The sequence below is a fragment of the Canis lupus genome, unplaced genomic scaffold (assembly GCF_011100685.1).
Source record: "Canis lupus familiaris isolate Mischka breed German Shepherd unplaced genomic scaffold, alternate assembly UU_Cfam_GSD_1.0 chrUn_S1688H1882, whole genome shotgun sequence".
NCBI lineage: Eukaryota > Metazoa > Chordata > Mammalia > Carnivora > Canidae > Canis > Canis lupus.
Genome location: NW_023330535.1, coordinates 8,109 through 80,197, shown reverse-complemented (window position 1 = coordinate 80,197; position 72,089 = coordinate 8,109). Strand labels below are relative to the sequence as shown.

Sequence of the window (72,089 nt, the reverse complement as noted above, 5' to 3'; positions counted from 1 at the left end):
AAATATAGTAAAAATGTTATTTCATCTGTTTCTTGTTACTTTTTCAAATGGGGCTAATAGAAGATGTAAAAATACATACGTAACTCACATGATATTTCTTTTTGACAGCACTGAGCTAGATGCTGCCATGATTCCTCCATCACCATATTCTTCCTCCATCTTTATATAGATGGTATGCTGGTGCTGGAGAATTTAGCACTCTTCCATCAGTAGAGGCCCAGATATTTCCAGAATATTTTTTTTTAAGATTTTATTTATTTATTCATGGGAGACACAGAGAGAGAGGCAGAGACACAGGCAGAGGGAGAAGCAGGCTCCATGCAGGGACCCTGACGTGGAACTCGACCCTGGGTCTCCAGGATCAGGCCCTGGGCTGAAGGCGGCGCCAAACCGCTGAGCCACTCGGGCTGCCCTTCCAGAATATTTCTGAATATTCTCAGGGAATGTGTGTATGTCCTGGCTATCACTCAGAACTACCTTCATACTTCTACCCCTCAGAACATAACATCTTTTCCCATCTCTCCTCACCCCTAGTTTCAGCCCCGTAAGGACTCATGTTTCACAAAAAAATTTTTAGACCAAAAAAAAAAAAAAATTGTTTTTCATGGACACATGTCTTTCCTTAATGAGACAGACTTCTAAGCAGTAATCTAGTTCCCCATTTCCACAACCTCTCTCACCAGATCCACCTCTAGGTCTTTGGTTTGCATAACCAAAAAGCCCCTCAAGATGTTTTCCCAAACAAGAATAGTCGTTCCCCAAGACAAGTCCTGCACCCCAGAGCACAGAATATGAATAAGGCTGCCTGCCAATGCTAACCCAGTTCCCATCATTCCTTGCATCTCTCACTATATAGACTTGGTAACACCTCACTGGGCAGGCTCTGCAGCCAGAGAGAAGTGTTACAGGAGCTGTGTGTGTACCATGATCGCTGACTGGGGTCTGTTCGTTCAAGCCTCTTTGTTCACTTAAATGCATTCATCCTCAAGCTTCACTCTGCAACATCTGGGTATTTTTGAATTGCTGGTCGTAAACTGTTAGCTTTGATTAGATACCTGTGCATTTAGCCCTATCTGTGGGCCAAGCACTGTGCTGGGTCAGAGGGATGCTGGGAACCTGGGGACAGGCTTCGTCCCTGTCTCCCATCCTGGGTACTCCTGCCCAACTGTGCCTTCGCTGAGCCTCACAGAGTATGCGTGCACCTGGGGGGAGGAGGACTGTTGAGGGAAAAACGCCAGAACTCCCTCAGCTGGTACCTAAATAGAGGGAGGGAGGGGTTTCCAAGCAGGTGGGTGATGGAGCACATTGCCCTGTGGCTAAAAGGAAGAGAGAACCAGGACTGTGCTGGGCTTCAATGATGGTTTCTTAAGAATTCAGTAACACATTGTAATGTATACTTTTTTCACTCGTTTAAACTTCATCAGAGAAATGGCTGTTCCAGGTCTGAACAAGGAAAGGGATAAGACATCATGTTAACTCAGAAAGTAGGGAAGTTCTCAAAGATTCATAGGTGGGGTCCACAGGACATGGAAGTTAGCTCCTACCGTCCAAAGTCATAACATTTTGAAAAATAAGAATGGACTCTGGTTCCACTCAAGATGAAGTAAGGACAGTCCCACACCATCTCTCCCTTTGATTATGACAGAAAAAAACTTAGACATGATATATAAAGCAACTCCCAGAAGTCTCTGCAAGGTGGATATATTAGTTTGCCTTTGCTGCTGAAACAAATCATCACAAATTTAGTGGTTCAAAACAACACAAATACATTACCATATAGTCCTGGAAGTCAGAAACCTAAAATGGGTGGGCAAGGCTGTGTTCCTTCTAGAAGCTCTGGAGGGGAACCTTTTTCCTTCCCTTTCCAGCTTCTAGATGCTGCCCCAACTCCTTGGCTCCTGGTCCCTTCCTCCTCTATCAATCACTCTTTTACTTCTGTCCTCACATCTTCTCTGACTCTGACTCTCCTGCCTCCTTCTTACAAGGGCCTTGGTGATTAGATTACACCCACCCAGATAATCCAGAACAGTCTTCCCCATTGCAAGATCATTAACATAATCAGGTCGGCAAAATCCTTTTAGCCACGTGAGGTACCATATTCACAGGTTCCAGATCTTTGAACGTGGACCTCGGGGGGGGGGGGGGGGGGGGGGGGGAAGCAGAGGGCATTATTCCACCTAGCACAGTGGATAAAGAGCAAGAGGACTGAGTAAGGAACCCAGGTCTTAAGGGATGACCTGGAAGTGAGTTCTCAGGTTTTTTTCTTTTTTTTCTCCTTCCATACATCCCAGCTCAAGCTCTGAGGACGGAGAGCACACAGATGGAGGGTGCTCCGAGGCAAGCCTGCTCTCTCCAGCCCTGGGGAGCGGAGGGGCGCACGGTCTGCGGGACGGAGCACGTAGGACAGAAAGGCTGTTTGTAGGAGTCCAGAATCGAATCAAACAGAGAGAATACAGCCGTCGCTCTTTATTCGCGGGGTATACGTGCCAAGGGGGTGCCCAACCCTAGGTGTACTATGTTTTGTCCTATGCATACATACCTATGACAGAGTCTAACGTCTCAGTGGGGCGCAATGAGGGCAGCCCGGGTGGCGCAGCGGTCAGCCCAGGGCGTGACCCCGGGGTCACGGGATCGAGTCCCGACGCGGGACTCCCCCATTTTTGTTTTAATATAACGTTTTCAAGGTTGAAGAGCTTGCAGGAAGATGTCATACATAACAGGGCAAGGACCTCTCCCGTGTCCCCACTCTCTTCCTCTCTCCCCTGTACACCCATGTGATTGTCTCTGCATCCTGAATGGATGACCTCCCCACTCCCCGAACCCAAATCTCAATGTATTCATGTAAGAGTCTCTCCCTCTCTCTTTCTGTCTCTCTCATATGTAGTAATCAAGAATACCTCAAAAAAAAAAAAAGAAGAAAAGAGAAAGAAAGAAAGAAAGAAAGAAGAAAGAAAGAAAGAAAGAAAGAAAGAAAGAAAGAGAAAGAAAGAAGAAAGAAAGAAAGAAAGAAAGAAAGAAAGAAAGAAAGAAAGAAAGAAAGAAAGAAAAGAATCGAGTCCCACGTCGGGCTCCCTGCATGGAGCCTGCTTCTCCCTCTGCCTGTGTCTCTGCCTCTCTCTGTGTCTCTCATGAATAAATAAAATCTTTAAAAAAAAAAAAAAAAAAGTCCCAGCGACTACTACAAGCAAGCAAGACTTCCCAACAAGTATGGTGCTCTTGTGAAGAACTTTGGAGCCTCAAATTATCTCTCAGTCTATCCATCTAAGCAGGATCATTTCTGAACTTAGAGTAAATATTTCCTGCTACTGTTCTCACAATCTTCACTGAAATTTCTGAGACGGAATAAGTTACATAAAGCACCACCTGGTTTCTATATACTGAAGTCCAGTTTCTACCATGGATAGCTTTATGTCTTCTTCAGCTCTCTATTACTTTTCTTGCCTATGCCTCAGGTGGAGATCCCCCAGAAGCAAGCACTGAGACAGGAATTTGAATGCCCGTAGCTGATCTGGGAGGTGATCCTAGGAAGCTCTGGTAGGGGAGTGGGAAGATAAAAGAGAAAAGGGATGGAAGCCAATACAGAATGCGTTCATGAGCAGCTTGTTACTATGAGCAAAAGGGGCTTAATCCTACTGGGCATCTCAGGGAGATGATGTTGAACAGGCCTCTCAAGAGCTGGGGAAGCGGAGACATTTATCCATCAACCCTATTCATCCCTGGTTGAGGGTAGCTCCCAGGGGCCTTCGGTCCCCGCCACTTCTGGCCTGGCCTGCCCTGCAAAGGGCTAAAGCACAAACCCACTACTGCTAAGAAGCCATTGGCACTGATGAGTACCAGAATAGCAAGTGCCTGGAGGTGTAGGTGGCGCACCAACTTCATCTGCTATGATGAGTAACCAAGACCCCTTCGGCCTACGCTGTTCTGCACTAGCCCCTGGTGGCACTATTCCTATATAATAACCAACTGGCATAGGATAACTAACTTGCTCTCAAGTCACCCAACATGGTTGACTTGGCTTCTTCTGTTCTCTGGGAACGGTTTCAGAAGGATCCTTATAACCTAGTGAACATAAGCAAAGAAGGCAAAGAGTAAACATGTCCGTGAAATGCAAGTGTTACCGTCACTATTTACTGACATGGTGGATGACATTTAGTTCCAGTGCTTCTTCTCATCATTTTGACAGCTTACTTATCCCAGTGAACTGTATTGGTTTCAGTCTGAGCTAACAAATTCCCATTGATCAGCAGAAGCAAAGGAAAAATCCACTATCGGGAAAGGAAATGTCTGTGAAAGTGATGTTGGATTCAGATACCTTGGCTTCAAGCAAAATGATAGCCTCCAGTAATGCAGTATGATTTTTTTTTTTCCTCACAATATCTTGGTCTCAAAACATGATTTACTCTTATTTAAGTGTATATGCATGTTAGATTATGAAATGATGATTTCCTCCAAGTAAAACTAAGTGTGCAAATGTCTCTTTCAACGGGAGCCTGAAGTAGTGATATTTGTCTTTTTGCTCTTCCATCTCTTCCAATCCTCTTTGACATTCCCACCAGTGTCCTTATATTTCAGTAGAAACCAATGGTCTACACTGGAGTGGGGGGATGCTTAGGAGATATGGGTGAGTCTTTGTGGCCTCACCCAGGTCTTCCTGTCATGTTCCTAATTTATATCTCCCTTTCATCTCACCTCTCAAAATTCCTATTCCAGCTGGATCTCATGTATATAATGAACTAATTCATATTAAGGTATAAATAGCTAAAAAGAGCTCAATTCTTTATAATTCCCCCAAAATACTTTGTATTTTAGAAAGCAATGTGTTATTAATGGTGTGATCTTAGGTAATGTGTTGGAAAATCTGTGAGATTTTTTTTTTTTTTTGTAGAAAGGCTTTTAGTGACATTTCTCAGATCCCTCCATTTCAGTTACTACCTTTTCCATCTTGTGGTAGCAGTCCTAGAAAGATTCCAATAAAAATACTGTAAGGCAATGGAATAAATTGTCTTTGAGAAGAAGGAGCAGGTTAGAATGAAAACGTACACTTCTCTGCAATATGGTCCCTTTTTAAGTTTGATTTCTATGAGAAAAAAAAAAAGGTTGATTTCTATGGAGTTCTATTTGTTTATCCCACGGTGGTCCCACCGAAAAGCAGAGAGAGAAGAACTCCCGAAAAGTAATTGAATAGTAATGGTGTGTACAGAGGAGTCTCTGATAGAAAATAAAAGTTTGTGGAGAATTCAACCTCAGAAAATAATTTCCCAGAGACTATCCAATCCAACATATGCCACCAAAGGCACAGATTGTTGGTTCACCCCTAATGTCTCTGTATCCCTCTCATAACTCCTTATTTTCAGCTGGACACCTCATACCAGGTAAAGTCTACATTTCCCAGACTGCTGTTCAGTTAGGTTGGCCATATGACTAAGTTCTAGCTGATGAGCTATAAATGTGATCTCATCATGTAATCTTATCGGAAGATCTTTCCTAAGAGCAAGAGCTCAACTTTGTTCCTTCTTTGCCCTGCCCTGCCTCCTATGGCCTCTGCTTTCGTCCTGCTGCTAAACATGTTGATGGATGGGATGGCTCTAATTCCATCTTGAACTGTTAGGACAAGGGCCATACCCTGGGAAAGCAGAGAGGAGAGCTGGAGGTAGCCAGGGCCTCTGAAGACAGCCAGGGCTTCAAAGTGAGAAGCACAAAGCTCTATTGCTTCTGTTACAGTCAAACTAATCCCAACTGATGCATCATCCTTTTTTTTTCTTAAGATTTTATTTTTGGGATGCCTGGGTGGCTCAGCTGTTGAGCGTCTGCCTTCAGCTCAGGGCATGATCCCAGGATCTGGGATTGAGTCCCACATTGGGCTCCCTGCATGAAGCCTGCTTCTCCCTCTGCCTATGTCTCTGCCTCTCTCTCTCAATCTGTGTTTCTTATGAATAAATAAATAAAATCTTAAAAAAATATATTTTATGTTTAAGTAATCTCTACACCCAACATGGGGCTCAAATTTACAACCCCAAAATCAAGAGTTGCACCCCCCCATCCTTTTTTTTTTTACTCAACTTCTCATAGAAAAGAAGGATCTGTGACTCATTCAGACTCATTCCCAGGTTGGAAAGCTAGTTTTAACACATGTGTCAACAGCCTAGTGTTGTACAGATGATTTTTTAACATTCTCCTTTCTTGTTATTTCATTATGATCTTTGATGCCTAGATAATTGGAGCGTCAGAGGAAAGTGACAAGAATAAAGCCAATGTAATAACTTGTCAGTTAAAAAACAATAATAAAGAATAATCAGAAGCATGAGTTTAATCCTGGCTCTATCTGCACATTATTAAGCAGAACTGTTTGGAAGCTGGGGAAAATGAGAGGCCTAGCAGGCACTGAAAAACTCTGTAATCCTTGCACCCTAGGAATGAACAACTGAATAAATCCCAAGAGGTTTAATGACCTTTGTTTTCCAAAATGAATTATAACTTTAAGGCTGAAATAAGATCCAAAGATTTTTTCATGAAGCATGTTGCAGAAATCACCTTGTAACAGTAACAGGCATGTATGTATAGCTCCACAATCAAAAAGTTAATCATGCTATGTTGGGTCTTTCTAAACAGTTATATATTGGAAGGTCAAGATATTACTTCAAATAGTAACACATGTGAGATAATGGCACTCTTCTTCATTTAATGGAAATATTATTTAGGTATGAAAAGATCAATTTGAAAAAATAACCTCACAAACTTAACTTATTGGACACTGGTTGTTCCCTAACAAGATGAATTAAAATAAATGTCTCCTGGGACACCTGGGTGGCTCAGCAGTTAAAGTGCCTGCCTTCAGCCCAGGGCGTGATCCTGGAGTCCCGGGATCGAATCCCACATCGGGCTCCCTGCATGGAGCCTGCTTCTCCCTCTGCCTGTGTCTCTGCCTCTCTCTCTCTCTCTCTGTTCTCTCATGAATAAATAAATAAAATCTTCTTAAAAAAATAAAATAAATAAATGTCTCCTACTTTTTGTTGGCACATCATTTTGCAATCCCTTGGCAAATCTTGCGATTTTGTTTCCTGCATTGTTTAAAAAAACCTGATGCTCCTAGGCCCTTGGTAATTTCCCCAAACAGTGTTCACAGCTTTGGCCACACATTAGAATCACTAGGGAGCTTTTTAAAAGACCCAGGCCCAGGCCCAATCCCAGACCAATTGAGTAAGAACTTCTTGAAGTTTGGGCTGAAGCACTAGCATTTTCCTTATTACCCCAGGTGATTTTTTTTTTTTTTTAAGATTTTATTTATTTATTCATGAGAGACACAAGCAGAGGGAGAAGCAGGCTCCATGCTGGGAGCCTGATGTGGGACTCGATCCCAGGACTCCAGGATCACACCCTGGGCCAAAGGCAGGAGCTAAACCGCTGAGCCACCCAGGGATCCCCTTACCTCAGGTGATTTTATTTTTTTATTTTTTATTTTTTTTTAATTTTTATTTATTTATGATAGTCACAGAGAGAGAGAGAGAGGCAGAGACATAGGCAGAGGGAGAAGCAGGCTCCACGCACCGGGAGCCCGATGTGGGATTCGATCCCGGGTCTCCAGGATCGTGCCCTGGGCCAAAGGCAGGCGCCAAACCGCTGCGCCACCCAGGGATCCCCTCAGGTGATTTTAATATGTAGCTCGGGTTGACATGCATGGCCACAAAGGAGCCCCACTCTACCTGAGTGACTAGAGCCAACTCCCATCTTGTTTACATTAAAATATACTGAAAATTAATCCTGTCATCCCTTCCCCCAAACATACCACATTTAAACTTTCCCCTCACATTCTCATATCTGCTTCATTTTAGATAAAGGTATTGAGAAAAATAATTCCCCCAAATACTTACCTTTCACAGTTATGCAGTTTCTGGTTTGGCTGCTGTCTTCTCTAAATAAAACCAGATTCATCCCTGGCAAGAGAGAGGAGAGGTTAAAACAGAGGAGTAGTTGGTTGTTGACCCAGACTGGAGACAGAAAACCAATCAATCTCTCTTTCCCTGTCTCTCACCGGCAAGATTCATCTCCAAACATCTGTCTCAGGTAAGGGTGCAAACCTGTTGGTGTTTCCAGAACCATTTCTGGGGCAAACCCAAGTAATAAATAAGAGCTACATCTGTCATCTTACTCCACTAGACTATAATTTGAGTAAAACATAAAAAAAATAATAATGTCACCATTTTTTGATCATTCTTACTCATTAGGAGTCTTACTATTTAAAAGTAGTCTTTTTCTGGGGATCCCTGGGTGGCGCAGCGGTTTGGCGCCTGCCTTTGGCCCAGGGCGCGATCCTGGAGACCCGGGATCGAATCCCACATCGGGCTCCCGGTGCATGGAGCCTGCTTCTCCCTCTGCCTGTGTCTCTGCCTCTCTCTCTCTCACTGTGTGCCTATCATAAATTTAAAAAAAAAAAATTTAATTAAAAAAAAAAAGTAGTCTTTTTCCTCTCTAAGCATTGAGGTAGTGTTTGTGGCGAGGGTGTGGGGGGGTGTTGGAAGATATTAGATACCCAAGCAGCTTCATTACGAACTGAACATCTAATCCTGACTCACCCAGAAATTATGAAGATAATTTGATTCAAATCCCAAACCTGTCCCCCCATGTCTTTGCTACATGATGAAATCAAACTTTGGAAGGGAGCATCTGTAAAAGAGATAATGGTGCATAACAAATTCAAATGTTACACAAGTGTCTGTTATATGTTATATATGAAATTGATTAGTCTAATTTTAATACTTTTCCTTCTTTTCAACCTAATCATGAATAAGAGGTTTTCAGTAATTTTCAGAGCAGAAGAATTTCCATAGTCAAAATGACACACTTGAAATGTTGGAAATATTTAGCCTACTAAGTGATTAACTAAATGAGCACTATTTGCTTCTTAAATTACATAATATAATGAATATTACTTTCAGATATTCAAATAAAAGGCATAAAATACTAAACATAACTGCAATCAACTTTTCATTATCTATACTTATGGAAAAGAAAAGGTGTCTTGAATAAATGGAAAGTTAGGATATGTTTCCAGAATGGAAGACAAGTGTGAATTTTTCTAAAAATAATATTCCAATCAGCATGAAACGCTTTTAAAGTTCATATAGAAGAATACATGTAAGAAAATAAAGCTAGAAAAAATTTAAAATAGTGAGGGGAGTAATTTACCTTTCTAGGTATTAAAACTTACTACAAAAGCTATTATATAGTATTTGCATAGAAAGAGACAAATAGATGGTAGAACAAAGAATGGAAAACTCAGAAATAGACTCAAGTAAATATGGAAACCTAATATGCAAGGGTATTTCACAAACCTATTTTTGAGTGAGTTGTATTAATATAAATAGTTCTCCCTCAGGGATCCCTGGGTGGCGCAGCGGTTTAGCGCCTGCCTTTGGCCTAGGGTGTGATCCTGGAGACCGGAGATCGAATCCCACGTCTGGCTCCCGGTGCATGGAGCCTGCTTCTCCCTCTGCCTGTGTCTCTGCCTCTCTCTCTCTCTCTCTCTCTCTCTCTCTCTCTGTGTGTGTGACTATCATAAATAAATAAAAATTAAAAAAAAATAGTTCTCCCTCTGAGAAAAAAGACATAGCATTACTTCATGCTATATTTTTTAAAGATTCCAGGGCTTTTTGTTTTTTCTTTTTAAGATTTTATTTATTTATTCATGAAAGACACAGAGAGAGAGAGGCAGAGACACCGGCAGAGGGAGAAGCAGGCTCCGTGCAGGGAGCCCGATGCAGGACTCCATCCCAGGACCCCGGGATCACGCGCTGGGCGGAAGGGAGATGCTTAACCACTGAGCCACATAGGCGTCCCAAGATTACAGTTTCAAGGGGTGCCTGGGTGGCTTAGTTGGTTAAGTGTGGTCTGCCTTCAGCTCAGGTCATGATCCCAGGGTCCTGGGATCAAAGCCCCTACTCAGCAGGGAGCCTGTTTCTCCCTCTGCCTCTGCTCCTGCTCATGCTTTCTCTCTCTCTCTCTCAAATAAATAAAATCTGTTTTAAAATTACAGTTTTGAGAATAAAAATCAAACAATAAAAATATTGTAAGAAAAGTTAAGAGAGTAAATAGGTAACTTCACAATGCAAGCATCCTGGGCAGCCCCGGTGGTGCAGCAGTTTAGCACCGCCTGCAGCCCGGGGTATGATCCTGGGGAACTGGGATCGAGTCCCGCATTGGGCTCCCTGTGTGGAGCCTGCTTCTCCCTCTGCCTGTGTCTCTATGAATAAATAAATAAAATCTTAAAAAAAATTATAAAACAAACAAAAAAACAATGCAAGCATCCTATCTGAGAAGACACTATTCCCAATAAAAGCTACCATTATTTCTCATCTGGATTACAGTGATGACCTCTTTTTTTTTTTTTTTTTTTTTTTTTTTGAGAGAAAGAGGAGAGGCAGAAGGACAAGCAGGCTCCCCGCTGAGCAGGAACCTGATGCAGGGCTTGATCCCAGAACCCAGGATCATGACCTGAAGGCAGAGGCTTAACTGACTGAGCCACTCCACAGCAGTGATCTCTTAACTAGTCTGCTTGCATCCACTCGAGTTCCTCTGTAATACATTCCCCAAGTAGGGCCATCTTTAGATCTTTAAAAAACAAAAACCAGGGGCATCTAACTGGCTCAGTTGGTAGAGCCTGCAACTCTTGATATTGGGGTTGTGGGTTCAGGCCCTACACTGGGCATAGAGATTAAAATATTTAAAAAGAAAAAAAAATATTTAAAAAGAAAGAAAAGAACCAAAACTGTACTACTGGATATGGTCGGACTCCCTGTAGTTATGGAACTACAATTCCTTTTTCACCCTTAAAAGTTGTTTGTGCCTTTCTCTCTCTCTCCCTTTTGCTTTCCCTGAACCAACTTTTAGACTTTGTTGATTTTTTAAATTGTATATTTTCTATTTCATTTCTTTTTATTGTTGCTTTTTTATGCTTTAAAAAGTTTTAGTGCTATACTTGGACACTTGGCTCATTTTCATTTATTTATTCATGAGAGACACAGAGAGAGAGGCAGAGACATAAGTAGAGGGAGAAGCAGGCTCCCCATGGGGAGCCCAATGCAGAACTCGATTCCAGGACCCCGGGATCACACCCTGAGCCAAAGGTGGATGCTTAACCACTGAGCCACCCAGGTGCCCCATATTTTTAAGCTTCTCTTCTTTTCCAATGTAAACATTTAAGACTATAAATTTCCCTTACAGTACCACTTAACTTGTTTTAATATGCAGTATTGTTCTTAAGTTACATTTCCATCATGATTTCTTTTTTACTCGTGATTATTTATTTAGATGCGTTTTTGTTGATTTTCAAACACATGGCATTTTCAAGATAGCTCTTACTGAAGTGTTACATAAATACCAAAAAGTACAGAAATCATAAGGACACACCTCAATGAATTTCCACAAATGAATTTACCCATGTACTCACTCTCAGAAAAAGATAAAGAATGTTTTTAGTCCCAGATGCTCCCAGTATATTCACTCCAAGTCATTAGCTTCCTTGAAGGTATCTATTCTTACTTCTATTACCATCAATTAGTTTTGTCAGTTTTGGGGGTTTATATAAACAGAATCATATAGCATGCTTTCATTTGTATATAGTATCTTTCATTCTTTCCTATAGTTGTAAGATTCATCCAATTTTTTGCATAGATAAACAATTCTTCATGAACGTTTAGACCTTTTTCAGTGTTTGATTCTGATGAATATTGCTATTATTAACATATGTAGGAATTTCTGTTGGGTATATATGTAGGAATGGAGCTGTATATTATAGTTATGCCTAGGTCCAACTTTAGTATATAGTATCAGACTACTAGAAACTAGATACTGTTTTCCAATGCAATTGAACCAAGATACATGACCACCATAGAATAAAAGTTTTTGATACTCCACATTATTGCATTATTGCACTAGTGCTAAGATTTGAAGAGTACAGAGGGGCTTCTCATTGTGTCTTAAATTTACATTTCACTGAAGAACTAATGAGCTGAGCACCTTCTCCTACGTTTATGGGCAACTCAGAAGTCATCTTTTATGAAGTACCTGTTCAAAGCTTTGTCCATGTTTAAAAATCAAGATGTCTGTATTTCTCTCACTGACCTAAAGGAGTTTTCAGTAAACTGAATATCAGTCCTTTGTTCAATATATGTATTGAAATTTTTTCTCATATTATATGTCTTGACTTTTCACTCTCTTAATGTTATGTTTTCATGATCACAAGTGTTTAGTATTGGGACGCCTGGGTGGCTCAGCGGTTGAGCGTCTGCCTTTGGCTCGGGGCGTGATCCTGGAGTCTTGGGATCGAGTCCTGCATCGGGCTTCCTGTAGGGAGCCTGCTTCTCCCTCTGCCTGTGTCTCTGCCTCTCTCATGAATAAATTTTTTAAAAAGTGTTTAGTATTGATGAAGTCTAATTTGCAGTGTTTGCAATGTTACTGACAAAAGATGGATGTTTGGAATATACAAAGAACTTATACAAATCAACAAGGAAGAAATAGATGACTTAAATATGAGCAAAAGACATGAACAGTTACTTCCATTTTACACCTGTCAGATTGGCAAAAATGGTTTGGGGAGTATATGAAGCCATAAAATTAATACATTAGCAGTGGGGGGTGAAAATTGGAAGAAAATTTTTGGACGAAAATGTTGTATTACCTTGTAAACTTGAAGATAATCTCCACCCAGATTTTTTTCTCCTAGGTATTGATCCTGGAGAATTCATACACATATGTGCCCAGAAATCCTATAGCAATACCATATAAAAGGTAGAAATAGGGGTGCCTGGGTGGCTCAGTTGGTTAAATGTCTGCCTTTGGCTCAAGTCTTGATCTCAGGCTCCTGGGATCAAGCCCCACATTAGGCTTCTCACTTCAGTGAGAAGTCTGCTTCTCACTCTCCCCCTGCTTGTGCTCTCTCTGTCTCTCTCTCAAATGAATAAATAAAATATATTTTTTTAAAAAAAGGTAGAAATAACTAATGCCTGTTGATGGTAACACAAATTATAGCACACACACACAATGGAACAATATATAGCAGAAAAAATTAAAATAATGTGCATCAACTTGGATGAATCTCAAAATTACATCAAGGATAAAAACTGATTCTCAGAGATCTACATGCAGGTTGAAACTACATAAATATCAAAACCATACAAAGTTTGACAATATATTGTTTGAGGATACACATATATTCAGAAATATGATAATGCAATTATTTTCACAAATTATCCATCGTGGGAAGGAATATAATTGGGATGGTGCCCACAGTGGTCTTGAGAAGTTTTGGTAGAATTCTAGTTCTTTTTTTTTTTTTTTTTTATTTATGATAGTCACACAGAGAGAGAGAGAGAGGCAGAGACACAGGCAGAGGGAGAAGCAGGCTCCATGCACCGGGAGCCCGACGTGGGATTCGTTCCTGGGTCTCCAAGATCGCGCCCTGGGCCAAAGGCAGGCGCCAAACCGCTGTGCCACCCAGGGATCCAGAATTCTAGTTCTTAAGCAACATCAAGGATACACTGGAATTTCATTCATTATATATATTGTATAAATGTTATATCTAGTCTATGTAACACTATTTCGTAATAAAAGGCTTGCTAATACCATGTAGCCATCGAAATGATATTTTTGGAAGAATTTGAAATATCAGGAAAATTACCAAGATCCCATATATGCTTTTGTATGCATAGCACATCTCCGGGAGGATATCAAGAATATGGTAACAATAGTTGTAATAGAAACTTATCTGGAAAAGCTCCACCTGCCCCTATAGACTCACTATTCACCCTCCATCCTGCTCTCTATCTCAGACTTGTTGAAGACTGAATCAATGGTTCCCTTGCTCTATAACAACCAGGTGAGTTCAACCAATTGGAGGCACCAGGGAGAAAGGCGAGATTTTAGGTATTTATTTCCCCAGCTCCCACCACCACCTGGTGGTTAGGATTATCTATGTGTCCAAGAAAGGCCACAGCACCTATTGCCTTGCCCTCTGTATTAGTCAGGGTTTTCCAGAGTGTGTGTGTGTGTGTGTGTGTGTGTGTGTGTGTGTGTGTGTGTATAAGAGAGAGAGGACACTTTATTATTGGTTCATATGACTATGGAGAATAAGCCCCAAGATTTGCAGGATGAGTCAGCAAGCCGGAGAAGCTGGAGACCCAGAAAAGTTAATGTATAGTTCTAGGCTGAGTCTGAAGACCTGAGAACCAGGAGAGCTGATGAGGTAAGTTCCAGTACAAAAGCCAATAGGCACAAAAAAAAAAAAAAAAAAAAAAAAAAAGCCAATAGGCTCTTGACCCAAGAAGAGCCAATGTTCTAGTCTGAAGTTGAGACCAGAACAGACTGTTGTTACTTCACTGTACCTTGTTTTCCTTAACCCATACTATTGTAAAGAGTCCCTTAAGTAACCATTCTTCAATGATCCCATTTGAGTATATCATCTGTTTCCTGCTAGGTCCCTGACTTGTATTCTTATTTTAAAATATTAGTTGCTATACTTAAAATTCCTAACATAATAAATTTTGTGAGCTTATTGGTAAAAAGCCTTTTCAAACACAATGCAATTATGGGGCAGCAGAGTGATTCAGAAGGCCTTTGATACGGTCTCTCTCTCCCCCTTGGCCTTCCAGTCTGAATTTCCAAGGGCAGAGGAGCCAGAGGAAACCTCAAATGCTAATACCTTAGCAGCACTTACTGTCCCTGGTATCTGGCCTGGGATCTTTGGACTATGGTTTGGCCTCATATCTCCTCCAGGACACAGCTGGCCACTGACAGGCAGTTTGACACAACATTTAAAATTCAAAATGTGAAACACAGAATAATGAAGCCATCTGGTCCATATTATGTTGTCCAACAATTATAAGTAATGTGAGCTATAAATACAACAAGCAAAAGGAAGCAAACAAGAGACCATTAATCAATACAGACAATTTGCACAAGATATGATGACTCAAGTGTATTTACACAAGCACAGAAAATTCTTTTTCAGAAGAATCTTTACAAATAGTGGACTAAAGTAATTCTAGATTGAAAAACATTACTCGGGATCCCTGGGTGGCGCAGCGGTTTGGCGCCTGCCTTTGGCCCAGGGCGCGATCCTGGAGACCCGGGATCGAATCCCACGTCGGGCTCCCGGTGCATGGAGCCTGCTTCTCCCTCTGCCTGTGTCTCTGTCTCTCTCTCTCTCTCTGTGACTATCATAAATAAATAAAAAATATATATAAAAAAAAAAAAAAAAAAAAAAAAAAAAAAAAAAAAAAAAAAAAGAAAAACATTACTCGTTAATGCCCTTAAGTCATAAAATTTCTCTGAAGTAGGGCAGCCCTGGTGGCGCAGCGGTTTGGCGCCGCCTGCAGCCTGGGGTGTGATCCTGGAGATCCAGGATCGAGTCCCGCGTCGGGCTCCCTGTGTTGAACCTGCTTCTCCCTCTGCCTGTGTCTCTGCCTCTCTCTCTCTGTGTCTATGAATAAATAAATAAGATCTTTAAAAAAAAAATTCTCGGGATCCCTGGGTGACGCAGCGTTTTGGCGCCTGCCTTTGGCCCAGGGCGCGATCCTGGAGACCCGGGAACGAATCCCACGTCGGGCTCGCGGTGCATGGAGCCTGCTTCTCCCTCTGCCTGTGTCTCTGCCTCTCTCTCTCTCTCTCTCTCTCTCTGTGACTATCATAAATAAATAAAAAAAATTTTTTTAAAAATTCTCTGTAGTAATAAAAATCTGGGGATCCCTGGGTGGCGCAGTGGTTTGGCGCCTGCCTTTGGCCCAGGGCGCGATCCTGGAGACCCGGGATCGAATCCCACATCGGGCTCCCGGTGCATGGAGCCTGCTTCTCCTTCTGCCTGTGTCTCTGCCTCTCTCTCTCTCTCTGTGTGACTATCATAAATAAATAAAAAATTAAAAAATAATAAAAATCTGCATGGGAACCTTGATGTTGACATTTAGTAATTCACAGAGTTATATATGAGAGGCAACAGGACCAGTCTTGCTGCAAAATCCAGAATAACTTCATGAGAGTTACATTATAAGGACACCTTAGTGGAGAGGACTCTAAGAAACTAGTACCACTCATCAGTAGCCCCACTTCTAATATCTGTAGGAGCTTGAGTAGGAACATAAACAACCAGAATGGTTTGGCTCTGGATCTATATCCAACCGTCTTGTCATCTCTCTGTCCCATAGTCACCTTAAACTCATACTTAAACAAATACTCCTCCCTTCCCAATCTGGACCCTCTCTTATAGGCTTCTAACATGAGCAAATGAGGGATAATACTGTAATCGGCTGAGAGAAAGCACATTTAAACCACAGGGTTGATTTCTTAGAAGAAGAGGGAGTGTGATAGAATGAATTATTTATTCTCAACTCTTCCTTCCTTCCCCTCCTCTACTGGGATTTATTGTGGGCAGAGAATAAATCTCAATCCTCAATGATTTAGCTGATGGAATTGAAGCAGAGGCTTTATTTGTGCTCACAGAGTTTGGTTTGGCCTCTTTTGTACTTCTGCCATTTGCAATGAGAAGAACGAGCCTTGAGTAGCCACTAGTCATAGATAGAGCAGACCGGAAACCAACCTGCAGCTAGAAGCCGAGTACTGCAAAGCCACAACCACTTGTAGACCCATGAGTAAGAAATAAGTGCCTGTATTTGTAAGCCATTAAGATGGCAGGGGGCAGGGGTGGGGGAGTTAGTTGTTATGTAGCATTATCACAGCAGAAACCTGACTAATACAGTCTTCTTCTCTGCTCTGAGAAGACAAAATAATAAATGTATATCACGGTCTATCTTTGGTAGTTTAGGTGCATACACACACACGTGTGCACGTGCACCTTTATTCCTACACACACATTTTTTAAATATTACCACCTAACAATACAGTTACTCCCCATACAACCAAAAATGGGCTGAACCCCTCCACCCCTCCCCCATTAGGAGACAATTAAAAATTACAGCTAGTCTCCCCATTGCGCTACCAAGTCAAGTAGCTCTTGGTGATGCCCATGACTCAGGCAGGGTGAGATGTGGCATCTCATAGTCTTGCAATCTGTGGCCTAAATGATACCTGATATACTTACTGCATGAGGAGAGAGAGACCAAAAATGTTTAATAAGAAGGAAAAAAAGGAAAGCAACATCTCAAATATGAACATGATCCTCTTGGACCATCTTTTGCAAATGTCCACTTGTCAATCACTTCTCTGGCAGTGAAAGGACGTCCTTGATTAACTGAATTGTGTCCATTGGATTTCCTTCACCCAGTGTCATCCAAAGTCCCACCTGAGAAAGGTGGTAAGAGGATTCCCCTGCTGAGCATCGTACTATCCTAGCAGCCCACTTCCTAAGGGTGGCGTGACAAACAGAGCTTTGATAGATCACTGGCCCGGGTGTATGCTTTCTTAATGAAGCTGTGCACCAGGCTTGTTCTCTTCTTTCAGCTGGATCATCTTGAACTAAAGCTTAGCTCTCTCTCTGTCTCTTTCAAAGCTCCTCAAGAAAGTCAGAAAAGTAGCTCACCCTGGGAAACATCCATATATTTTATAGGTAGGTACATGGTCCCAGGAGGAAACGAACCATAATCTGATCAACAGTTTTGCTGCCCTTTATTATAGAAGAGATGGAGGGCTCTGCTATCCACTACGGCTCCATGAACTCCACACTCTGGGGTCTGTTGCTTGCAAAATCCTCCATCTAGTTAAAAAATTCTTAGTTTAGATTCTTTTGATTGGAAGCAAACAGAAACCAGTGCTGGCAACAAGCACTAAGTGAGGACATGTGCTGTGGAAGAACTTGTGGGAAGGACATTGAGGACGCTCACACACTCCAAGGGAAGCCAAAGCATGCTGTGGAAAGCAGAAGCCAGGGCGACAGCAACCGGAGTTCACAGACCTTTTGTCCAGGCCTATGCAACCAGCAAGGTCACAGGCAGTGTCCAGCCTAAATATGTTTCCTTGAGCTAAAGGCACGGTCACTTTTTGGGCTGATGAAAAAGTTCCAAAATAGGTGGCCCCTGGGTGGCTCAGGGGTTGAGCGTCTGCCTTTGGCTCAGGTCACGATCCAGGAGTCCTGGGATCGAGTCCCACATCGGGCTCCCTGCGTGGAGCCTGCTTCTCCCTCTGCCTGTGTCTCTGCCTCTCTCTCTCTCTCATGAATGAATAAATAAAATCTTTGAAAAAGAAAAAGTTCTAAAATGGATTGTGGTGAATATACTAAAAACCAATGAATGCTTTTTAAGTGGCTAAATCCTATGGCATACAAATAAAGCTATTATATATGTATATAATATATAATATATTTTTAAAGATTTTTATTTATTTATTCATGAGAGACACACACAGAGAGAGAGAGAGAGAGGCAGAGACACAGGCAGAGGGAGAAGCAGGCTCCAGGCAGGGAGCCTGACGTGGGACTCGATCCCAGGTCTCCAGGATCACACCCTGGGCTGAAGGTGGCGCTAAACCACTGAGCCACTGGGCTGCCCAATGTATAATATTTTAAGTCAGTAATTCAAAGAGAAAAAAACCCCACAGATTAAAAGAGGCAATCCACAAAAAAGGAAACCAGAATGGTTACCATCACCAGCAACCAGAGAAACATCAAAACAACATTGGGATACCACTTTGCACCCATCGGATGGGCAAAAATTAAAAAGGTGAATAAGGCTTGACAAGTACGATGGGAACTGGTACATTCCTCACCTACTGATGGAAATGTGGACAGGCCGCTAGGGCCACTGTCCAGAAGAGCAACCCAGTCAATCTTGGCTACATTAAGTGTGCCTATTTCCTATGGCCCAGCAATTCCACTCCCGGATATGTGTGTTCCAGAAAAACTCACATATGGTTCCATTAGGGTGCATGTTCAAGGTTATTCTGTGCAGCATTGTTGGCAGCAGTAGGAAGGTGGGTGCAACTCAAGAAATACCTAAGTAAATGTAATGGATGCAGATGGAAGATTACTACCCAACAGCCCAAAGCAATGAACTAAATGTACATACAGCAGTGGGGATAGACTTTCAAAACATGGTGTTGATGGGCGCCTGGGTGGCTCAGTGGTTGAGCATCTGCCTTCAGCTCTGGGAGTGATCCCGGGGTCCTGGGATCGAGTCCTGCATCAGGCTGTCTCCAGGGAGCCTGCTTCTCCCTCTGTCTGTGTCTCTGCCTCTCTCTGTGTGTCTCTCATGAATAAATAAAGAAAAAAAATTAAAGTAATAAATAAAATTAAAATAAAAACATGGTGTTGAACAATAGCAGTATAGAATAAGAATTGTAGCACAATGCCATTTGTATAAATTTGACACAAACACATGCACAAAACAGTACTGCCAATGTTTCAGGGATTTATTATACCTTTTTAAGAACATATTTGGGGCAGCCCGGGTGGCTCAGCGGTTTAGCGCTGCCTTCAGCCCAGGGTGTGATCCTGGAGACCTGGGATCGAGTCCCACGTCAGGCTCCCTGCCTGGAGCCTGCTTCTCCCTCTGATGTGTCTCTGCCTCTCTCTCTCTCTCTCTCTCTGTCTTTCATGAATAAATAAGTAAATAATCTTTAAAAAAAAAAAAAAAAGAACATATTTGGGGTGTGATGAAAAAAAATCAGGCACCTTGGACTGACCGTGGGAGGTACTGAGCCATGAATGGAGACACATGGTGAACTGAGATCTGTGTGTCAGAAACTTTTTTTAATTAAATAAGTAATGAAAGTTAAATGTTTCACGGACTCTTTCTGGATGACTCCTAAAAAAGAAATTAGAACAAGAAAAAAATATTCACCCATATTCCCCACCACCTGAAGAGAACCATTTTTTAAAAATTTTATTTATTAATGAGAGACACAGGCAGAGGGAGAAGCAGGCTCCATGCAGGGAGCCCAACGTGGGACTCGATCCCAGGTCTCCAGGATCAGGCCCTGGGCTGAAGGTGGCGTTAAACCGCTGAGCCACCCGGGTTGCCCTGAAGGGAACCATTTCTGTTCCCAATGTTTCCTCAAGGAATTACTTTTTTTTTAAACGAGGCTCCACACCCAACATTGGCCTTGAACTCACGACCCCAAGATCAAGAGTCACATGCATGACTGACTGAGCCAGCCAGGCGCCCCTTGCTAAGTTACTTTTTAATGTAATTTCATACAGCTATTTTGCACATAAATGATTTATACTTTTACTGGTTTTCAGATAGCTATATCACAGGTAAGTGATTTATAATTTTACCACTTTGTCTTTGATTGCTATAATAAAATAGGATTTCTTAAGTTTAAGATTTTATTTATTTGAGAGAGAGAGAAAGCAAGAGATAGAGCACGAGCAGAGGGGGAGCGAGCGACAGAGGAAAAGGGAGAAGCAGGCTCCCCACGGAGCAGGGAGCCTACCTGGGGCTTGATCCTGGCACCCAGGATCATAACCTGAGCTAAAGGGCAGATGCTTAACCAACTGAGCCACCTAGGTGCCCCTAGGATTTCTTAAGCTAAATAAAGTATGGCAAAAGGGCTTAAAAAGCTTTTGGCAACACATCTGCTCCCTTGCATAATAAGGTCACTGCCAGGTGTGTCTCTGGGTGAAAAAAAGAGATGCCTTATTTTTACAAAGACATTTTCAGTTATGTGATGAGTATATGCCACCTTATTTACCTGCTTCTTTGCTGAAGAAAACCTCCAGTGTGGGCAAAAAAATGCATTACCTTAATTGGGTCGCCTGCATTTTCTCACAGCTGTGGAATCCCACCAAAGGCAGGCCTCCACAATAAGTTTTACTTGGAAGATGTAAATTCTAAGTAGCTTAATCCCTGAAGCACTATCATGGTTGTCTTCCTGAGTTTCTATGAGTGGCCTAAGAATGAAGTTGCAATTGAGAAATCAAAGAAAACAAGATAAAACAAAAACAAAAACAAAACAACAAAAAAAACAAAATAAAAATACCGCAAGCATTTACCTGAGCTGTGCTGGATATCTATGTGATATTCTAGGTTATATGTTATTTTTCCTCTGATGCTCTTTCTGAAGTTGGTTTTTGTTTTTTGTTTTTTTTTCTTTTTTTGCCTGAGTTGAATTAGGTTAAACTGGCCTGTTTCTACAAGCCCTGAAAGCAAATAACTGCTATTCCAAAACTAGCCGATCCATATTGTCTGGCTCCAGATTAAATACAGAGAAAATGGATGCAGAAAAACACTACCATACTGTGATCAAGAGGATGCTGTTATATCCGAGGCTGCCTTCTATCTAATTCCATTCACTAGTTTTCCAGGGAGGCCACACCTGACCAGGCAGTTTGCTCTGAGAATTCAGCCCCATTTTCTCCATGAAGAGGGCTTGGCTTTGGTGAGTCCCAGCTTTGCAAGATACAAACCGTAAGTTAATGTTAGTCTTGCCCTCGTATTTCCCTAATCACTAAGGACATCAGTAACATTTTTAAAGGATTTTATTTATTTATTTGAGAGAAAGAGAGAGAAAGCATGAGCAGGGCGAGGGGCAGAGGGTGAAGCAGACTCCACTGAGCTGGGAGTCAATGCGGGGCTCGATCCTAGGACCCTGGGATCATGACCTGAGCTGAAGTCAGACGTTCAAGTGACTGAGCCACCCACGTGCCCCCAGAAGTAACAGTATATATAAACTTTTACTAAGGATGTATTCTGGACACCAAGCATCCTATTTCTGTGCCCCTAGCCACAGAGTCTGATATGCCAGAGAGAACCACGATTGAGCACTTAAAAATGGGGTTAGTCCAAATCAAAATATGCTGTTGAGATCAACAGGCTAGACGACATGCTAAATTTAAAACAAATGTCCAATAAACATTAAACCTCACTTCTAAATTAAGGAAAATATCATTTACATAGTCATGATATCATTACATAGTCATTAGAAAGGCATCCTTTACTAGCTACTTAAAGGATTTTCTGCTCCAACATTACATAACAAAGGCATAACATTTGCCTTTGTTAACTGACATTTTTTTTTAAAGATTTTATTTATTTGTTCATGAGAGATACACAGAGAGAGAGGCAGAGACAGAAGCAGAGGGAGAAGCAGAGGGAGAAGCAGGCTCCAGGCAAGGAGCCTGATGTGGGACTCATTCCCATTCCTCGGTCTCCAGGATCACGCCCTGGGCCAAAGGCAGGAGCTAAACCGCTGAGCCACCCAGGGATCTGTGCTAACTGACATTTTAAAGCAGCTTTGATTGGGTCATTACCATTAGGGGCTCCCCACCTGCTACAGGCCATTATTCTCTTTTAGATTAGAAAAGAACTATACTAATCTACAATTATTTATCATCAAGCCGGAAATGGCCAGGAATCAGGAGAGCTGTGGAAAGGGAGTCTAGTGCAATTTACGAATTTAATAAATTCCCATTTGCATAGCATTTCCTATGGTTCACGCAACAGCTGAAAATCCCATTATTACTATTATAGAATCCCTTCATAAAACATGTCACAATTCCAGAACTCAACCTAACTCTATTCTAGGTTGGAGCAAATCGTTCTTGTGCACATCCACATGTGTGGGCAGCTTCTCTTGGTAACATAGAAAGCATCGCATCCATGTCACCACCTCCCCAGTAATATGTCATGACATTATTTTATCTGGTCTCTGAAACACTCCAAAGAATCAGATGTTACTTGGCTATGAATCTCTTCCTTAACTGCCCCTAACATCAGACTGAATTCTCTGAATACAGGACTCCAAGTCACTGTCTAGCACCCCACTGGCAAAGTTGACTCAAAAAAATGTTTGATGAATGGAATTCTCCCTATGTCTCAACATTTCTCTAAAAGTCCCATCTTCTTTCATCCTACTGATAAGGGCCAAATTTGCTGATTACCAGTAGCTTCCACCTGGAGTTTGCCAGGGGATCTGCTATTTCATAAGCTATATCCTATCAAGAACAGCGTGTTTGAATCACTGTGTTGAACATGGGAAACTAACGTAACACTGTGTGACATCTATACTCAGATAACTTTTTAAAAAGACAGAATGTAGAACTACAACCCTGGCAATTAGTAGACTTTAACTGTCAATGTTATTCTCCTTTGAATGCAAAAAATGCTCATTACTTGCAAATGTTCTTAAGGAGAATCTGAAAGGACTTGACAAGTAAATTTCCCCTACAAATGGTCCTGGGTAGAGAGTGATAAATGCTAGAAAGGCAACTAATTCACGTCTTTTCTCTCTTTGAGAATGCTATGTGGCATCTGGAGAATTCTAAGGAAGAGAATAGGAAGTACTTTCTCAAAATCCAGAGGCAAAGGTAGGGCTAGAGCACCTGGGGAGCCACCAGAAAACAAAAACAAAAACAAAAAAAACAGCAAGAAGGCCGACTACCAAATCCAATAGCAAGCCTCATATGTGACTGCACTATACTAGTTTCTCCTTGTCAAGGAGCCAGAACTCCTGTCCCCTCAAAAGTCCTTTTAGCTGGAATAAGAATCATATTGACATGAGGCAGGTTAACAGGAGAAAATCAAATTTAGCAGGCGTGCATACGGGGAATCCACATCCACATGGAAATTTCAAAGGCAGTCAGGCAAAGTGAGGTCTGTATGTCACTCTGAACTATGGAGAGGGGGGTAGGTGTCTGGGACTTCTCAGGAGAGAAATGCACTTCACAGGGTGATAAGAAGAGCAGATGTGTGGTATTTAGATGCTTGCCCTACTATACACATGGGTCACTTGGATAAAATTATTGTAAAATTATCTGTTAATAATCCTTATTCTGGGAAAGGCCCCCAATTTAGATTCTTCTGTGTGGTTAAGGGAGGGACAAAAGTTTTTCTTGAGCCTACAGGGTCTCAAGTGCCTCCAGCACAAAATAACCCACATGCCAGAGTGGCACATTCTGAGGAGGTTTGTCCTGAACCCCCTCACACCTCAAACACAAAAATATGCATAACCCAATATGAGATTACTTGAGATATTAATATATATACTTAATATATATACCCAGGGATACATATATATACCCAGGGATTTTGCCATGAGCAAGTGGTAGGTCTGTACATCCTCTTTTTCCCAGGATCCCAGGATCATGACCCAAGCCGAAGGCAGACGCTCAACCACTCAGCCACCCAGGGGCCCCTGTACGTCCTCTTTATACAGAATCTAGAGCTGTGCTGTATAATTAATATGATATTTAGTAGTGTAATGTAACATCATACTACTAAAGGTAATATATATACTATTATAGTACTACAATTGATTTCACCTGTTTCTTTCTACTTTTTAACATGCTACCAGAAAATTTCAAATAATACATGTGGCTCACATTTTGTTTTATTTTACATTTTATTTTTTGGCTAGCACTAGTGTAGAGAGCAGCTGGGGTAGAGAAAGGAAAAGAAAAAAGATAGTGGAATTCTTCTAAAGTCTGGAATGGGAAGCTGGGTTTCTCACCACCAAAATCTCTCTGCTTGTTAGTGAGAATGCAGATAGCCCTTATAATGACTCCTCATTTTCAGGATGCTCCAAATCTGGGCAGTGTCATTTGAGAAAGCAGGCTCATTTTTTTTTAAAAGATTTTATTTATTTATTCATGATAGTCACAGAGAGAGAGAGAGAGGCAGAGACACAAGCAGAGGGAGAAGCAGGCTCCATGCACCAGGAGCCCGATGTGGGATTCGATCCCGGGTCTCCAGGATCGTGCCCTGGGCCAAAGGCAGGCGCCAAACCGCTGCGCCACCCAGGTATCCCGAGAAAGCAGGCTCATTATGTCTCAGGAGCATCCTTGGGAAATGTTCGTGCACAATATCTATCAAAAGCTGAACTAAGGGGACATCTGGGTGGCTCAGGGGTTGAGCATCTGCCTTCGGCCCAGGACGTGATCCTGGAGTCCCGGGATCGAGTCCCACATCGGGCTCCCTGCGTGGAGCCTGCTTCTCCCTCTGCCTGTGTCTCTGCCTCTCTATCTGTGTCTCTTGTGAATAAGTAAATAAAAATCTTAAAAAAAAAAAAAAGCTGAACTAAGAACTCACCTTTCCTCTGTACATTTTTTACAAAAAGATTTTATTTACTTATTTGAGAGAGACAGAGAGCAAGCATGAGCAAGGGGGAGAGGCAGAGGGAGAATCAGACTCCACTGAGCCGGGAGCCTGACATGGGGCTCAATCCCAGGACCCTGAGCCGAAGGCAGGTGCTTAACTGGCTGAGCCACTGGGGCACCCAGGTACCGTTCCCTGTACGTTTTTTTTCTCAGTATTTCATAATTATTCTTTTCTCACTAAAAAGAGAAATATAATTTCACCTGAAATAAGAATGCTGCTCAAACATTATGGTGAAACAATCACCTTTGCATGGTATGAAGCAGGAAGGATCCAGAACAATCTGATAAAACAGCCACCAGGAAAGGGAACAAGGTGGCTGAAGAGAGAGATTTCTGTGGTCTTTCAATGTGGAACCTCATGTAAGGAATCCCTTTAAAACCTTTTAAAGAGCATAGCTTCACTCTATAGAAAAAAGATTTTGAAAATTAAGATCCCATCAGAGACCTGTAAAGTTTCCTTGCAGCTCCTTTAGCTAACCGTCAACAAACTTACTCTGTGAAGCACCAGATAGTAAATGTTTTAGACTTTGTGGGTCTCCAAGAACTACTCACCTCTGCCCTTATAGCAGGAAAGCAGCTGCAGACAACAGTAAAAAATAAAAATAAAAAGTGTGCAGCTGAGTGCAATTGAAACTGCTGACAAGGGGATCCCTGGGTGGCTCAGCGGTTTGGTGCCTGCCTTTGGCCCGGGGCGTGATCCTGGGGACCCGGGATCGAGTCCCACGTCGGGCTCCCTGCATGGAGCCTGCTTCTCCCTCTGCCTGTGTCTCTGCCTCTGTGTGTGTATGTGTGTGTGTGTGTGTGTGTGTGTGTCTCATGAGTAAATAAATAAAATATTAAAAAAAAAAAACTGCTGACAAAAATAGGTGGGATCTAGCCAATGGCTATAGTTTGCCAGCCCCCTCTTTCTTTCTTTCTTTTTCTTTCTTTCTTTCAGATTTATTTACTTATTTATGAGACACAGAGAGAGGTAGAGACACAAGCAGGCTCCCCCCAAGGAGCCCAATGTGGGACTCGATCCCAGATCCTGGGATCATGTTCTGAACCAAAGGCAGACATCCAACCGCTGAGCCACCGAGGTGCCCCAGCCTCCTGCTTCAGATAGTGCCTCCTCCAACCAGTAAAGAAAATGCAATCATGCTTTTAACTTCTTCATTCTGACACAGGTTAACACAGATCTCCCTTCAATCCAAGTTAGAGTTAAGCTTGGGAAGGTTGGAATAAAGGAAAGATAACAGAGAACAGAAGAAAAACATCGAGTTTATGGGATAAAACCATGGAGTTGTGATATTCACTCAGAAAAGCAAAAGTGTTGGGGTGCCCGGGTGGTTCAGTAGGTTAAGGGTCCCACTCTTGGTTTCAGGTCAGGTCATGGTCTCAAGGTCTTGGGATCAATCCCTAGTTGGACTCTGTGCTCGGCAGGGAGTCGGCTTCTCTCCCTCTCCCTCTGCCCCTCCCTCGGCTTGTGCTCAAGTGCATGCTCACTCTCTCTCTCTAATAAATTAGTAAATCTAAAAAAAAAAAAAAAAAGGAAAAGAGAAAGTGTATCAAAAGCCATGAAAAACTCTTATCCTATCAGAAATCTCCCTGGCTCAAATCAATGGTGGCAAAAAAGAAGTCACATTCTAGGTGGTAAATTACTTCTGAGGTGTCATACTTCTCAAATTTGACATTTAAATAATATAGTCTTGTGCAGGGGCACCTGGGTGGCACAGTTGGTAAAGTATCTGACTCTTGGTTTCAGCCCAGGTCATGATCTCAGGGTCCTGAGATCCAGCCCCACGTCGGTCTCCGCTCAGCATGGAGTCTGCTTGAGATTCTCTCTCCCTCTCCCTCTGCCCCTCCTGCTCATGCTCTTGAAAAATAAAAAATAAATCTTAAATAAATTCAGAAGTTGCTACTCCAGAAATTTAGATAGCTTGAAATAATATTCATCTCTTGCCATTAAATTCTCTACAGAGGTGACCTAAATTACAACAAGTAGTCTCATCATCCTGGCCTGTGGCAAGCGATGAGGTTTCTCTACTTCACAGAAACCCCTTGAGAGGGTAATTCAGCATAGAAAAGTGTAGTTTCCTGGCTTTTATCTTACTATCAATCTCAAATACTCCCAGCATATTAACTGAACACACAGTCTCCCCCAGGAAAAAACCAATCAAAGCAATACATCTATTTTCAAAACAATTTCTTGTTCAAGGGAAAGATGAAACGTTTAAAATCTGACAGTGAGGCTTCAAAATGAACTATGTAATCCCATGGGACGACCTGGATTCCCCAGCTTTTCACCGGTATCCTTCTCAGAAGAGAAAGTGGTACCAAGGAAAGTGCTACGATGGAAAATGAGCCCCATTTCAGAGAGAAAACTGAATGGCATCTATACATTTGCCACCGTGTTTTAGAGATCTCCCTGGACATGAACCTTAAAGACTAAAGCTGCATGGCAAAAAGCAGCTCACAAGTTCAAGTTCTATCTCCATCAAAGCCTGGGATGGAAGACACCCCCTGGTATAAAAGACAGAATAATGGGAGAAAACCAAATGGCAGTTAATAACATGTCCACGATGGTAACTTCGACTCAGTTTTCAGAGTTTTTCCTCCGTCTGCTATTTCCTTAAAATCAGTCTAAAATAATTCTTATACCAAAGCGACATATTTTGAGGGTGTTGGGGAGGAAGACCTTCCTTTCTGCCCTCCAGGGTCTTTCTAGCCGGACTAAGAATCGAATTGACCTGAAACAGAGGAACGAGAGAACATCACATTTAATAGCACACTTAAGAGGAACGCACGCAGACGTGGAAATTCCAAAGACGATGAAGCAAGATCCAAGCTTATATGGACTCAGGAGAGGGGCGAGGACGGAAAGGGGAAAAAGCTCATCAGCAGGAAGGTGAAGGTTGTTTGGAAAAACAAGGTTGCCCTGTTAGGCAGAGAAGGTTCTTGGGTAAAGAGGAGCTTCTGGAATGGCCAGGCTCTCTGCTCCAACGTAAGTGTAGGTGGCCCAGGGCCGGAAGAGAGCTTCTCCTGGGGCTGTCAGGTTTTGATTACTTTGAACTCCTCTTTATGCCCAGAGGCCCATATGGGGACAGCCTGCCCTGGGCCCTATAAGGGCAAATTCTGCTCCCGTCTTTGCCCCAGCGCCTTATACCATGCGTGGCTCCTGCTGAGAGCTCAAGATACATTTCTTTTTTTAAAAAAAAGATTTTATTTATTTATTCATTAGACACACACACACACACACACACACACACAGAGGCAGAGACACAGGCAGAGGGAGAAGCAGGCTCCATGCAGGGAGCCCGACGTGGGACTCGATCCTGGGTCTCCAGGATCAGGCCCTGGGCCGAAGGCAGGCACCAACCGCTGAGCCACCCAGGGATCCCCTCAAGATACATTTCTGGAATGAATGATTTATACTGACTTTCTCCGTAGTCATGTGCGACGCCGCTGCACTATTCTGAGCAGCCGTGCTCCTACCATTGTGCTCCTACCATTAAGCCTTTGGTGGATTCCAAGTTCAAGGGTGTCTCCAAAAGAGGAAAACCTCCCCTAGTAACAACAAAAGGGCTGGTTTATAGTTTTTAAGAGCCCTTCTTCTAGTCCTATTTACATGCATCATTACCCCACAGTGAAAGCACTTTGGTACAAGTGATTAGAAATCATAATAATCACCATTGAAAACTGCCATTTAAGCCGGAGTACCCACGCGTGTTGTTTCCGCCTACATCCCTCTCTCCCTGAGGCCTATTCCAGCTTTCAACCTACCTTGTGGGCTTTTCATTCCGAGCCTCTTGTGATCTTCAAGTTGTAATTTTCACAAGTGGAGCCTGAAAGCTCTTTAATATTTTTGTGTCGGGTAGATGAATTTTCTGTAGCGTCTTACAAAATAATGCTGTAACACCTGACAGCACTAAGTGAGAAAAGTTAAAAGGCCAAAGACAATCACACACACACAAAATTAACTGAGCAGTTAAAATATTTGAGTGTCGGGAAGCACAGGTGTGAGCCACAACTGCCTCTCAAGCTCATTCAACAGGGGCATTGGGAAGCCTACTGGACACCGTCCTGGTCGCACAATGTTGCAAATGTACCTGATGCTCCTTAGCTGTTCACTTTATTATTTTTTTATTTTTTAGATTTTATTTATTCATGAGAGATACAGAGAGAGGCAGAGACACAGGCAGAGGGAGAAGCAGGCTCCACGCAGGAAGCCCGATGTGGGACTCGATCCCGGGACCCCAGGATCACGCCCTGAGCCAAAGGCAGGCGATAAACCGCTGAGCCACCCAGGGATCCCCTAGCTGTTCACTTTAAAATGGTCAATCCTAGGGTCACCTAGACCCAGGGTTGAGAGTCAGCCTTTGGCCCAGGGCGTGATTCCCGGGTCCCGGGATCGAGTCCCACATGGGGCTCCCTGCATGGAGCCTGCTTCTCCCTCTGCCTGTGTCTCTGCCCCTCTCTGTGTGTCTCTCCTGAATAAGAAATAAAATCTTTTTAAAAAGAAAAAAATAAAAATAAAACGATCAATTCTAAAACAAAATAAAATAGGGGTGCCCGGGTGGCTCCGTCTGTTAAGAGCCTGCCTTGGGCTCAGGTCATGATCCTGCTCTGGGATTGAGCACCGTGTCAGGCTCCCTGCTGAGGGAATTCTGCTTCGCCCTCTCCTCCTCTCCTCGTTGTGCTCTCTCACACTCTCACTCTCTCAAATCAATCAAAATTTAAAAAAATAAATAAAATGCTTATTAATTCCATGTTATGTGAATTCTGCCCCAATTAATATACATATATAATATATATTTTTATCCCCCCTTACATTCTGCCCGCCTGCGGCGAGGGCCTTACTTGCCACCCCCCACTCTTGGACTTGTTTAATTTTAACTAAAAATAAAGAGGGTGACAAACTGAAAGAAGCTTGGGCCACACAAAAATCTGGGATTGAGTTCCAGGTCACAGAATAACTCTTTTGACTCAAAATTCCCTATCATGTGTGCACAGGGAAGGTTCTGGAACCCGGATCCTCGCTCACCACCTGGACATCACCACACACCGGACAAAACACAAACACACTTTCTCCCCCACGAGGTTGTTGGGAAAAGTTTAATTGGCTACAGAAATTTGTGAGAACCAAAGGCCACCTCTAGAGTAAAAAGGGTGGTGGCCTTTTGGTTCTGGTTTCTCTATTATTAGATCTCCTTCGAAGGTCTACATCCATGTTTAGTGGAAAATAAAGGGATTCTTTAAGAGTGTGATTTCCTCAGTTCCTTCATCCTGGCTTCAATTACTTCAGAGCCTTAAAAAAAGAAGAAGAAAAAGAATGTAAGTATTAGCAACATTGGAAACTAAGACTGTAAAGTGCCTCCAGCTAGCCTTTGCACCATCTTGGTTTGCTCCTAAAGGACTTTATGTTTGAGGCAAACATAAATAGAGAGATGCTTTCTCTGGTGAACATGAATATCCTATCCCTAAGTGATATGAAGAGAGCTCATAATGGAGCGATTAACTCTTTACAGTTTCCAGAAGCTGCTGTCTATGAAAGAGAGCTGCTCATCCATTTCACGGCAGCCTTAACGCTGGAGTTATCCCAGGCACTATCAGCCTCAGAACTTGAATCTAATAAAGCTCTCCAGGCTGCTATCCTCCCTCATAAAGCCTAAAAGAGCCGTGGGAAAAATAAGCGGCCCTCAGAAGCCAAGCCAGTCTCAGGCATCTCCCTTCAAAGAAATAAAAGACCATTTTATTTCATACAAACCCAAGGAAATCTGTTTTTCCATGAATGACCTAAACCGGGGGTCACCAAACTGCTTTTGTAAATAAAGTTTTATTGGGACACAGCCATGCCCATTCATTCTTTTTTTATTGGTGTTCAATTTGCCAACATATAGCATAACACCCAGTGCTCATCCCATCAAGTGCCCCCCTCAGTGCCCGCCACCCAGTCACCCCCCACCCCCCACCCGCCATGCCCATTCCTTTATGCTTTTGCCCTGTAATGGCAAAGCAGAATAGTTGCAACGGAGACCGCACGGCCCACAAATCCTAAAATATTTACTCTCCAGCCCTTTATGGAACACATTTGCTGACTTATTACAACTCTAACCACTATAGCCTCCATTTACAGGTGCTCTTACATATTTCTCCCCAGCCTCAGGTGCATTCCAGTTTCTCAAAAGTATGACTGGCCGTCAGGTCTGTCCTAGCTATGACCTGGGATGCTCCTATTTGACCGCTACCTATGCTGATCAAATAGGAGCATCCCGAGAGAGCAAAATCCTGCAAGGCAAGTCATAAGATGCTCCCTTCTCCACCAGGACAACAGCTTGTCTCTAAGACAGATAGAGAATACTTGAAGATTCCATCTTACCCTCTCAGGCAGTCCTGATTATTCCGAGTCATTAGTTTCAGCTTATTTCCAACTCAGCTATTCTTGGCTCTGAAAAGCTGTCATCACTGGCATCGCTGTATCTATCACTAGATCAAAAGAGGAGCTAATTTAGCAAGTTGTAAAAAACCCTGGACACTTACTGCATTTACAATTCCAAACACTTTTCATACTTAATATCCACTCAGAGAAAATGCCAAGGGATAGTCTACTAGCACTGTCTAGTCACTACAGAAAGAGGTGAGTCCAAACACACACCATGGTCTTTTTTCAGAGGAGCTGATTATTCGCTTGCATCTTAAGTTGGAAGTAAAATTTATAAAATCAGAAAATTTATAAAATCATTTCAATTTACATTAAAATTTATAATCTTCTGAAGACCACTAGTAGAGACCAGCAGCATTAAATTTTCCATTCCAACAAACATTCTCATACATCCAAAGCTTTGAGAACTAATTTGGGGGATTCCCTGGGTGCTCAGTGGTTGAGAGCCTGCCTTCGGCCCAGGGTGTGATCCTGGAGACCCGGGATCGAGTCTGGCGACAGGCTCCCTTGCATGGAGTCTGCTTCTCCCTCTGCCTGGGTCTCTGCCTTTCTCTGTGTGTCTCTCATGAATAAATAAATAAAAATCTTTTAAAATAAAAAAAATTTCAAAAAAGAAATAATTTGTATGCTATTTTCACATTAGAAGCTCTATAAGGGGCACCTGGGTGGCTCAGCAGTTGAGCGTCTGCCTTTGGCTCAGGTCGTGATCCCTGGGTCCTGGGATCGAGTCCCACGTTGGGCTCCCTGCATGGAGCCTGCTTCTCCCTCTGCCTGAGTCTCTGCCTCTCTCTCTGTCTCTCATGAATAAATAAGTAAAATATTTTTGAAAAGAAGCAGCAGCTTTATGGGATGCTCTGACTACGTCGAGCCACATATAGTATTCAATACAGGACCAATTACTGATATAGATACTGCCACGTTGGGTTCTGTCAGAGGTACACCTTCTCCATGACATAACCTTGCAATTATAGTTTTGCTTCGAGCCATAGGCTTAGGCTGGGGTTCCTCTTGCTCAGTTCCAAATAAATCAGCTAGTAGATCAACTCTACAGGAGTGCTACCAATCTGTAGAGGCGACGTTGCCAAGAAGTGTTTTCTGCCTGAACCATTCCTAGCCTTGACCAACTTTTTGCTGACCTATAGCAAATAAGTCTGAATTCCATAACATGTGAAAATCCATTTTTTAAAAAGATTTTATTTATTTATTCATGAGAGACACACAGGCAGAGGGAGAAGTAGGCTCCCTGAGGGGAGCTCAACATGGGACTCAATCCCCAGGCCCCAGGATCATGCTGAGCCAAAGGTAGACGCCCAACCATTGAGCCACCCAGACACCTCCCCATTCTTTTTTTTTTTTTTTTTTTTCCTTTTTTTAAAGGAGGAAAGGGAACAACTGAAGAAATCCTATGCTGACAGGTTAGGAGACGAAGATTTACTCTACACATATGGAGCGAGTATCAATAAATACATAAACAGCAATGTAAAAGACAACCTCACTCTCCTCCCTGACTTTTGAACAAAATACTGGAAAGGCTGTGGGGGTGGGGCTGAAGTATGGAGAGGAGATAGAAGATTAAGGATTGGCAGAAAAGTCAAGATATGTTAGATAAACATAGAAATCAACAGAGTCTCAAAACAAGCAGAAGATACCTCCTACTTAGATTTTAGAGCAGGAAAATCACTTCTACTGTTACAAAAGGGTTTCCAATAAAGAAAACACAGGAATAACTAAAGAATGCTTTTTTAAAAAACTGCCCCCAAAAGTTGATTATGTCCTTCCTTATCCATGCACTCTCATTACACAAATGTCGAGTCCTTCCTGGTTCTGTGCAACAAAGAGGGAACTGGAAGTTGCGCTCAACTTCCTCTGGGAGAAGAAATGAAGGTTAGGGTGTTCAGTTGATTAACCCAGCACACAGCTCATTCGAGGTGGGACCAGAAGGCCCATCACACCAACCAAGGCCACAAGCTCAAGTCTTAGCTGTGCTGCAATGTACCCGCAGCACCTCGGGCCATGTCCACTGACTCCACAAGCAAGAAGGCCAAAGAGCCAAGGAAATTCCATTTTCTCAGGCATCAGATTTTATACTTGCTTTCTTCCCTACTTCTGAGCCCAGGGAAGAGTAAGGTGGACGCACATCTTCCCCCTCACACTCCTGGTTGTACTATTTATGAACCATGTACATTTGGACTGGTCACTTGACTCCTGAGAGTCTAGAAAAAAAGAAGTAACAATACCCACAACCACATAAGGGCCAAAAGAGAATGTATATAAATGTGCTCTGAAGACTATATACAATTATAGGCTGTTGCTGTTTTTGAGAATTATGTATTTATAACATGAGGGCAGCCTGGGTGGCTCAGCGGTTTAGCACCACCTTCAGCCCAGGGCCTGATCCTGGAGACCAGGGATGGAGTCCCGCGTCAGGCTCCCTGCAGGGAGCCTGCTTCTCCCTCTGCCTGTGTCTCTGCCTTTCTCTCTCTCTCTCTGTGTCTCTCATGAATAAATAAATAAAATCTTAAAAAAATATATTTATAACATGGTATCTCTCAAAAAGTCATGGAAATAGAAAGAAGTCATAAAAACTGCCAATTGCGTGATTTTCAGAATTGTTTCTTGTACCAAATACTTCCCTGCCCACATTAGCCAGCAGACTTGGGTGGGTCTGTTTCCAACCTAACAGCTCTCATTTCTGTCTGATGGCTGGCTGCCCCAAACTCTGACAACACATCAAAATGACATAGGGAGACTCTGCTTGAGTTTACTCATTTCTAAGGCAAATGAGTGGGTTCACTGATTTTCTTTCATATGTGTCAGGAACCAGAAGTAGGACAATGAAATAAATCACGGCACTCAAGAACAGAATCATCAAAATAGGCCTTGCTGCTCAACGTGCTCATTTTAGGGCACCCAGGTGCCAACAAAAAACAAGTGCTAGAAATAAAATCTGGATCATCACCACACACAGAATAGCAGTGGCTCCCGCACGTTCAATAAAATGTGAGTACTCTGTGCTGCATATGACTTAGGGGTTCATTTTTGTTTCACACAGAACAAACTTAAAGAAGTCATAAGATATACTTGTCTGGGTATATTTTCACTTAATTCGCAACATCTCAGCTCTATCTTAAGACTAACCCATCTTTTTAAATAATCTTCTCTGTACACACACATGGGCACACACGCATTTCTCAGTAGAGAAAATTATTCGATATGAAGGTCTTACATGTTAAACTTTATGAAATGCCACAGAATACAGATCCACATGTGTGTGTCTTGATATATTTGAGGAGGGGAAGTTTTAAACCTGCACTACCCAATATGGGAGCCACAAGCCACATGATGCTATCTGCAAATTTAATCCATTAAAAAATGGATTACAAATATCTACAAATTTAAATCCATTAAAACCGAATTGAATTGAAAATCTCACTCCTCACTCACACATATTAAGCTGCACTTCGAGTGCTCAGTATGTTACCAGGTCGCTCGGTTCTTGTCCCAGATACACCAAAGCATTGGAGACCCAAGACCAGAATGGGAACATAGGGTTGATTAAGTGGAGAAGTAGAGTACACTTTTTTTTTTAATGTTTATTTATTTATGATAGTCACAGAGAGAGAGACATAGGCAGAGACACAGGCAGAAGGAGGAGCAGGCTCCATGCAGGGAGCCCGATGTGGGATTCGATCCCGGGTCTCCAGGGTCGCGCCCTGGGCCAAAGGCAGGCGCTAAACCGCTGCGCCACCCAGAGTACACTTTCAAGAGAGAAAGCAGGCCACTGCTAGAGCAAGAGGGGCAAGGGCCCCAAGAAGCTCTAGCTGCAACCTCTTAAACCTGCTTTCTGCATATGTAAATTTGGCTTTGATTGACATGTTTGATTGACAGCTGATGGTTACATAACATTTTTGTCTTCTGCGCATGCACCTACCCATGATGCATTCTGTTATGATCGTATTTGTTTATGTATTGTATATTTATGAGTTTCTAATGAGCTTTTGCTGTGACCTTAAGGACAAATTGTGCCTTTTGGGCGCATGCTCAGCTCTCAGAAGTCCCTTTGTGGCTTCTGAGCTGGCTCTGTGGCTAGGCCTTTCTGCTTCCGTTAGCCCTTAGAGGTGGCTCTGAAGGTGTGTGGCTGTTAACTCTCAGGGGTGGCTCTGAGGGTATTGGTAGCATCTGTTTTATCCCTCCTCCCTCATACCTAACTGCCCAACAAATAATCATGTTGGGCTGGTGACTGTCACCTTGGGCAGTGTAGCTTATAGAACATTTCCATCATTGCAGAAAGTTCTATTGGATAGCACCAATTTTAAAACAAATGAATAGGGGGATCCCTGGGTGGCTCAGCAGTTTAGCGCCTGCCTTCGACCCAGGGCGTGATCCTGGGGTCCCGGGATCGAGTCCCACGTTGGGCTCCCTGCATGGGGCCTGCTTCTCCCTCTGCCTGTGACTCTGCCTCTCTCTCTGTGTCTCTCATGAATGAATAAATAAAATCTTTTAAAAAATGTTAAAAAAAATGAATAATGATTTAAAAAACAACAAACTATAATCACCATCCAATGATTCTCCTTGTCACTCCTTAAAAAAAATTTTTTTAAGGTCTGGCTATCCACAGTTAATTAAAATCATGGCAAATGTCTCTCATGCATGCATGCACTCCCCAAATAATGGAAGTACTCTTTCCAAAAAGGTTTATATAATCTTTTTAAGCAGGCTCCAAGCCCAATATGGGGCCGGAACCCACAACCCAGAGGACAAGAATCACATGCTTTACCAACTGAGCCAGCCAGATGCCCCCTATATTATTTTTTACAAGATAAAATCAAAATCACCAACAGTGACTCATGGGAATCTCTATCCTTACAAAACCAGCTTGATTTATGAGACTTGTCTGCAACAATTTACATGCGGTTCTTTGACAAAAAAAAAAAAGGTTTATCATAGTCATTTGTTTGTCAAAGATTCCTGGTTCCTAATAAATTCCCAATATAAGAAAACATATATATTCCAAGGCGCTAGGACAAGATATGGTAATGCCTCATATAGCCCACCTTTTATGCCACCCCAGGGGCAGCCATTAAACCACTTCTACTCCATTAACAGAAAGAGGTGATTGGAATTTTTAAAAATTTTGATGGCATACTTCGGATTCCCAGCATGCATGAGTTCCTGCAATACTTTGTATCAAAATCCATTTCATGTAGAAAAAGCATGTTTTAAAACAGGTTGCCATGCACACAGTTTTCTCCAAAGCATTGTTACTGCTACACTTACTTCCTTTTCAAAGAGCCCCTGGAAGCCATAAAATGTAAGAGCATTGGAATAAAAACTTACTATGCTTTGATGAGTTTTGCATTGAATAATAAATGGTAGACTACAACCCCAGCAGGGCATTAAAAGCACAGTAGTCTCTATCACTATTAACTCCATTCCTGGCTGGCACCATATCATCAGCACTGCAGTGGACCACCATCAATAAAGAGCACCTTTTAATCAACATTTAATCCCTAATGGAAAATGTACTTAAATGTGGTTTATTAGCAGCACTTTACCAAAAAAAAGTCTCAAGGTATGGAGTTGGTGACAAACAACAGTGCTGGTTTTGTTTTGGTTTTTTGTTTTGTTTTTTTTGTTTTTTTTTTAAATGGTGCTGTTTTAAAGGGTGTTTAAAAAACTGGTAAAAAAGAATCATTTTTTTCCAGTTCACTTTTGCTGGAAATGTAACAAAGGGGAAAATGTCATATTTTTATGTGAATTTAAAATTTACTAAGCACCAGGACGCCTGGGTGGCTCAGTGGTTGAGGATCTGCCTTCAGCTCAGGGCATAATCACTGGGTCCAGGGATTGAGTAACATATTGGGCTCCCCCATGGGGAACCTGCTTCTCCCTCTGTCTGTGTCTCTGCCTCTCTCTGTCTCTCACAAATAAAAAACTAAAAATATTTTTTAAAAATTTACAAAGCACCATCTCAACTATTCTTTATAGCAGCCCACAAGGATGAAGATCCTGAGGTTTAGAAGTAGAGACTTAGAAAAAAGTGCCTAGTAAGTAGCAAATCCAGAAATCAAATCCATAGCACCTGCTCTACTCATCCACCCTGTCCCCAAAGAAACAAACTATTTGCACCTGTTGGGGAGCAAGAATTTCCTGTTCTCTTTAAGATACTCCACCCTGGACTAGGCATAAAGGGAATGCGACAGATGAACAGAAGAAACCTGGAGGGACAGAAGTTTCTCTTAAGCCTTCAGGGTCTTTTTTTTTTTTTTTTTTTTTAAGATTTTATTTATTCATAGAGACACAGAGAGAGAATGAGAGGCAGAGACACAGGCAGAAGGAGAAGCAGGCTCCATGCAGAGAGCCTGACGTGGGACTTGATCCAGGGTCTCCAGGATCACGCCCTGGGCTGCAGGCGGTGCTAAACCGCTGTGCCACCGGGGCTGCCCGCCTTCAGGGTCTTGATTGCCTTCAGCTCCAAACAGTCCACGTGCCAAAGCGGCATATTTTGACATCTGTCCCAAACCCCTTCAAACCTGGAATAATCTTTATGCCAAAGTGGCCCATCTTGGGGCTGCTTGCCTTTGGCCCCTGCACACCACACATTGCAAGAATGGTCCTTGACAACATCAACCATGCACCCTAAAGTTTAAGAAAAAAACAGGCAAGGTGATTCCAAGTTTAAAATAGCGCTGGGAAATACACATCAGATTCTTGCAGGGGGAAAGAGTATCTTACCCTCCTAGTCAAAGGAAAGAGGTACCCAAGGGGGAGATAAGTATGCCTTAGAGGGAGAAAGGCAGATGCTACAATCAATAGAGAGGCCTCCCCATGCCCAGGGTCAGGAATGATTCGGGGAACTAGCATCCTAACAAGAGATTGGCGTTCGCCTCTCACTAAGTAGTTCAGGAATGTATGTATATACACTGATAAATCAAGGGCCACAAAAGCAGTGTGAGCTGAGGCAAAGGCATTAAAAACTTCTAGGGAGATCAAGGGACTGCAAGCTGTTCCCTATGGATTGTTGTGCATTTTGTTCTCTAAGTCAAGGGAAGCCACTGAGAGTTTTAAATTCCAAAATAATGTAGGAAGATGGATTGAGAAGAGGAAAGCTGAAGGGATAGAGACCAGATAGGAAGCTTTGTGGAAGGCAAGAGATGAAGAAGACCAGAACTAAGGTAAAATTAATGACAATCATTCCTACTCAGGGGCACCTCACTGGCTCAGTCAGTAGAGTGTGACTCTTGATCTCAGGGTTGTGAGTTCAGTCCCCATGTTACTGGCAGAGCTTACTTAAAAAATAATAATAATAATTTCCATTTAATTTCGCACCATAGACCAGACACTGTGCTAAGTGCTTTATACTTAGTATGAAACTTCATCTTCATTAAGTGGGTACCATGTCAAGTGGGTACCATTACCATGCCCTTTTTATAAAGAAACTGATGCAGAGAAGAGTGAAGTCACAGAACAGTGATTATAATCATGGAATGAACCATGTATGGATATAGAATAAAGATTGGAAGGAAATCCTAAAAATGAACACACTGTGTTAGGCTGGTGGGTTTACAGGTCCTTTCTTTCTATTTTCAAAATCTTCTGCAATGCTACATCTAGAAGTCAACCAGAAAATATTTCCAAGCTGGAAGCCAGCATGTCACTTAGATGGAAAATCCAAAGAGAGTCACAGAAGAGAAACTAGAGACAATGGTGAATGAAAATGGTCACCTTCTCTCCCTGATTGCTGCCAGGACCCAAAGATAAAAACGGAGAGATAAGGATAAGCATGAAGGAGAGAATGGACTCAAATCCTAGGAGTACACAAGGTATCGGGAAATGGAAAGATCTGGCTCTAGGTATGTAGTTCCTTTAAGGGCCTTTTGATTATAAAGTAGTTTCAACTTTTGAGTTCGGCCTGAAAAAAGTCAAGCAAATATAGAGAATCACTGAGTAATTTCCCTTCTCGTTTCTGTACCAGACTGCTTCCTGTTTTGCCACAAAAAGTCGATTTCTCTGTACAAAAGGTAGTATATGTCAGGTGGAGGCATGGAATCCAGGGTCCTAAAACCTAGGATAAAATGCTGCTCAAATGTCTTGAAATCCTGGCTTTATACTTTAAAAATACATTACCTCAAAGAGCTGCATGTCTGTGAACTGCTGACTGCGCCCCATCTAAGTTCTTGCTTTCCAACATGGAACAAGCACTCTGCAAGCAGGAGAGTTTTACTCTGACCTGACATGTGGGCATGACAAATGGGCATGAGAAATGATAGCATCATCCAAACTGAAAGGTGTTTCTCAACTTGGTATGTAGGTGAGTGAGCCTAAGAGCCCTGCAGGGCAGCCCCAGAGAACCACGTGCTGGAAAAAAACCTCGGAATAACTTTGGACTCTGATCCCTCTTCTGTTTCCAGTTGCTTAAAAATGGAATTCTGAACAGAGATGATATATTCTGTTTCTAGATACTAAAGAACTCAAAATTACAAGCACCTTTGTATAGTCTATTTAGTATAAGCCTCTAATAATAGTCTTCTTATAATCACATGAAACAGTCTCATTCTATTAGATGATATGCCAGCAAAACCATGCAAATGTGCGGTCACCTTTTGTACGTGGGACAGATTATGTTTACATACCAGAGGAGAGAGCTCAGCAAAGAATTACAACAATCTCCCACTGGATTTGTTTTTTCTAAAACTGGCTTATTAGACTTGTGCATAAAAAGAGTTAACACAGCGGGCCTGAGGCTGCTATGTTTAGAAGGTCCTGCTTAAGGAGGGACTCAGGAACTTGACTTTCAGATTGTGTTCTCCATTAGCAACTGATAAGGTCATTTCACTGGGTGTAGGCTGATGTGATTTATGGTGAATGCTTGCTTTCCTTCTGAGAGTCTGGAATCTGAGTGGTTACTAGGTAGAGAATGCCTATGAAACCAGCCCCAATAAAAACCCTAAACTCTGAGTCTCAGATGGGCTTCTCTGGCCATAAACATCAAGCACATGTTGCTGCATGTTCACTGCTGAAGGGGAGGTGAGCTCTGCAGGACCTCTCATGGGAGGGAGGGAGCATAGGAAACCTGCAAATAGGTTTCTCCAGACCCCACTTACACCTTTTTTTCTTACTGAGCCAGCTGGGTATGCTTACTCTGTCACCGAAGTGAATTTTAACCATGAGTACAACTATATTCTGATTTCCTTCTAGTGAATCATCAAATGTGTGGGTCGTCTCGGGGAACCCCCAAAACAAAGCCTTTCAATTTGATTTGGCATGTACTTTTGAGTAGCTTATAAAAACCTAAAAAATACTATCCTAAAACTGTCATGCCTCTTGAACAGAAAACTACAAGTTGAAAACCGGGTGGAACTGGTCCTCATAACTGCTGCCACTCTATGGACAGCAGAGTAGCCAAGACTTCAGCTCTAGATCCCAAGACAATCATCTTACCGCAACTTCCCAGGCACTAAAAGAGAACTGTTCTCCACAGGCAGACCGCAGAGGTTATAGTTCAGGTGGACCTGCTCAAAGCCAAAGATTTTTGCATTCTGGGCTTTAAAGATGTCAGCTGCACATGTGCCATATAATTACATACCGTCAGCCAATTTCTGGGAAAGGAAGTCATTATGCTAGTGTTCATATTCCTTAGTACATTTGTTTATGGTTGATTACAGACAGTCATCTTGTTTGACAGAAATACAGTACCAAGCCCGCTCACATTAGAGACCGGCCATCAAAGCAGTTGTTTGCTTTTTTGACATTTACTAATGCCACAGAGCTGGGCAGAGAGGGGTTGCAGTGCAAGCTTCCTCCAGAACCTGGGTATCTGTCACTGGGTTAACTCACGGTCACCATTCTTAGCTGGAAAACTCTCTTCGAGGTGTCAAAATTAGACTAGACCATATCCATCCTCCCCTGCTACCTACAGTTATTACTTTAACGGGTACTAAACAACCTCGAGTGCTGGGGAGCCAGGGACACCAAGATATATAAGGTGCTGGCTGCCCTCAAGAAATGCACCGGATCATAGCGGATATGTAGGAATTCTCTACCACGGAAGCCTGCTATTCTGCTATAATTCCAATAGCAGTAGCTGAGTTATATTAAGAAGTCTTTCCTTCTCCTCGAGACACACTGAGTCTTGCTCAGGAGTTGCTAGCAAGCAACAATTTTTCTCTGCAACTGCTGGTAAGCTGCACCCAGAGACCACCATCCCCCCTCCACGGGAATCAAGGGGCCATCTAACACACAGGTGGCCAGTCCACACAGACTAGGTAACACTTGTTCTTAGCTGTTGCTTGCAAACAACCAACCAGTCTGGTGTGACTTATTTCTCCCAGCCATCTAACTTCCTCCACTGTCACTCTCCTTTTACATGCCAGCACCTGAAATGATGGAGACTACGAAGTGGCTGAGCAGGGTCACAGCACACATGCGACATGAGACCACACTGGTATTCCCAATCTGCTGCATAGGCCACGCAGTGTCAGAGCACAGGGAGCTCTCTCTTCGCATGCAATCTCATGCACAACCATGCCACACGAGCCTGATAAAGTGCAGCTGCTCGGCTGAAGCAGGGAAGAGCCCGGGGTCCCCTCACCTGCTCCTCCTCACGGCAGCCCAGACTGCAGCTCCGCTGGGCACCGTTTGAAAACCAAAGCCCTGGTTCAAGGGTGCAAGGAGTGAGCATTCATTCAGTAAGACACCCAACACGGAAGTATGTAAAGCTGTTCCCATTTGAAAACATGGGTAGGGGCAGCCCCAGTAGCTCAGTGGTTTAGTACCTGCCTTCGGCCCAGGGCATGATCCTGGAGACCCGGGATCAAGTCCCACATCGGGCTCCCTGCACGGAGCCTGCTTCTCTCTCTCCCTCTGCCTGTGTCTCTGCCTCTCTCTCTCTCTGTGTCTCTCATGAATAAATAAATAAAATCTTAAAAAAAAAGAAAGAAAGAAAAAAAGAAAACATGTGTAAAAGAAATGAGAGACAGCTGTGAGCTTCTCCTAGCAAAGTAATGTCACAAAGAAGCGAGCTTGTGTAACACAAGCACACGCATACACACCAGACACCTCTCCTGGAAGCTCTCTACTGCAACATCACAAGGGTTATTTGCTAGGATGAGTGTCAGCAAAGGTAATCTTCTAAACGATATATATCCAGTTACTGTGGTAATAACCCTTCCTAACCCTTCTCTGATTCTGGCTAGCTCCACCCACTTTGCAAGTTATTGCATCCAATATTCTCGAATGAGAAGTAAAGATACACATTCTCCCCAAACTAATATTTAAATGTAAGGAAATTTTAACGAAAATCCCTAAGGGATTTTTAAAATTTGAACCTAATTTTAAAAATCATTGTATAATTCATCTGGAAAAATAGCAAAATATATATTTTAAAAAGTTTAATAATGGGGGATCCCTGGGTGGTGCCTGCCTTTGGCCCAGGGCACGATCCTGGAGACCCGGGATCGAGTCCCATGTCAGGCTCCCTGCATGGAACCTGCTTCTCCCTCTGCCTGTGTCTCTGCCTCTCTCTCTCTCTCTATGTCTATCATAAATAAATAAATCTTTAAAATAAATAAATAAAAATAAAAAGTTTAATAATGGGCGTAGGGTAGATAAAGTCTTGATTTACAGTAATGCTATGATAATGAAAAGGGTGATAAGGGTTCGAAATAAGAGAAAAATCATCAGTGGAACAAAACAGAAATCCTTCCAACTTATTAACCATGGGGATAGCGGGCGGGAGTGTGTGTGTGTACAGATCGTACCTTACACACTATGCCAATTATCAAGTACATATAGATTACAGATTTTTTTTTTTAAGATTTTATTTATTTGAGGGATGCCTGGGTGGCTCAGCGGTTGAGCCTCTTGCCTTCAGTCCAGGGCGTGATCCTGGAGTCCTGGGATCGAGTCCAGCATCAGGCTCCCTGCATGGAGCCTGCTTCTCTCTCTGCCTCTCTCTGAATCTCTCATGAATAAATAAACAAAATATTAAAAAAAAAGATTTATTTGAAAGAGAGAGGAGAGAGAGAGAGAGAGAGAGAGAGAGGAGAGAGAGAACACACAAGCCAGGGCAAGGGGAGGGACAGAAGGAGAGGGAGAACCAGACTCCTTGCTGAGCAGGGAGCCTGATATGGGGCTCGATCCCAGGACCCCGAGATCATGACCTGAGCTGAAGGCAGATGCTTAACGGCCTGAGCCACCCAGGCACCCCAGATTACAGATTTAAATTGTAAAATTGAAACCATGAGAGTGCTAGTGAAAAACAAATGGGCTAAAACAAAACAAAACAAAACAAAAAAACAAATGGGCTGCTTTTATATGATATTTTTGAAAGGGAAAGAAAGATTTTAGGTATTATACTAAAGGAAAAATCCATAAAAGTTAAAGATCTGACTGCATAAACTTTAAAAAAACATAAATAGGGGTGCCTGGCTGGCTCAACCAGTGGAGCATGCAACTCTTGACTTCAGGGTTGTTAAGCCCCACATTGGGTGTAGAGATTACTGAAAAATAAAATCTTTTACAAAAAAACATAAAGACTATATAAAGTCCTTCTTTATAACTTTTTTTTTAATTAATTTTTCTCTTCCCTTTTTTTTTTAAATTTTTATTTTTTTTAATTTTTATTTATTTATGATAGTCACAGAGAGAGAGAGAGAGAGGCAGAGACATAGGCAGAGGGAGAAGCAGGCTCCATGCACCAGGAGCCCGATGTGGGATTCGATCCCGGGTCTCCAGGATCGCGCCCTAGGCCAAAGGCAGGCGCTAAACTGCTGTGCCACCCAGGGATCCCCCTTCTTTATAACTTTTAAAAAAGATTTTATTTATTTATTCATGAGAGACAGAGAGAGAGAGAGAGATAGAGAGAGAGAGGCAGAGACACAGGCAGAGTGAGAAGCAGGCTCCATGCAGGGAGCCCGATGTGGGACTCGATCCCGGGATTCCAGGATCACGCCCTGGGCTGAAGGCAGACGCCCAACCGCTGAGCCACCCAGGGATCCCCAAGTCCTTCTTTATAACTCCTTATGGAAAATGAAAACTATCATTAATAACTTCAAAGGCAAACAAACCCAGTTTGAAAAAGTATTTGCAACCTAACAAAGGATTAATGTCCTTTATATATAAAGAGCTTACCAATCAGTAAGAAAAAGGATATAATAGCAAAAGGAAAAATAGAGCAGAGGGTATGAACAGGCTATTCCTAAAAAAGCAAATAAACGTATAAAATATTTATATATATTCATTAATCAGAGAGTCAACAAAAGTAAAGCCCATTTTTCACCTATCAAAATGACAAAATTTCTAAAATAATACCCAGCATCAGCATGATTCCCAAAGTCGACATGTTACTGATGTTAGATATGAAGAAATTATTTTCATTCGGAGAAAAAATCAGGATCATTAAGAAAGAAAAAACCCTACTCTTCGCTTTACAAAAATCCTGTCATGATGTTTGATTTCAAGAGAAACCTAAAATGTCAAGAGAAACCTAAAATGTTGCTAAGGGCAGCTCGGGTCGGTGCTGAGAGCAGTAAGCTGGTTACCTAGAAGACAGCTTGCATCCCTGTTGCAAGTAGCCATGCAGGTTCCCGGTTGCCGCAAGTAATAGGCCCAGGTACGGAGGAGAAGGCTTCAACGGCCTAGAAGAAAACTCAGGATGGAATTGGACACCAACAAAATAGGGATGATCTGAAATGAGAATAATCATGATGTGACTGAAGCAGACAAACAGAGAGCTGCTTTCAAGGTCTTATCTTTGAATAAGAAAACACATCAAATGGTAAGATAATGAACCCGTTACCATCACCAACAGCTCCCCTCATGAACCGTGTTCACAGCAGAATTTCAAGCTGCAAAACACATCTCGCTTAATAAGAGATCTGGCATTTTATCTGTGCAAGGTGTTAGAGTGAGCAAAATTAAGCAACATTTTTGAAAGGCGAGACGAATTCTGCTTGCCCAAAGTTTTTTGAAGGCCCTTGGTAGATGTATGTTGACTCCATTCCCATGGTATCCCTCACACTGTAGGGCGAACTGTAGGTCGTTCTGTCTCTTAGCTGGCCTCTGGCCGTCCCCTCCAAGGTTGTTTCCGGTCTCAAGGGAAGAGTCCCCTGAGAATGCAGCAAGCACAACTACTTTTCCAGTCACAGCTTTAGGTTGGATATTTATCAGGGGTGGCTCCATGAAACGGAACTGGCACCCCTATTTCACCCTATGCCAACTTATCACCTGTGATTTAGAGTCTCAGAGTGATAAAAGGATGGCCTTTCAACATGTTAGTGGTGGTTATGGCTTGAGGTGGTAAGAGATCAAGATATTTTTATTTTCTTTCTTACACTTTTCCTTATTGCGTGAAACTTTTCCATGACTATATGTTATTTACATTATGGGGGAGAAATTAAGTGATTTTCATACTGAGGTTGTAAAAAACTCCTGTGTGAGCCATTCAAGTTCTCCTAAATGGAATAGGAACAGAAAAGTAGCTTTACCCAGCTGCTTTTAAACACACGAATCCCCTTTGGGATTGGAAAAAATTAAATGGGCAACATTTCGAAATCTGGGTAGAATTTTTACAGGATTACAAATTCCTTCCCCCAATCAGATCTCTCAAAAACTATGTTTTGGATTTTTGCCCCCCAGATTAGGAAGCAACTTCTAATTAGAAATCAGACAACTTGGCAGCCCGGGTGGCTCAGCGGTTTAGCGCCGCATTCAGCTCAGGGCATGATCCTAGAGTCCCTGGATCAAGTCCCACGTCAGGCTCCCTGCATGGAGCCTGCTTCTCCCTCTGCCTCTCTCTCTCTCTCTCTCTCTCTCTCTCTCTTTCTGTCTCTCATGAATAAATAAATAAAAAATCTTAAAAAAAAAAAAAGAAATCGGACAACTCTCTAATCTCATAATTACTATAGTACAGAGCATGGTCAGGGCTGTATTTCCTACTTCAAAAATCATTTTAATTGCTATGTATATCAAACCAACGATGACAGAATGTAAGTTTTATGGGGAGGGGAGTAAATATAACTTTGTAACTTTCAACAAGATGCTTTATAAAATGATCTGAAAATCTAGCATGGAATTCAAAGTCACAAATTCCCCTCACTTACAATTGGAGACCCAAAGCTCCTACTACAATAGTAAGGAAATGACGACTGAATGGAAATGCCCACTATCGTGAAGTTCTCATTTAAAGCTCTGCTATACAAAATGGTAGCTCTTAGCCACATGTGGCTATTTAAATTCATTCAAATTAGCTGAGCACACATCCAGTATTCAGTAGCCACACATGGCTAGTGGCTACCACACTGAACAGGGCAGAGTAGTCCATCATTGCAGCAAGTTTCACTGGACAGCTCTATGTCCAGAAAGATCCAGCGTGGAAATCCTGTACATCACATCTAGGAAGAAGCCTCCTTAAATGAGAGGGACACTCAGGTATGAAAGCCTGGTGAGGAGAATGCCACCTTCTTCCAGGAATGTGTCCTCTCAAGTAAAAGAAGAAAAGAAATGAAGCAAGTAGCTTTCAATTTAAGATGCAATGGCTCTTACAGCACAGCATCTAGGGATGTCTTTGAAAGACAGACAGTAATTGTGCTTTTGTACAACTGCAGACAGAAGCTACGCAGTGAATAATGTCATGGCTAGGGACAAAATATTTGAATGAATGGACCACTGTTCTGAATCACTTTCTCCAAAAGAGTCCCGTAGGTCAATATGAGGAAAGAAAGAAAAAGTTTCTATTTTGATGGTGTTCTATCAGTCAGATAAAGTATCTTTTAGATAGTGCTCTTAATTGCTTTGAATCACATTCTGACACTATAGTAATCTCAAACTTTATTGTTCCTTTTAGAATTCCTTTAGGAATGTAGAGATTCACGGATATGCTTCTAGGGGTAGCTAAGATCAGAATCTCCTGGGGAATTTGCCTTAATAAACTGAATTTCCTTGCAATCAGCTTTTAAAAAATGGCAGGATTTTACGGCGTCTCTCATTTCCTTTCCAACACCCGTGAAATTTGGAAGTGTCAATGGGAAACTAAATCCATGCAATGAAAGAGGCATCTAAGGATTTGCTGACAATAAGGAGGGCCAGGAGAATTAAAAGAAAGTAAGTACTTGAATGAAGTAAACAAACAGTAATCTGCTTAAGAAATTCTCTGCCCTCTCCCATGCCAGAAAGCTTTAAGAGACTTCAACCCTGACCAGGGATCTGCACTATAAAAATTCTAAATGATGGGCATTTCCATTAGAAAGACTATAGGAGGGATGCCTGGGTGGCTCAGGGCTGATCCCGAATCTGGGATGGGGTCCCACATGGGGCTCCTTGTGGGGAGCCTGCTTCTCCCTCTGCCTATGTCTCTGCCTCTCATAAATAAATTTTAAAAATCCTTAAAAAAAAAAAAAAGACTATAGGAAATACATCCTTATCTTCTAATTCAAAACTTCAGGCATGGATTGATAATCTTAGGTGGAATGTCTGGTGAAAAGAAGAAAAACAACATCCACCAAGGCAGTGGCAGGACCTGGTTTGGCTCCAGGCCCACCTGTGACTAGCTGGACAGCAAAGACAACATCTTTGCACCACAGCCTCCTTCTCTGTAAAGTGAGAATAACGTCACCCATCTTGTAAGTACATAAGCCCCGCAGGGCATCTAGTGAGAAGCATCTAGTGAGCGTGCTCTTAATGTCCACTGCTTTCCCTCTTTGAGGGTCCAGGTAACACGTTACTGCATTCAAAGAAGCCTTTGCCGACTTTAATTCTGCTCCCTGCCTGGGACCCCTGAAGAACCTAAACAGATTCCAGACAGAAAAGGAAAGGGACAGAGAAAAGGAATTTTAAGTAGAGGATGGTGACAGGGGCTAAGATGGTAAAAGAAGTAGGAAATTTAGAAGAGTAAGGCCAGAATATCTGGAGCCTAAAGAAGATAGGTTGAAAGGTAGGTTCTAGGAAATCATGCTACCATTTTTATAGTATCCTGTACAAACTAAGCATTCGATAAATGAGAGTGGTTTATCCACCAAATTCGTGTCACATGCACTGCACAGAGCCCCATCCTCCTTGGGAGGTGCTGTGGAGGGAAGGGCCTGGAGGCAGAAAGGAGCTTTGGTACCGCTCTGGGTCTGAGTCGCCATGCGTTGGGATGACGGGGAGAGGGATGGAAATGCAACCCCAACTCAATCTTTCTAGAGACAGAATCTACACAACTTGACAACTGATCACAAGTTGTGGGTATAAAGGGGAAGAGGAACTAAGTAAGTCTAATTTTAAGCCTGATGGTCTAGGACAGTGGTTCCCAACCAGAGGCGAATGTGCCCCTCAGAGACACTTGGCAATGTGTGGAGATGGTTTTGGGTGTGCGACTTTGGGCAAGGAGGGACAATGCTACTGGCATCCGGTGGGTAGAGGCCAGGGACGCTGCCAAATATCATATGGTGCACAGAACCACCCCCACTGCAAAGAATGATCCCCCTCCCCATGCCAGTGGTGCCCCCTCTCCTGAACAGGGAGACTGAGGATGACTTAGCAGAAATAGTCAGGAGGAACAACTAATTTGGAAAGCATGCAAACTTAGTTTTAAGTAAATGGAATTGGAAGCACTAAAACATCCAGATGGACAAACCGGTCAAGCAGGCACCTGAACATGTTAGGTTCAAGTTAAATGAAGTGTGTATGTGTGGATCTACAACAGGGGTTGGCAAACATTTCTGTAACAGGGGCCAGGCAATAAGTAATGTTCAAGACAGAGCTGGGGTCAGCAGTAAGCATGGGCTTACTATGTATTTGCAGCTCTGAATGAGAAAACTGTCCTCTGTGTCATCAGTGATGGTGGATGGTTTGCACCTAGGCTCTTGAGGGAGTCCCAGCCCACACATAAACAACTTCTTCGGCGGTCTTCCTCAACAGAAGTCACCATCCCCTTGTGCCATGTTTGGTCTTACTAAGAACTTCCCTGGGTGCAGTGACTAGTGTTCACAAGTCAAACAACTGGCCCACACTTGACCATGGAGCATAAGCGGTATGGAAAGGCAGATTCCAGGTAGAATGAGGGGCCAGGTTCTACATACAACAGACATCAAAACCAGTCACCAGTAGTGGGGTGGGCACCGGGCCATTCTTCCTCAAAAGAGAGAGAAAGGAGAGTGCTACTCAATGGTGGGCCACCTGCCTTGCCCAGAGCAAGTAACCTAGAGGCTAGCAAGAGGAGGAGGCCCAGAAATGGGGCAAGGATGGTAAGGAAGCATACTGCTAGGAGAACTGGTAGGCTCGGAGCAATGTGTCATTTTATGGTAGAGTCAGACTAGTGGGCCCCAAAGTGATTGGGATTATAAGTGGCTTGTTTTTTTCATGTACTTTATATTTAGTCATATTGTTTAAATTTAGTTGCGTATTTATTTCAAAGGAGAGAAGAAAAGGAGAGCAAACAAAATGAGTCTCAACGTAGATCTTCACATATGACGACAAATGATATTTTCATATATAACAACAATGAGACGTTAGTTTACCAGGAAAATTTTCAAAAACAAAGAGCCCCACTTACTTGCCAGTTCAATGATTTCCATCCTCTCTCCATCAACATCCTGACCTACAAAACTTAAGTCGTTCTGCTCCAACTGACTGATCAGGCTTGGGTTCACCTAAAAAAACAAGAAATTAAATTAAGACTTTGGGCAGCAGAGCCATACAGACATATCAGCTTATGAAAATGTCCTCTGTCAACTTGAATACAATTTTCTTAAAAAATAAATAAAAGAAAATAAAAATAAAAAAAGAAAATGTCCTCCCATCAATTGGGTGGGGATTCCATTTCAGTGATGCTCTTTACTAGTAGTTAATTTCTATATCCCACCCCCAAAGCCTATTTTTAAACTCATGATGAACCTGAGAAACAGTCTAATCACAGCCCCTAAACCTGAGAGGCCCACCTTCTGTTGCTCAAAGATGAGATTCAAAAAGTAAGACTGTGACACAGATATTCTGACTTGGAACCTTGAGATTAGCTATTTATAGCCATCACCATATTTGCTTCTTCCCTTGAGTTATGTGTAATTAACTGTTTCTCCCCAAATCACAAATCTCCTTGAGGATTGAAACTGTCTTATTTCCCTTGTGACTAACCTCAATGCTTCCTTCACACATAGTTACATAAAAGCTCTAAGGTGATGCTTGGAGCAATTTTTCTGCGTAGAATATTGGTAATAGACGACAACTCTATGGCCTGGTGCACAGCTCCTTCCCTCACTCATTGCATCCCTAGTCCTTTCCCAAACTTTTTAGCTTCTCCTTCACAGAAAGTACTAACTCATCTAAAATCAAAGTGGGGTCCTGCCTGTCCTCCTCAATCTTAACCCCATATGTTTTTATTTTTTTAACATTAGGCTAATTCTCACAATTTATAATTATTTTTCCTTTTTTCAACAGTTTTATTGAGATATAATTCACATACCATCCAATTCACCCACTAACAGTGTACAAACTCAATGGTTTTTAGCACATTCATAGAGGATTTCAGCCGTTGCCACAATCAGTCCAGGAATATGCCCTATCTCCTCTAACCATCATCCCCTAATCCCCTCATCACCTCCCCATCAGCCCTAGGCAACCACTAATCTACATTCTGTCTCTTCAGATTTGTCTGTTCTGAGCATTTCATGGTAATGGAACCATACAGTATGTAATCTTTTATGACTGGCTTCTTTCACTTAGCTAATGTGCTTTAGCTTCGTCTCTATAGTAGCATGTATCAATATTTCATTTCCTTTTATTATCAAATAATTTCACTGCATGGATAAACCACACTTCATTTACCCATTCATCAGTTGATGGACATTTGGGGTGTTTCTGCCTTTTTTTTTTTTTTTTTTTTTAGCTATTATGGCTAATGTTGCTTTGACCATTTGTATATAAGTTGTGTGCATGCACGTTTTCATTTCTCTTGGGTTATATATCTAAGTATGGAATTACTGGGTCATATGGTAACTCTAGCTTTAACTTTTTGAGGAGCTGCTAAATGATATTCCATTTTACATTTTACATTCCTACCAAGAGCATGTCTTTACCAACACTTGTTATTGTCCGTCTTTTTTTTTTTAATTGTCCGTCTTTTGATTGTAGCCATCCTAGTAGGTATGAGGTGGTATTAGTGGCTTTGACTTGCATTTCCGTGATGATGAGTGACGTTGAACATCTTTTTATTTGCTTATTGGCCATTAGTATATCTTCTTTGGAGAGATGTCTATTCAGAATCTTTGCCATTATTTATTATTCAGTGGTAAGAATTCTTTATATATTCTATATAGAAGTACCCTATCTGATATGTGATTTCACCTGTACTTATTTTATCTGTTATCTTATTTTTTGTCCTGTCCATTAGAATGCAAGCTCCTGAACAGGAGAGAGGCTGTGTGTGCCTTTCCCCCTTCCATCTCCAGTGCATATCAGATACAAAATAAATATGAAGGAATGGATGGCCACACAACCATGTGCACAGTAGTTCTTGGACCTTCTGGCTACCACCTGGGCAAAGCACCAGTTGGGCCAGTTCCCAATGGAAATAGGACCAAAAATGGCCTATACTCAGCAAATTGGTCTCTAATAGTAGTACCTACCCAGAATCAATTCCCATTGATCCTCCCTCAAAATAGAACCCTGGACTTTTTCTAGCATCTACTCCACCTCCACATGGCCCATGGGACACCATCTCCCCCATTCTCTTTTTTTTAAGATTTTACTTATTTATTCATGAGAAACACAGAGAGAGAGGCAGAGACACAGGCAGAGGGAGAAGCAGACTCCATGCAGGGAGCCCGATGCGGGACTCAATCCTGTGACTACATGCCCTAAGCGGAAGGCAGACACTCAACCACTGAGCCACCAAGCATCCCATCTCCCCCATTCTAGAAGTTGGTCCTGCTAGTCTAAACCAAACATCATAAACCTATTCCTCTTGGTTGATGAATGATACAAGAACCCAGGTTTAATCCTGGTTTAGCTTTGCCCTTGCTATGGTTACCAGTTCATAGGAGGGCAGATAATTGTACTGATCCAATCAGACTGAAGAAAAACTTCCATGTCTAGGAGAGATAGATGCATGTTGCCTCAGCTGCTGCTGGTAACCAACTTGCAACTAGGAGGGAGACCAGCCAAAGGGCAAGGCAAACACACAGAGAAAAGGTAGGGCCAAGAGAATCCCACAGAAAGTAGAAGCCCTGATCATACCATGCCTAGAGCCTGCCCAGCCTCTGAACTACCTATTACCTAATATAACAAATTTCCTTATTGTTGAGGCTGGTTTGAGTGAATAATGAGCAGGGATTTTGTTTCTTCCTAGCTGAGAGCATCATAATTGATACTCCAATAATCCTGGTATAGACAGTCTGCATTTTAGGGAACCTGTTTCTCATGTGACAATCTCAACAATAACTCTTATTAATCATACAACACTAAGCCTCAAGCTCAATGTAGACTTCCAAAGAGGTTCCTAAACCAAGAATCCATTATGTGATAGCCCGAGATGCATCCCTATCCCGAGAGGCATATGGTTTAGAAGAGGCAAGTTCCCTTTTCCCAAACCTGCCAAAAAAGGGCGGGAGTTTAAAAATAAGGACAATGACCCTATCTTAGTCTAGGAGACAACAGTTAGGGTAACCTAAACCCTGATATGTCCTGTGTGCGGATACTTAGAGATTTTGCCTTTGAAAAGCCAAAAAGGACAGAGGGTCCCTGCCTCCACTTGCCCCCTCTGGTTTTTTTGGCCTGACTCTGACTCCCGAGCCCGATGGATACCACTGAGCTGGACACTTTTTCCAGAGGTCTATTTGTAATCACTGGAGTTCCTCGAACTAAGCATCTACATTCCACAGTAATTCAGTGTGTAGGCCATACCTCATACCGATGTCTGTGTCTTTCTTCTATAAAAGGAACATCACCATAAAGTTTCCCTGTAAAGATACAAGAGTGAAATTAATATCAAGGTAATCAGCTTTGGAACCACATCCAGAACATATGTGTGGAGGATGTCTCTTTGATCTCTATCCATATGTCAGAGGCCTAAAAATTACCTGGACTCCAGACAGTAATCTAGATTTTCTTCTAGAAAAGCAATAGCTTCTCTGAAACCCTGAAGCAATTCTCAAGTAAGCCATCACGACTGCATAAAGGGAAGCCCTCTGCTACACAAGTCCACCATGGAGTCCAACAGACATGCCCTCCTTTCCTACACCTGCCTGCAGTACTGAGAGACGGAGTAACGTTGGCACCACCGCTCCTATGCAGATTCCTTTTTTTTTTTTTAAAGATTTTATTTATTTATTCATAGAGACACAGAGAGAGAATGAGAGGCAGAGACACAGGCAGAGGGAGAAGCAGGCTCCATGCAGAGAGCCCGACGTGGGACTTGATCCAGGGTCTCCAGGATCACACCCCGGGCTGCAGGCAGCACTAAACCGCTGCGCCACTGGGGCTGCCCTCCTATGCAGATTCCTAACAGGGCTCACGTTACAAAAGAAGAAAATGAAACCAAAGGAATGGAAATGAAACAGAAGGACTTGCCCAAAGCCCCACCCCACTAGCTGCACAGTTTGATCTTGAGCCCAGGCCCCCTCACACCTGGTCCATGCTTTCTCCACCACCCCAGCTGCCTCTGTGTATTGGCCAAATTGGTTTACACCCTGCCTTTAAAATATGCCTGTCCTTTGACTCTAAAAATTCGACCTCTATGAATTTACCCCAGAAAATAGAAACAAAGACAGTTTACCACAAAGATGTGCACTACTACATTACTTAACAGCGAACAATTGGAAACAGACTGAGCAGCAGGACTAGAGGACTGCTAGGTTAAATGAGAGGATTCTTTTTTTTTTTTTAACACCAATGATTCGTTCTTTTTTTTTTTTTTTTAAGATTTCTTTTATTTATTCATGAGAGACACACAGAGAGAGAGGCAGAGACACAGGCAGAGGGAGAAGCAGGCTCCATGCAGGGAGCCCGACTTGAGACTCAATCCAGGGTCTCCAGGATCACGCCCTGAGACAAAGGCAGGCCTTCAACCGCTGAGCCACCCAGGGATCCCAGACACCAAGGATTCTTAACCAGGAGTGCGTGGCTGATGATCGTGTGTTGCTAAAACATGCCCGTGTCACTGTGGGTGTTGCAGCCCAGAGTGAGGCACGTTGGGCACGACCTCTTTGGCAACAGGCACGGCAATGACTGGGCTGTCCAGTGACTGCAGTGTCAGGTGGATAGGAATGGCTGCCGTCACAGGACCCTTCTCAAGAATAGGCCCCACCGGATCACGTGGGGAAGCAGGATGGCACTACCATCACATGGGTGATGGCACTGGAGCAATGGGAGGGGCCAACAGCCATTCCCTCGGCACCAGCCCTCATGACGCAGACCCCTGGCACACACCCAAGGGAGGAGAAGACCTGCCAACGGCGCTGGAACTCATCGTCCAACTCCAACAGAATCAGCAGCCGTGCTTGGATCAGTAGGCAGGGGATTATCAGACTATAAGATGTCACAAGGCTGAGGAGCAGGATGTTTCAACCAAGAGAGACCAAATGCTTCATGTCTCCTTTGAGCTTTTGACTTGGATAAAGAAAGCGCACCCCGGTTATGCTCTCATATGACCCCATATGATCATTGATCACGACTGAACTTCTATTTTGCAATTTTGTCCATATAGACACAGCTCTTTCGGGATAATGTTAATAACAGTGAATATTTACCACATGCATTTGAGGAAAATTGGAAATATTGGGGATAGGGAGCTACTCTGGGAGAGCTCCAACACGCCACTGAAAGGGGGGGTCATTCAAGACTGAGCCTTTGTTCTCAAACTATTGGTTCATAAAAATGAAAGGAAAAATGGAAACTAAAAGCACAATAATGTCCCATTGGAAAAAACAGAAGCATATGTATCATTGTGAAGCTACAAGAAAAATCATTTGAAAGCTCTGGACCAGGGACGCCTGGGTGTCTCAGCGGCTGAATATCTGCCTTTGGCCCAGGGCGTGATCCTGGGGTCCCTGGATCGAGTCCCACATCAGGCTCCCTGCAGGGAGCCTGCTTCTCCCTCTGCCTGTGTCTCTGCCTCTCTCTCCCTCTCTCTCTCTCTCTGTGTCTCTCTCATGAATAAATAAATAAAATCTTAAAAAAAAAAAAAAAAAGCTCTGGACCTAACTTTGAGAGGATCCTGATTCCCTTATGACCTCTGACTTCGTGACTGAGCTTTTCTTCCTATGGTCCAAAACTTCTCTGCTTTCTCCATTACAATGGATGAGTAAGAAATCCAACAGTAGCCTGCCAATATTAACAGATGGTGATGAAAAATATAACAAACATCTCCAAATTAGGATATAAGGAATTCTATCTTTGAGTCATCAGGACTAGCAGGATATGGTACAACATTTTGAAACTGTATGGCCTGTGCATACTGCCTGACTTAAGGCAAATTTGGGGTTTGCTAAGATATCTCAAAGGTGACAGGAAGATAGGGGTGGTGTAGTGACTCTGGAACCAGACTACCTGGCTCTAAATTGCACTACACCATTTAAAGGATGTGTGGCTTGGGCAAATTATTTCACCTCTCTGCCTCAGCTTTTTCATCTGTAAGATGGGCATTATGATAGTCTTATTTCGTAGAGTTGTTGTAAGGATTAAACAAAGCACTTGGGACACCTGGGAGGCTCAGTTGGTTGGCCATTTGCCTTCGGCTCAGGTCATGATCCCAAAGTCCTGGGATCGAATCCCACATCGGGCTCCCTGCTGAGCAGGGAGCCTGCATCTCCCTCTCCCTCTGCTGCTCCCCCTACTTGTGCGCTCTCTCTCTCTCTCTCTCTCGGTCAAATAAATAAATAAAATCTTGAAAGAAAGAACGAACTTAGAACAGTAAGTAAACCATGTGATTGCTATTGTTATCTCTAGACTATGAAACCTAAGTGGAAAGAATGGAAGCCAGAACATAAGCTCTACAAGATAATGGACAAGATAAGGACCCAAGCCCTCAATTCTTGCAACCAGTGTAAACTACTTGCTACATAAGCAAGTAGATGAAAAAAATATATATTTCTCTAATGAATGGAGGAGCATTCTCTCTCTCTCTCCCATATATATATATGATATATAATGAAACATGTTTTCAGAACTTTGGAAATATTGTTTTGTGCACTCAAATTCTTACCTGATCACATATATGTATCTGTCAAGAATGAATTTACAAAACTAATCTATTGCCATATCCATGAAAAAAAATTTAAATTTCCTTTATAACTATATGTTGAGAATCAGCTCAGAATGTGACTAGTCCAATTTTATTTGAAAACACCTTAAAAACAAAATAAAACCAAGAATGCTCATTCCAGGGCCCTGGCCCCAGGAATTCTGATTTGGTTACTCTCAGGAGAGTACCTGGGCATGTGGTTTTTTACAAAGCACCACCAGTGACTCCCTGTGGATTCCGAATTAGGAGCCATGGATCCACACTGTGGCTGAAAGTGCTTTAGGTGGACAATCAGTGACAAGTCAAGACACGAGCTGCTACTGAACGTAGGGCATCTCTAGGTGTGGAGTGAGAGGACTGAGGGATAGATCCACCATGTTGTGAGGAGTGGTTCTTTGGATGGATTTATCAAGCACACGTGCCATGCGATGATCTTAGGCACGGGCAAAATCCTGAACAAAATGACACAGTCTTCTTTCTATCCTAGTCTTTCTCGAGACAAAATCAAATGCAACAAAGATTAACTGCGCACAAGCTTAATGTTCACTTAAGAATCAAGTGGTGGAAAAAAAAAAAAAGAATCAAGTGGGGGAAACTTCAAAAAAAGAAAGAAAAAGAAAGAAAAAGAAAGAAAGAAGAAAAGAAAAGAAAAGAAAAGAAAAGAAAAGAAAAGAAAAAAGAAAAGAAAGAAAAGAAAAGAAAAGAAAAGAAAAGAAAAGAAAAAAGAAAAGAAAAGAAAAGAAAAGAAAAGAAAAGAAAAGAAAGGAAAAGAAAAGAAAAGAAAGGAAAAGAAAAGAAGTAAGGGGTGGGGGGTGCCGCCTGGGTGGCTCAGTCAGTTAAGTGGCTGCCTTTGGCTCGGGTCAGGATCCCAGGGTCCTGGGATCGAGTCCCTTGTAGGGTTCCCTGCTCAGCAGGGGATCTGCTTCTCCCTCTCCCCCTGCTATTTCCCCTGCTCGTGCTCTCTCTCTCTCTCTCAAATAAGTAAAATATTTTGAAAAATGAAAAATAAAAAATAAAAATAAAAGAAGCGAGTGTCAGCAAAGCTTTAAAGAAAGGCAACTGATAGAAGTCTCGGGATCCATAAAATGCCCCCAATGTAAGCATCAAGACACCAATACTGTGTACAATAGGGTTCTGAGAAATAAAAACACTGCAAATTCCCTCCATCTCCTTCTCTAATTTGCTTATTCTGTCTCATACATGATATATTTTGAACCCACGCACATGATGTATTTTTAACCCACGCACGGTCCTGTCCACCCCCACCCACCTATTAGTAATGCTAGCAACTGAATGTGATTTACTTTTCTCTCCTTTTCAGAGCCAAAATCTCCCCTTCAAAAAGCTATAGAAAGCTAACAGGCAGAAGCAACCCAAATGTCCAGGGACAGAAACTGGATGAACAAAAATGGTCCATCCACACAATGGAATATTATTCAGCCTTCAATAGGAAGGAAATCCTGACCATACTACAACATGGATAAACCTTCAGGGCATTATACTAAGTGAAATACGCCAGTCACAAAAAGACAAATACTGGATGATTCCATTTATACAGGGTCCTTAAAGTAGTCAAATTCATAGAGACAGAGAGCAGAATGCTGGTTGCCAAGGGCTGCAGCGCGGGGAATAGAAAGTTGTTAAATGGTTGCAGAGTTTCAGTTTTGCAAGATGAAAAAGTTCTGGAGATTGGTTGCACAGCAACGTAAATATGCTTAACACTACTGAATTGTATGCTTAAACATGGTTAGGACAGTAAATTTGATGGGGTTTTTTGTTTAAAGATTTTTATTTATTTATTCATAAGAGACACACAGAGAGAGAGAGAGAGAGAGAGAGAGAGAGAGAGAGAGAGAGGCAGAGACACAGGCAGAGGGAGAAGCAGGCTCCATGCAGGGAGCCCGATGTAGGACTCGATCCCGGGTCCCCAGAACCACGCCCTGGGCCCAAGGCAGGCGCTCAACCACTGAGCCACCCAGGGATCCCCACAATTAAAATTTTTAAAAGTAGAGGCACTTGGGTGGCTCAGTGGTTGAACGTCTGCCTTCAACTCAGAGCCTGATCCCAGGGTCCCAGGATCCAGTCCCGCATCAGGCTCCCTGCATGGAGCCTACTTCTCCCTCTGCCTGTGTCTCTGCCTCTTTCTCTCTCTCTCTCTGTCTCAAGAATAAAAGAATAAAATCTTTTTTACAAAATTTAAAAAGTAAAAGTTAAAAAAACCCCTTCCTGCCCCCACCACTTCCCTCTTCCCTGACTTACCCTTCATGCAAACCTCCCATCCACATCCTTTGCAACTTGGCTTTTGCTCCTGTTATTTTACAGAACTGCTCTCAAAACCCCAGCAGAGGGGTCTTCAGTTGGGACCTGAGTAACTCCTTTCCCCATCAATGACCTCTGTTCCTCTGTGCATCCTCCCTGCCCCATGTACTAGCTCTTCATCCTCAACTGGGACACTTGCTCAGAATTGTACCCTCCCTTCTTCCCCCACTTTCACTCCTGAAAGCCATCACCCACATGCTGTTGACTCCCATTTTGTATCTTCTGATCCTTATCTTTCACCTGGGCTCCACATTTCCTACTTCCAGGGGACTAGAAGAAATCATCCAGGGCAGGTACAAAAGGTAAGATCATTCACTACCTGATGGGCTCTGTTCCCTTTCCCCTCGGCAGAAGTGCCTTGCCTTTGCCCAAACATCTTTTAACTGCTGCACCAATGTCTTCATTTGACCCACTTTTAAGACTCCCCTGAACCGTGCCCTGTGCTAATTAAGCACTACAAGGGCACTACAAGGGCTAGAGTTCTCTCCATTATGTGCAAGGGTTTGCCGGTATTTGTCCATCTCAGAGATAGGCTGCCCAGGGTACGGATATTTGGTGTATTTGACTCGCATGGTGTTGGCAAACACACTGTTTTAAAGCTTTGAGTAAGTTGCCAACATTTAGAAACCAGGAGATTTCTTATAAAACTCCAGGTTTCGGGCAGCCCGGGTAGCTCAGCGGTTTAGCACCACCTTCAGCCCAGGGCCTGATCCTGGAGACCCGGAATCGAGTCCCACATCGGGCTCCCTGCATGGAGCCTGCTTCTCCTTCTGCCTGTGTCTCCTTCTGCCTGTGTCTCTGCCTCTCTCTCTGTGTCTCTCGTGAATAAATAAATAAAATCTTAAAAAAAAAAAACAAACCCTCCAAGTTTCCAGAATCTCCTGAAACTTTAGAAGACTGATGATAGTGAATCCACAGTTCTTCATGCAACTATCAGTTTTAGCAGTTAGTTGCTACTTTGATGGGTCAAGTGCTGGTCAATTTGCCCCAGTCCCCACCACTCCCTATCACCCGGGTAACTCTAAGGCCTGATGTAGCTGCCACTGAGTGTTGAGCTTAAGCTGTGGCATTTCTTACATCTGCCTGTTCAACTCGTTTACATTCCCAAGCCCAGTCCCACTGGCCCAGCTGCTCAGTCTGATGTTGATTCAGTGCATGCGTCCCTCCTCAAGCCAAGCATGTGGTTGCAGATTGGCTTTCAGAAGCCAGAGGTGGGGTGTTCACTTTCTGCACTCCCTGCTCTTCTCCCCCGAAACCCCCCTCCTGAAATCTGTGGAGCTCTGTCTTGGGGATCTCAGCACAAGGCAGCTTTGAGCTCTGAGAGTTGTTTGGGTCTTTCTATTCCCTCTTTAATTAAGGTCCAGCTATTTGGTATAGGGAGGGGGTTAAGAGTTCAGGCTCAGATATCAGCTGAGTGAGTTTCTAACAAATGACTTGAGCTGGCTAAGATGCCTCTCTCTGTCTCATGCAAAATGTGACCGGGTCCTGGGGGTGTTGAAAGGAATAACTGAAACAATGTGCAGAACGTCCTCATCACTGATGCTTAGAAAGTGCACAGTCGGGACCAACCATTATCTTTCTCCTATTTATTACTTTTGGATTTTGGTATACTGTTTCTTCAGTTTTTTTGTTTTTTGGGTTTTAAAGATTTTATTTATTTATTCCTGAGAGACACAAGAGAGGCAGAGACATAGGCAGAGGGAGAAGCAGGCTCCACGCAGGGAGCCCGATGTGGGACTCGATCCCAGGACGCCGGGATCACGCCCTGAGCCAAAGGCAGACACTCAACCACTGAGCCACCCAGATGCCCCCATTTCTTCAATTTTTATAAAACATCTCATTTCTTTTAAGCCTCTAGACTCCTCCTCTTCCCCTAATTTTATTTTTCATGATCTGCTTTTATCTCAATTTGCTATATAAAAATGCTAATTTTCTATTTTTAAAATGTGAATCCTTGCCTTTAACTCTACATTACAGTGCTACATTCTTTTCATTGCTTGTATCTCTTTCCCCCACCCTGACTTAGTATTCTTATCCCATTTTTAGCATCTCTTTTCTTAGATTTTTTTGTATGCTTCTCCTAGTCCATATCAGCAGGTAGGGAACAAGGAGACTGGACTAGAGGGACTGGAGAGAACCTGTAAGGCAGGGGGATGTCTTTTCCTTGGGCTCACCTTTTCTCCCCTCTTGCTGCCCTACTGGACCCCATTCTCTTTTTTATAGTATATTCTTTTAAAAAATTGTTTTTAGGGATCCCTGGGTGGCGCAGCGGTTTAGCGCCTGCCTTTGGCTCAGGGCACGATCCTGGAGACCCGGGATCGAATCCCACATCGGGCTCCCGGTGCATGGAGCCTGCTTCTCCCTCTGCCTGTGTCTCTGCCTCTCTCTCTCTCTCTCTCACTGTGTGCCTATCATAAATAAATAAAATTTAAAAAAAAAAAAATTGTTTTTATTTGAGTATAGCTGACATACAATGTTACATTCATTTCAAGTGTACGACATAGTGATTCAGTATCTCTGTAAGTTATGCCGTGCTCACCGCAGGCGAAGCTCCCATCTGTCACTATATGACACCATTACAATACCCCGACTATATTCCCGATATCTTTTATTCCCATGACTTAACTGGAAGCCTCGATCCCCCACTCCCCTTCACTCATGTTGCCCATCCCCCATGTCCTCCTCCCCTCTGACAATCATCAGTTTGTGTTTTTTGTATTTATAGATACGATTCTGCTTCTCATTTATTTATTCATTTGTTTTGTTTTTTAGATTCCACATATGAGTCAAATCATATGGTATCTGTCTTTCTCAGTCCGACTTACATCACTTAGCATGATACCCTCTAGGCCCATCCTTGTTGTTGTAAACGGCAAGATCTCGTCTTTTTTTTTTTTTACGGCTGAGTAATATTCCAATGTGTGTGTGTGTGTGTGTGTATGTGTGTGTACACCACAGCTTCTTTATGCATTCATCTATCAATGCACACTTGAGTTGCTTCCATATCTTGGCTATTGTAAATAATGCTAAATAAAGATAGAGGTGCATATTATTATTATTATTATTATTTGAGCTCGTGTTTTCATTTTCTTTGGGTAAATTCCCAGTAGTGGAATTGCTGGATCATATGGTATTTCTATTTTTTACTTTTTGAGGAACCTCCATACTGTTTTCCACAGCGGCTGTGCCAATAGTGGGACCCCATTCTTAATACTAACTCATACCCAGAGCTTTGAGAGACTTATGGGTCTTATTGTAATTGTATTGACAATACACCCTTCACATTAACGATCCTAACAGCCACATTTGAATAGTGCTTTTTTTCTGTACCAGACACTGAAGGACCCACATGTATAACTGATTTCACCCTCACAAGAACCCCATGAGGCAGGAGCCATCCTGCTGTCCGTTTTACAGATGCGGAAACTGCAGTGTAGTTGCAGCTCAATAAGTAGCTCCACAGCCAGGAACTGAGAGCTGGGGCTGGAAGGGACTCCAGGGGGGCACTGTGGCTGGGTTGTTAACCACCCCACTAGTTTCCACGGGTGAAGTGCTCAGCAAACAGCCAGTCCAGTAACGGACATAGAAATGCCTCCTGTCGTTATGATTGAAGGAGCTGTTTTTTTGTTTTTTGTTTTTTATTTTTATTTTTTTAAGATTTTATTTATTTATTCATGAGAGAGACAGAGACACAGGCAGAGGGAGAAGCAGGCTCCATGCAGGGAGCCCGATGTGGGACTTGATCCCGGGTCTCCAGGATCATGCCCTGGGCCAAAGGCAGCGCTAAACCACTGGGCCACCTAGGCTGCCCTTGAAGGAGCTGTTTTATGTCCCAGATCTGGGAGCCCCCATATCCACAAATACACCTTAGTGAGTGGTTTCCCCAGCAAAAGGCAAGAAGGAAAGGGAAGAGAGCTACCCTGCAGTGCAGACCATCAGCAGGGAGGCGGGGAGGCTCTCCAGCTGGCACATTCCACTCAGGAGACGCACCACACCCCCTTCCCCTTGGTCTCAGCACTTTCAGCGTCCCTAAATCCCTGGTGACCTCTTTTAAATTGTTTTGTAAATCACCTCATTAACCGAGCCAAGGCTTTTTTGTATGGCATAATTATTTTCTTATACTTCCTAACAATCTCATCACACCAGGAACTAGAATCTGTTTTTCTCTACCAATGCTTTGATAAGAGATAAGAAAGCAAAAGCAATTTTTCTAGCCCGTGAAAATTTGTTCCACTGTACCCCCCTTTCCCTTCAGTTCTTTCAAATTTGAGATTGACCACGCCGCCTTCCAAGCCATGAATTTGTCCCAGACCCTTAACACTGGGACTCACTCAATACCTTCCTAGTTGGCCTGTTGCCTGTTCTCTCAGAACAAAAACCCTTTTCACTTACAATACAGCAGAACCAAGTGTTTTAGCCAAGTCCTCCTTATAATGAGGAAGTGCAGAGACGATTCCCAAAAGGCATCGAGCCTTTTCCTAAAGCATTCCCCTTCCACTTGCCATGGCCTCCCCCAGGCCCAAGGCTGGCACACTCCCTGCCAGCAGCGTCCTGAACGGCTCTCCCCAGCCTCCACTGCCCGCTGACATCTGCCTTTGTCAAGTTTCACTGTCCCCTTGTCTGCTCTAAGGATGAGGGTCTTCTCAGAACTCTGATGGGAAGTCACCATGGCCTCGTCTCCCCTTGGACGCACTCCACTGAAGAGGGCTTCTAATTCCTTCCAAAATGTTATGCCACATTCTCCACTGGACTGGACACCCTTAACAGGCAAAATGGCATCCACCTGCTTTTAATGACCCCACAAGCCAGCGCGTGGGGTGGCCCTTTCCCTCTTCCACCAAGCCCCACCCCTAACCCCTACCCCAAGCACTCAGGTCTGCTCTGCACCCTTCAACCTTTGCAGCATTCCTGTTTCTAAAGGCAAGAGCTCCCTAACCATTTGGGTGTTGGTTTAGAGGACAGAGTTTCTCAAACTGCATATCAAATATGGGATTGCTTTTAATTGAGTTTACCCTAGCATTCCTGCCATTGCATATACACACCGGATTATACAATATTAAAACATGCTACTTGCATGGTCTGAAAAACATATTCTTTCTCGTCAGTGGCAGTTAGGTTTGAAAATCACATTTACTTAGCACAGACAAAGACATGCTTCCTTTCCTGGATCTCTCAGCGACACGTCTGGGATCTGACCAAAAATATTAAGCCTGGGGCTGTAATATTTGGGAACCAATAACCATCAAACAAGTTGTCAGCCATCCCCTTAATGAGCTCTGAATCTTGTCTGAATTGCTTTGTACTTTACTACGTTCCCATCTCTCACACTCAGTTGAGAGCCACGAGCAAAACGATAAAGTCTATTTTTGGAGTCTCAAAACCTTCTCATAACAAAGTTCTCTGGCGTTTTCCCTGGCTCCTCTCTCATCTGAGCCCGACCTGCTCCATCTCTAACCAGACCTCTTTCTAGATTTTTCACTCTTCAAAGCATCCCATTTAATATTTACCTGCTCTGCACCATTTCTCCCTGCTTTTCAGATGTCATCTAATGAGTTAATCAACCAAGTAATGATCTCACTCTGAGACAAGTCCTGCCATCTATGTATCTGGATAAAATGGGGTTTTTTGAAAATTGAGGTGTAATTTACATGCAATGAAATATACTTATCTGAAGGGTAGAGCTGTTTAATGAGTTTAACAATAGTGAAACGTGTGGCCCTGTGGAGCCGGGGCCATCTGTTCCAGCAGAAGACTAGAAACTATGCAAGAAGAGTGGTCTGGGCCTGTTCTGACCTCCCACTGACCACGAGCTACTTCCCCTCTGTGTGCTCTGCTTCCTTGCTGAAAAATATTGATTCGGTCAAATGGCTTCTGAAAACCCTCCTGACCTTATTCTGTCACTAAATAGGATATTTAAGCAGGCAAGTGGACAGGTGAGGAGATGTCCCTGAACACTCCCCAGGAGGGTAACAGCCTCACTGCCTGGGCCTTACGCTTCATTCAGCCTGTGCTTCTTTGGTGTAGACCAGGGTTTGGCAAGCCATGGCAACTCTGAGGCAAAACAGAGTTCCCCTGGGGCAGCCCGGGTGGCTCAGCGGTTTAGCGCCGCCTTCGGCCCAGGGCCTAATCCTGGGGACCCGGGATCAAGTCCCACGTCAGGCTCCCTGCATGGAGCCTGCTTCTCCCTCTGCCTGTGTCTCTGCCTCCCTCTCTCTCTCTGTGTCTCTCATGAATAAATAAATAAAATCTTAAAAAAAAAAAAAAAAAAAACAGGGTTCCCCTGACTGTTTTTGTTCAGCCCTCAAACTTAGAATGGCTTTTATACTTTCAAATGGTTGGGAAAAAAAACAGAAGAAGATTACTATTTCATGATGTACGAAAATTACATCAAATTCACAGTGCGGCGCTCGTAAATAAAAGTTAATTGGAACATTGCCACACTCATTCATTTACATATTTGCCTATGATTGCTTTTACACTACAATGGCAGAGTTGAGCTATTGCATCAAAGACCATGTGGCCCCAGAGCTGAACATATTTACTATATGGGCTTTTACAGAAAAAGTTTATTAAGCCCTGGTTAAGGCCATTTAGGTTATAGACTTTGAGCTGGAACATCTCTCCCCTCCCATGTTTAACTGTTAGTGGGAACCTGAGCAAGTATATACACAAGAAAATCAACATTTTGAGGTGTGTGTGGGAGACTTTTCACTGTGTAGTAACGAAGAGAAATGCAAAATAAGGTACACAAATAAAAGGGCCCTTTTTGTTCTTGCTAGTAGAGCAAAAAGAAAAGTAATAAAAAAGACCAGCAAAAAGACTAGAGAAAGCAAGAACAGTACAGTAGAGCTGATGTCACTATGAACTGGTTCACCTCTTCCTTCAAACAATCCAGCAGAATTATCAGTCATAAAAGTGTTCATACCCTTTGACCTAATAGTCTGACTCCTGGAAATCTATCCTAAGGAAACAATCAAAAGAACATATACTCTGTGTCAAGACATTCGCATCAGCATTTTTCTAACAAAATGCTGGAAACAACCTGGAATGTTTAGCAATAAGAAATGAACCACTAGATTACAGTACCTAATTTAAAATATTATATGCCTAAATAATAAACACAAAGGCTAGGTACATGAAAACGTTATTCTATAACAAAAGACTACATAAAAACTAAATATGATAAAGTTTCAAAAAGATCACGAATATGCAATTAATACTAAGGTGAAGTGTTAGAGAAATGCAGTTTAGAAAGATATCTTATTTGGGAAGACCTGTGAATCAGCTTTGACAATTCCCCACACACTGTCCTTAGTCCTTTAATAAGAAAGAGCCTTTGTAGGTGAGGACAGCACACACATCCAGAACAACGAACAGGAATGAGCCTCTGAAAACATGTTTCTTTTTTTTTTTTTTTAATTTATTTATGATAGTCACAGAGAGAGAGAGGGGGGCAAAGACACAGGCAGAGGGAGAAGCAGGCTCCATGCACCAGGAGCCCGACGTGGGATTCGATCCCGGGTCTCCAGGATCGCGCCCTGGGCCAAAGGCAGGTGCCAAACCGCTGCGCCACCCAGGGATCCCAAACATGTTTCTTACAAACAGAGCAAATGATGATTACTACTTTTGTCCAAATCAATTTATGCCTGTAATCTTCACTTTAGAAAACTCAAATTCAACTAATTTCATTGCATAAGTGAAATATGCATAGCTGTCTGTATGTCAATTATGCCTCAATAAAGTGGTTAAAAAAAAAGAAAGAAGTGGGCGCCTGGGTGGCTCAGTGGTTGAGCGTCTGTCTGCCTTTGGCTCAGGGCATGATCCCAAGGTCCTGGGATCGAGTCCTGTATCAGGCTCCCTCCCATAGGCTTCTCCCTCTGCCTATGTCTCTGCCTCTCTCTGTGTGTCCCTCATGAATAAGTGGATAAAGTCTTTATTTTTATTTTTATTTTTTTTTAGTGAATGATAGATTATTTATTTATTTATTTATTTATTTATTTATTTATTTAGGAGTCATTGAAATTTATTTATTTATTTATTTATTTATTTATTCATTTTTAATTTATTTTTTATTGGTGTTCAATTTACTAACATACAGAATAACCCCCAGTGCCCGTCACCCATTCACTCCCACCCCCCGCCTGATAAAATCTTTAAAAAAAGAAAAAACAGTTCTAGTTTTCATGAACTTTAAGGAATTAACAGGTGACCAAGAAAAAAAAAGAATCTGTTCCTTATGAATATAAAAATTACAATCACTTTATTAATCCAGCAATTGTCTACCAATATCTTAAGGCTTTGTTTGGTCCTATTTCAAAGTATTCTCTTTTTCTAAAAAAAAAAAAAAAAAAAAAAAACCTTTTACTTTCCTTTATATGTATATAAAAACCTTTTACTTTCCTTTATATGTATATATATATAGCACAGGGTTCTATTTATATGAAATGTTTGAAATAGACAAACCTGTAGAGACAGATTAATGGTTGTTTAGGATGGGGTGGGGCAGGGGCAGTGATAGCTAAAGGAAACGGATTCTTTTTGAAGTGACAAAAATGTTCAAAAAGTGAGTGCAGTGGTAGTTGCACAACTCTAGGTTCAATAAAAAACAGTGAATTATATACTTCTAATAGATGAATTGTATGGTATTTAAATTATATCTCAATAAAGCTATTTAAAAAAAATTTTTTTCAGGGCACCTGGGTGGCTCAGGGGTTGTCTGCCTTTGGCTCAAGTCGTGATCCTGGGGTCCTGGGATCGAGTGCCACATCAGGCTCCCCACAAGGTGTCTGCTTCTCCCTCTGCCTATGTGTCTGCCTCTCTATGTCTTGATGAATAAATAAATAAAATCTTTAAAAAAATTTTTTCAAAGCAGCAGGCCAAAAATATTAATTAAGCAACAAGCTCTGGTAGTATGTTTAAGATTCATAAAAATCATTGACATTACTTTTATGTCTACTGTAAAGAAAAACAAACCCTAAATCAGTCTCATTTCTATCAAGACAGACCAACATTTTCAATATTTTGAACACAATGCCCTTCTTAAAAGCTTAGTACATACAATTAGCACTGAATCTTTTACAGCAGATACAATTTTAAAACATTACACTTTTCACTAACCATTTTTTGTCTCTTAGGAAATTATTTGAACAAAGTTTCAAAGTACTTGAAAACATCTGAAAGCTGAAGAACCGCTACTAATGTCCAAGAAGAGAAAAAAAATTCTTACATTCTTGAAGAAAAAAAGTCACTCGGAGAACAATAGTTTCTTATCCAGAGAAAGTAGGGAAATGTGTGTACCTTGAAACTTTTCCTTTTTAAATTTCATTCTTACTAGGAAGATTTATATTCCTTAGAAGCTGTGTATCATCCATAAAGAAGAAATTCATATTCCTGGTCTTATTCTTCTTCAAGAAGGCATTTTTCTAAGATGTACTTATCACTTCACAGGAAGGATGCTGGACACCCCAGAAACCTGGGTTCCCTTTCTGTACTTCCAGGCTTTTTGGCACCTTGCGTGTTCCCTTTCATCACACTCTTTCCACCTTTTTGGAGGCCAGCCAGGGCTGTCCTCTCTCCTGGGCACTACTGTCTCTGCAGCATCTAGCACAGTGCCTATGGCACAGAGTAGGCACTTGAGATATATTTATTAAATTGAATTCAGGGCTTTGGGACTTTTCTTACTTTAAGTTAATGCCATATAATATGTTGATCTATGAAAAAAAAGTTCCCCAAAACTTCAAATAACCTTATCGGAAGTAGAAGATGAGCAAATATCAGATGGCAAGCCATGTCATATTTTCCTCTCCCTGTGCCGAAGCTACTGAGGGAACAGAGAAATATACTTCTCAGACATAACTGCTCTCCTTCTCAGGATGTTTGTAAGTTAGTGGCTAAAACCAGTCTGATGTGAAATAATTAAACAGGGAACTGGTTTCAGTGTAATGGAGACAACAGTGGATTGGAAAGAATGGAATCGGGGCACCTGGTGCAGGGTCATCTCCAGCAGCATCAGTCAATCACAAAGCAGCCTGTTGGGCACTGGGTCGTGGAGATCAAATGAGAAGGGGCACTCCTAGGTGTTCTAAAGACCCTTCCAGGGAGAAGATTCGGGAAGCAGGAGGACCAGCCAGGGCACGAGGGTTGGTGGGGTGGGGATGTGTGGGAGGAAGCGTCACAGCACCTACAGCTACTGGAAGGGAAGCTAGAGAGGTGGAAGGGGCAGGGTGAACTCCAGAGGGCTCGGGATGTGCAGAGCCATGCCACCCATGCCCGCTGTCGTCAAACAAGCAATCAGAGAAACTTACTTAATATTGAATTTTCCGTTTTGAAAACCGTTCTTCTGATGCCCAGCCTCATGGTTCCTCCCAAATTGCCGGGGTTGTGTTCGGGCATATCGATCACCTAAGAAAACAAAACAAGGCCGGTTGTGTCATCTTATACAAATGTAATTTCCCACATTTCAAACTTTACTTTGAGAGTAATGATCATTGGGTCAGGATATTCCCTAAACAGTAAAATCTGATCATTCCCTCCAATTTTCTTATTCAAATACAGCCATGCTTTACACATCCCTCACGATATGCTTCCTTTTTGTCTCTGCTTCTCATCTTTCATTCAAATCACTTGTAAAAAATTTATCAGGAGGCTCTTTATGACCTTCCTCCTGTCATTACTCAAGCTGTCACTTCCAGGCAATGTTCACACATCAAGTCCTGGACTTCTGGGACCTCTCACTTTGGTATTCATATCCCTCCCTCAGTGCCCACTTCACTCCCTAAAGATTCTCCATAAGCAAATCTGCCAATCCTTGTGGAATAATACACCAAAAATACTTTTTTTTTTTTTTTAGAAAACCTTAGAAGGATTCCTTAAAAAGAAAGAAAGAAAGAAAGAAAGAAAGAAAGAAAGAAAGAAAGAAAGAAGAAAGTAATGTCACCCATTCTAGCACATTCTGTATGTCATAAACTTAAGGGCCACCCTGGATCTCTCCCTCTTCATCCCCCACCTCCAATTTGTCCAATCCCATCAGTTTACTCCCTCCAGACTTCCAGCATCCATCCACGGCTCCAACCACCACCCAAACCACAGCCCCTCACCCATGCTACAGCCAGAGCTTACTAAATGGCTGCCCCACGTTCACATGGTCCCAGTCCACCCTGCACACTGTAGGCAAAGTAGTTGTGGTATTTCTCCTGCTTGAATTCCTTGACTGCATGGTATCAGCCCAGCCTAGCCCTCCACTCTCACGTCCCATGACCAACCCTTGAGCTCTGGTCACTGGCCTTCCTTCCATTCCTCCAGTGCATCCACTTTCCTCCTCCCTTGGGGACTTTGCATATGTTATTTCCTCTGCCCAGAACATCTCCCATTCCCCTACCTTCTTTTCCTAAATTAAACCATCGGCAACCTTGAGATCTTAGCTCAACTATCCAAAATGAACTCCTCTGGGAGCTGATATTCGCAGGTGCCATAGTCTAGTCAGGACCCCCTATCTATGCCCCCCCCCCCCCCCCCCCCCCCCCCCCCCCCCCCCCCCCCCGGCCTACTGCACTTCCCTCAGCTCATGTCTGGAGCATGCTCTGTGTGTTAGACTGCACTCCTTGAGAGGTGGGGCAATGCTGTTTCTCTTTGCATTCCCAGCCCCTCACACCCATGGAACTGGGTATACACTGAATGAATGCATGAAGGAAGGAAGGAACTCAAGCCAAATGATTTCAGATTTTTCTTTATGATTACTTCACAGAAATTAAGAAACACGTAATTTTTATGAAAAACTCGTTCTCGTAAGTCCTTGCTGTTTTCCCAGTTCTAGTTGCCATGATCTTGTGATTTTGTTTCATCTATTGGGGTTTTTTTTGTTTGTTTTTTTTCAGATCTTATTTTTTATTTATTCATGAGAGACACAGAGGGAAGGTAGAGACATAGGCAGAGGGAGAAGCAGGGTCCCTGTGGGGAGCCTGATGTGGGACTGGATCCCAGGACCCCAGGATCACAACCTGAGCCAAAGGCAGATGCTCAACCACTGAGCCACCCAGGCATCCCTCATCTATCAGTTTTTTAAGCTGTTACAACAGACTACAGTTGAGTAAGTCAACCTGTTCTAATGGAACTGGTTCGGTTTCCTTCTCATAAAACCTTTTTTTTTTTTAATTTTTATTTATTCATGATAGTCACACACAGAGAGAGAGAGAGAGAGGCAGAAACACAGGCAGAGGGAGAAGCAGGCTCCATGCACCGGGAGCCCGATGTGGGACTCGATCCCGGGTCTCCAGGATCGCGCCCTGGGCCAAAGGCAGGCACTAAACCGCTGTGCCACCCAGGGTTCCCCATAAAACCTTTTGTTTGGTATTTTCCCCCATCCCTTAACTGTCATGTATTACTCTATGGGAAGCCTGCACAACTGGAACTTCCCAAGGTAAAAATTTTCCCAGAACTTTTATGATCTTATCAGCGCCCCAGAACTTTCTGAGCCATCTGAACCCTGCGTCTCAAGGACACTCTAAGAGTCAATGAGGAGAAGGGGTGGAGAAAAAACTCTATCACTCCCCTTGTTGGATGGAGTGCTTGGTCCTGAAGTGCTCTTGGCCTTGGCGTCTCTTTCCTATCTTCTTTGGTTGGCTAATTATGGCTAGATTAAGTATTACTGGAGTGAGGTGAGAGAGGGCATTGGCTTCCAGTTCTCAAAGCTGAGCTGCTTATAAATGCCCAGCCCCTTATGTATTTTCTAGGAAAGGGCAGATAAGACTGCACTGCCCACCACAGCCTCAATTTTCGCTTACGTTTACAACAAGCTGAACCATGTAGGAAGGACACAGCGGTAAACTCCCCCTGGCTTCTTAGAAGTGTTCTGAGATCATTCAATCCACCCTTACTTCCTGTGTTGGGTTCTTCTGCCCAAGAAGAGTCTTTTTAATGTAGTTTGCACAGTTATTGGTGTGCTCGGTCTTCAAGGAATGTTCTGCCTTGAACCACTAAGAAAAGTCAAATGACCCCCCTGAGGACAGGCAACTTGCCTTACTGCTTACTTGGGATGAACTTGAGGAACACAAGACCAGAACGTATTTCTAAAAAAAAATGCAGTGGGGCACAGGGGCTGCCCGAGGGCA

General features: G+C 42.7%; 1 protein-coding gene across 1 annotated transcript; it reads right to left on the bottom strand.

The window, feature by feature from the left end:
- Positions 1-30,106: 30,106 nt before the first annotated feature.
- On the bottom strand, positions 30,107-69,409 carry LOC119878520 (CTP synthase 2-like). The gene is made up of 6 exons (XM_038589144.1): positions 69,288-69,409; positions 53,328-53,383; positions 49,984-50,080; positions 44,993-45,137; positions 31,389-31,495; positions 30,107-30,317 (listed from the first exon to the last, which is right to left on the bottom strand). Exons 1-5 carry the CDS (start codon positions 69,373-69,375, stop codon positions 31,426-31,428), a joined length of 456 nt encoding a protein of 151 aa, XP_038445072.1. The 5' UTR covers positions 69,376-69,409; the 3' UTR covers positions 30,107-30,317; positions 31,389-31,425.
- Positions 69,410-72,089: the final 2,680 nt, after the last annotated feature.

Bases quoted from the DNA above. Each gene is read 5' to 3' on its own strand.
- LOC119878520 (XM_038589144.1), bottom strand. From the start codon at position 69,375: ATGCCCGAACACAACCCCGGCAATTTGGGAGGAACCATGAGGCTGGGC. The intron at 53,384-69,287 runs GTAAGTTTCTCT...GTATCTTTACAG, and splicing joins AACGGAAAATTCAATATTAA to GGAAACTTTATGGTGATGTT. The intron at 31,496-44,992 runs GTAACCAGCTTA...CTTTTGATCTAG, and splicing joins GGATGCAAGCTGTCTTCTAG to TGATAGATACAGCGATGCCA.